Source organism: Phoca vitulina, unplaced genomic scaffold, assembly GCF_004348235.1.
Source record: "Phoca vitulina isolate PV1807 unplaced genomic scaffold, GSC_HSeal_1.0 scaffold9, whole genome shotgun sequence".
Lineage (NCBI taxonomy): Eukaryota > Metazoa > Chordata > Mammalia > Carnivora > Phocidae > Phoca > Phoca vitulina.
In genome coordinates, this window is record NW_022589712.1 from 22,791,853 (window position 1) to 22,863,941 (window position 72,089).

Consider the following 72,089-nt stretch of genomic DNA (forward strand, 5'->3'; position numbering starts at 1 on the left):
GTTCTCTGGGTGCATTGACTTTGGATAATCCATCTTTGCATATCAGAAAGCGGTATTTAGTAATTACCAAATGCATGATCTTAGCACATTGTCTGGACTGCACTTTTCTCACTTGTGAAACAAGAATTAAAATTTCCCAAGGCTTTTCAGACAATGCCTTTTCATTAAAAAACATGTTGAAAACCCCACAGCCTAATAGTTTGGGGGTAGAGGTAGGAGTATACAGACTCCCCTCTTTACTTCATATCTTTTAATTTTCATACTTCCAATCTTTACAACCTCCTCATGAGAAACAAATATTTGCTTCTTGGATTTGATATTTACCAAAGCCCCTAAATATCATCTTATTTTCTTCTATATAAAAATACATACATATTTTTTTTTTTTTGTTTCCTCCTAATTGAACTCAGTTCTTTCTGCCTTTCTGGATCCCACCACTAATGAATTCTTGTGATAAATCAACCAACTTTTAATAAACCACTGAAATCTTGGTGTCATTTGGTGTGGATTGTCTATATAATGTTTCTGAGAAGTTATATGGCACTTAAGGCTCGTTGCAGCATTTAAAAATAGGTATTCTGGGTATGATAACAATAACAGTTGTTTGCAGAGCTGGGCTAGAGATCTGTCTTTGCTCCATCTAAATCTCTGCACATCTCTTTGAGCAAGTATGTGCTCCTCTGTTATAATTTTAGTGAACTTTCTGCCGATTCCTGCAGATCCTACGTTCTGTCTGGGTGACTAATGATATATTCCCTTTTTTCTTGAGCCATCCTATGATTTCATCACATAAATAGCAGCTTGGTTTCTTTCCTTGAATACTTGGAATGCTACCTTTTATTTGGATTGCTGCAGACATCAGTAGAATGGGATCTGAGTCATAACTTATTTGACCTATTTGAGGGCAGAAAAGCAGAGACACATTTCTGATGAGAAGGAGGTTTGCTTCTAGGAAAACAGGTTATTCTAAAACCGATTACAAACATTGTCATTGCTTCAGATTGACACAAAGCGTCAAGGCAACAGCCTCAAATGCCTATGTGGGTCAGGCCAGAAGTAGAATACTAGTCAAGAGGGCTGAATGGAGGATATGGTGAGACGCAGGAGTGTGCACCTAAAAAGGGCAGCAATGCTTGGGTTTGGACAATTACTGTGATGCTGAACCATATGGACCCAACACTTTTTTTCAAGTATTGCCAACTCTTCTGGTTGTTCAAGAGAAAGTATAAACCCAGATCTTAATATACATTTTTTTTCTGATTTTTAAAGACTGATGATGAATTAGGTTGAAAACAACAACAATATTTAAATGCTAAACAAAATATGTCTGTGCAAATGCTATCAGTTTGCAGCCTCTGGTCTGTACACCCTCACAGTTTTGGCTTTTTAAAATGAAATTATCAAACAGGGTATTATCACTTACTCTTAAGGATTCATAGAGAAATACATCTCTCAGAACAAATGCTATGATAGAATGCTCACTAAAGATCCTACCATTTCCTTTAGAATCTAAAAGGCAATAACACTTGTATCAATTGCTTACAATGTGCAAGACAGTAATGGAGATAAAATGATGTCAAAGATAACATCTTTCACTTTCCTCAAGGAAGTAATTATTTAGTTAGGAGAAATAGATTGTATACTTTCCTTCTCATAAAGTGCTATTCTTCCAAATCATGACCAATGTAAATGTCATGGAAACATTTCTGTGAACTACAAAATTTCTAGGAATTCAGAGAGGAGTATGGAAGATAAATATAAGGCTGTTTTGATCAGAGTGGACCTCATGAAGAAGAGAGTGTGGATTAGATGTGGATATGAAGAAGAGAGCATGGATTAGACGTGGTTAAGAGGACAGGAGGGAAAAATTCCAAGCAGGGAACAAAGCTGCAAAGATGGCTTTGCATATGACATTATTTGTGAATAAGTGAGAAAACCTGTCCATTGGAGTTAAATAAAGGTTTATATTAAGGAGTAAGGGGGTGATATTTTACATTCCAAATCTAGCAAAAACCAAAACCAAAACCAAAACAAAAACAAAATGAAATAAAACAAAACAAAAACCAAAAACCACATAACAGGAAAACTTCAACATTGAGGCCAAAATATCTGGGCTGTCCTGTCCTGGCTGTGAAGGTGGACACATCAGGCTATCTCAGGCTATTCTTATCTAATACTTTAATCTGAGATAATTCTTTTTGTTTTGATTCTGTGCTCACCAGGCAATCCTCTGAATCTCACTTGACATTCCTGTGAGTTTATGAGATTGGTCACAAGGGATAATACCTAAGTCACAGATACTTTGATCCAACTGTTTTGACCCAGCTGACTTTGCTCTTTGCTCTAAGGAGATGATAGATAATAGATAGATAGATAGATAGATAGATAGATAGATAGATATAGATAGATAATATTTGTTATTATATATATTATATGTTCATCTTAATGATATAACCAACTGTATATATAACATATATACACACACACATAACCATACAGTTGATTATACATGTACACAAAAATGTACACATGCATATATATATATACACTTAATGATATATATATTGTGTGTATATATATTTAATGATGTGGATATATATATATTTAATAATCATTTGCCAAATATTATTTTTCAGATAAAAAAACATTAAGCTAACTTAGTTTATTGTTCATTTCCCTCTAAGGAGCAGTTAAACCATTTTGAATTCTTCTTCCATTTTCATCTTATTAAAATTATTTTCAGTGAGATTAATTAATTTTACCATGGTTTTGATTTAATCACCTTTGAAATCCACATTAAGTTTTATAAAGTATAAGTTCTTCCATGTAGGACTTTCTCTCTTGTGGTTATTTTTCCAAGTCTGATTTTCTAAAGTTAAAGTTACTGCTATAACTTTTGTTAAGATGTTTCATTTTTCTATAAATATTTTGACAATAACAAAATGCATAAGCTAGTTTAGCTGTTTATATTTTTATCTTACGTTATTTCCATTAAAACTATTTTTAATTGGTAACATTCTTTATGAATTGAGCAAGAGACTATTAGCTTGTGTTTATTTCTTAATAGATCTATGACATGGTGGTGAGCAGTTTTTTCCAGACATCCTGTGATTAGATTTTTTTTTTTTAGAATTTCAAAATTCTATTATTAATCAATTTATTCCATGCACTTCTGGTTACACTGTATACCATGTACTTACTTTCATAGACAGTGAGTGGAACAGAGAACAAACAGGGTCAAAGTAATGGAATTAAAAGATACCACTTTATGTCCAGCCAACTTAGATTTCCTGGTGACTTTCTTTCTATATGATTGTCTTTTGAGCTTGGGTTCATTTAACAAGTATTTATTAAGAACTGACTATGTGTCAGACATATCACTTTGCAAACATAGTAGTGAGCATGTTCCCATGGGCCCTGTGCTCATAGAACTCACAGTCCAGTGAGGAAGACAATCCAATGATTAGTTACCATAATGTATAACTATACATGTATGATTAATAATACAATAAGAAAAATGCTGGATGCCATGAAAGTGCAAAATCTAACCTAACCTGACAGTCAGGGAAGCTCCTCTAAAACAATAATATTTAGGCTGAGGCCTGAAGGATGAATAGCAGTTTGCCCAATGAAAAGGAAGAGAATGTGTTGGGCAGAACAGCATTCCAGAAAGTTCTGTCATGAAGCACAGAGTGGGAAGGGAGTGTGTCAAGAGATGAGATAAGAGAGAGAGGGAGAAATCAGATCATACAAAGTTTTGTAAGATATTTCAGAGTCTGAAATTAATCTAAATCACACTGGGAATCTATTAACATATTTCAAGAAGAGTGACATGATGGCCTCTGAGAACAGTGTACAGAATGACTTAAAGGGCACAAGGCCGGAAGCAGAGAAGCCAGTATTGACAGCTGTTGTGACAGTGGGAAATTATATTGGCTTGGTTAGGATAATGGTAGTGACAATGGGGCAACATAGGTAATTTGAATATTTGGGAGGTAAAATTGATTGGGGGATTGATCAGATAAGATGCAGCAGGAATGGGTTCATGAAGGAGGGAACAAGTTAAGAGTTGAGTTCCAGGGGAAATCCGAGGGGGAGATGAACCATGAGAGACTATGGACTCTGAAAAACAAACTGAGGTTCTAGAGGGGAGAGGGATGGGGGGATGGGTTAGCCCGGTGATGGGTATTAAAGAGGGCACGTATTGCATGGAGCACTGGGTGTTATACGCAAACAATGAATCATAGAACACTACATCAAAAACTAATGAAGTAATGTATGGTGATTAACATAACATAAAAAAAAAAAAGTTGAGTTCCAGGTGTTCACCTTACACAACTAAAGAGGGGAGTGATTTGCTAATTTCTAAAAATATTTCTAAATATTTTCTAAATATTTCTAAAAATTTCCAAAAATTTCTGGTTTGGAGAATAATATAATATGTTCAGATTTAGAGATGCTTGGTTTCAAGTGTCCGTGAGATATCCAAGTGCACATGTTCAGTAGATCATTGGAAATAAGGCTGTGGAACTCTTGAGGGAGAATTAGATTGGAGATGCTGAGAGTAATCAGCACATGGCTGGTAGTTAAAGCTGTGGGCCTGGATAAGGATGCCCTGGAGAAGTAACTGGAGTAGGGAAAGCAGTGGGCCCATGGCAGAACTCCAAGGATCAGCAGTACCTGAAGGACAGGTTGAAGTAGATGACTCTACAAAGGATATTAAAGCATGAACAGACATAGGAATAAAACCAAAAGAGAGTGATGCCAGGAAAATTTTGAAAAATGATAAAAGTGTCAAATTCTGCTGAAAGTGTAAGCAAAGTGGATGTCTGGAAATGTTCACTGAAGGTTCTGACACATTGATGATAGGTTTTGGTGGAACAGGAAACCAGATTGAAGAGTGAACAGGGAGTGAGGAGGTAAAAACAATAAATTCAACAAGTTTTCTTGGGAAGTAGGAAAGAAATGGAAAGCCATAGCTAAATGGAGATATAGGGCAGAGGAAAAGATGTTTGTTGGTGAAGAGACACCCAGATATTTAAATGATGTCCATAAAGATACAGAAGTCCATAAAGATACAGAGGATAAAGTTACAGAAGAGAGTAATGGGGGGGGGGCAAAGGGATCTGCAAGGTAGGAAGCATTGTGAACAAGAGCATAGTGGTGGGGTGACGCTTAAATTTCAGACAAACAAACATCAATAAACAAATCCATATCAGTGTTCCCCATGGCATCATGAAATGCAACTTGGCTTTTTTTTTTTTCTTAGCCTCTATGCTCAGAAATCCTGAACTATGTCTTTCTCCCATTTTGGAGATACTGCATTCTGACTAGAGACACCTTGCTCCCCTTGTGTTCATCATTCTCTGTCTGAAGTCCTGCCTCTTCCCCGATCCCACCCCCCATGGATGCACAAACATGTCACATCTCTACACTTTGCAATGAAAAGAAGATAGATGCTGGACTCAGGTGGCTGTGAATTTAATACTGATTCCATCACTCATTTTTGTAGTTTCACTTTGGACAAAAACCTAACGTCTCTGAGCCCATAAAGGTAGATATAATTTTTTGAAAATTAAATGAGAAAACATTGTAGGCTCTTAAGTGTATTCATTTTCCTTTTTTCCCTTATAAAGAATTATCCCTCTCAATTGGTGATCACCTGTGTGATTTACAAAAGCATTTCTGAATTTCTTAGTCAGTCTCATCTCATTCTTATTTTATGCTAATTTTGTTTTCTTCCTCACAGTATTGGTTATTCCTTAAAGTCCCAAGCATTTTAAGCCATCTGTTGCCATCCTTTGAATCAAAATTTATGGGGCAAGAGGGAAGACAGGCTCTTATGAGTTAGGGTAAAGTCATTTCTGAACTTCAATCTATATTCCTATGATACAGTAAAGAATCAGAAAATAGCACAGATTAGATAGAAACAGAAACTCAATCCTGGCTTCAATAACAGGACATTATCAACCCCTTAAGTAATATTGTTTGGTTCCATTTTTGATTCTACAAAACAAACACTGTGAGTCTTTAACAAAGATTGGGGGCTAGCTAGTGAATTTTTTTAAAAAAATTAAAACAAAAAACCAAACTCCTGAAATAGTAGCCCAAGCTAAATTTATTTCTGTGCTAATATGTTGATTTCTCAGATAGAGATGGAAATTTTGGAGGAGCCAGACCTGTGAGCATAAATAAATATCTCAGAGAGAATCATTTGTTTTGCATGTAGTTTAGATCAAATCTTGTTTTCAATGAGAGTTCTGTCTTGTTGCATGAATTTTGTACATGACAGTGAGATAAAAGGTGTTAAAAGCTGTGTATAAGTCCTATCTTTAAACATGATTTGAAAGGCAACAAAATTGACCACTCCTCTTCATTAAAAAAAAAAACTCCAATTCATTTATGGAGGTACCAAACTATGTCAATACTCATTACAGTCCATAATCTTTCTTCTTGGCCATTCAACCATGTTTCCATATCACTTAAAAAGGTGGTCTTCAACAGCAGCATGTGTAATAGCTCAACTCCTAAGCTATGGAATGGGTACTTGGGTGTTCATCATAGAGGTCTACTGAAATGAAAGTAAAGTATAAAGCTTAGACTATTCCTCTGACCATTTTGTTGGAAGCCCTTGAAATGCTTGGAGTGCTAATACTTTTACAGGAAGTAACTGCTCCTAGTGAAGATAAATACAGAGTTGAAGATGAGAGGAGAGAAATTAAATCCTAGGAAATCAGAAAGGAATATGTAGGAAAAGGAGCTGGGGTGCATGACACTACAAAGTTTTTCAAGCTGTTTTTATTTAAAATAAAAACATGCAAAATGCAACTTTTTAAAAAAAAATATGTAGGTGTTGGGAAGCATTTCCTTTTGGGGGAGGGGGTAGTTGGCTTCTATTCACTCCCTCTAGAGCTGTGAACTCTTTCTAACTTGGAGACTAGTCTCCTCTCACTACATCTCATTTCCAAACTTCATGAAAAACGAGGTGTCAGACACCAAAGTGATTTCAATTTGGCTAACAATTCAAGAAACTAAACTACTGATTGCTTTGTAAAAGTCTCTGTCCTGAACAGAGCAACTGAACACTATACAACTATTTATTTTAGGATAGAAAATTCAACCGGTGGCTTTAGAAGTAAATGGAAAGTCCTTAAATTGATCAAATACAATGTCTGTTACCCTTCCATGATCTGCACATTCTGCCCTGTGAAATTATTCAAGAGACCCAACCTCTATTTCCCATTTCAGTTCTGATTTGTACTTGCAAACATGTTCTCTCTTCTTCCTTGATTTTCTCCACACCTATTTACTCGAAGAGCTATTTTAGATTAAAATGATGGAAAAGTGATCTTGGCAAGATGAAGAAGCTGCAAAAAGAATGAGAGAATTTGAAATGCTACTGAAAATCAGTATCTTTTTTTTTAAATGTGGTATTAGGGGAAAAGCGCAAACTTGTAGGTCATATGTCAACTTGGGGCTTTCGGATCTCTTAAGACCTGGTAAGTTTGCCTTGAACGTCCTCCCAAGATTTCTATGAATTTCTGGGAGGGAATTTGTGGTATCTCATGATGACCTCTGGTTTGGAATTGTGCCTCTACTGAATTATTATTTTCAGCTTTGCATCTTACGCTTTTCATTTTTCTTTACCATCGCGTCTTCCAAAGATGTGTGCAGCCAGTTCTTGATTTCTACAACAAATCTATTCATTAAGAGCTTTCTTATGTATAGAAAATTTTGCCAAAAGTTAGAGATTTACATTTTAGGAGCAGACAAGATTTACATAGACTATTAAACATCTTTGTTCTTAATGATCCTACAGCTAATCTCCTGGGTTTCTTGATGATCTTTTCCCCTTTCTTGCCACACTTCCTTCTCTTTTTAAGTCTTCTGTTCCATTTCTCTAAGGGGGAAAAATAATCCTCTTATTTTGGGTATTTCCAGCCTTCATTGCTTTTACATATCTAACTTTTTTTTTTTTTTTTAGATTTTATTAATTTATTTGAGTGAGAGAGAGAAAAAGAGAGCATGCAGGCAGGTGCATGAGCAGGGGGGCAGGGGCAGAGGGAGAGGGAGAAGAAGATTCCCTGCTGAGCAGGGAGTCCAACAAAGGGCTTGATCCCAGGACCCTGAGATCATGACTTGAGCCAAAGTTAGATGCTTAACCGACTGAGCCACCAGGCGCCCCTACATATCTAACTCTTGAGCTAAATTTCTGAACTCCCTATTAGTTTTTAGATAAAATGTCATCCTTTTTCCAGGTACTTCATGGAAAACAGGATGGGAAGTAGGTTTGGAAGAGTAGGGATCTATACTTTTTCTTAATAGCTTAATACCTGGTGGTGTGTTAGCATTGCCTCTCCATCATGGCCTTTTGTCAACATTCCTCATACTCTCTGGACTCCAGCTACACTGGCTTTCTTGATATCCCCTAAACTCACTGCAGTAAGCAGAGTAGTGGTCCCTAAAAGATGCCCATATACTAATCACTGGAACCTGTGACTATGTTAGGTTACATGGCAAAAAGGAATGAAGGTTGCAGATAGAATTAAAGTTTCTAATCAGTTTGACTTTAAAATAGGGAGATTATTTTGGATTATCCAGGTGGGGTCAATGTAGTCACCAGGATTGTTCAATGTGAAAATGGGAGGCAAAAGAGTAGGTCAGGGTGGTGCAGTGTGATAAAAATTCGATCTGATATTTCTTACTTTTAGGATGGAGGAAGGTGACCATGAGCCATAGAAAACCACTAGACATTAAAAAAAAGGCAAGGAAATGGTTTCTCCTTCTCTAGAATCTCAGAGAAGGGAAACAGTGCTGCTGACCCCTTGATTTTACCCAGTGAGATCCATTATAGACACCTGACCTCAAGAACTGTCAGATAATAGATATGTATTGTTTTAAATAACTATGTTTGTGGTAATTTGCTATGGCAGCAAGTAGAAAACTCATACATTCACCACGCTCTCTCCCAGAAAATTATGTTTGCATATGCCAGTCCTCCTGCCTGGAATGTCTTTCCTTCTGTTTTCTAAATAATTAACTATCACTCACTTCATAATTTTTTTTCAATTGCTCACATACCTAGGAAAGATTAGATCAGTCCTTTATTAAATGTTCTTATGGAGTGCCACATAATTCTATTTGAAGCACCTTTGCGTGTTTGCCATTTTACCCTTCATTGGTTGGATCCTTTGATTAATATGTTACCCCTCCACGATACAGAGTCTGTGACTCTTTTAACTCACTACTGTATCTCCAGAGCCTGGCCCAGTAGTGGGCACACACTGAAGGTTTACTGTCCTGACCTCCTACTGACTTTAAAGAGTTTTAAAGGCTGGTCTTAAAGGTATTTCCTGTTAGAAATATATTGCTTTACTTGTCATGTTAATTTTCTTCCTGTATTACCAACTGAATCTTGTTCCGGATCCTTAGATCTAAGTCCACTTCGTTAGGCACTCTTTTTACTCTATTCTATTTCTCATTCTCAGGCACCACCTGTTTAAGTCTCATTAACCTACTTTTTTTTTCTTGAAATGATGTCTTTTTTTTTTAAATTTTTTAAATTTTTATTTTTTAAAGATTTTATTTATTTATTTGACAGAGAGAGACACAGCAAGAGAGGGAACACAAGCAAGGGGAGTGGGGGAGGAAGAAGCAGGCTTCCCGCTGAGCAGGGAGCCCGGTGCGGGGCTCGATCCCAGGAACCTGGGATCATGACCTGAGCCAAAGGCAGACGCTTAACGACTGAGCCACCCAGGCGCCCCGATGTCTTGTTTTAACTTACACTATTTTATCTTCCTAGAAGGACTTTTTCTTTTTCTTCACTGTCTCCAGGTATAGAAATTCAAGATATTAATAAAATTTATTCACTATATTAATTCTAACATTGGTTTTTTCATTTTTAATGTTGTAGTTATTCTTTTAAAAATATTATCTGAGAAATGCATCTTCTGTTGTTTGATTTGTCAAAGAGAAAACTATAGAATTTGCTTGTTCTATCAATTGCCCAATTTCAATATCATCATTTCTGCTTTTGTACTTATTATGTATATATATTTTTTATTTTTCTTGGAGTTGTTATTTTGGTAATTTTAGTGTAATGTTTTAATTTTGATATAATTCCAAACATATAACTTGCAAGGATTATACAAAGATTTTTAGTATATCATTTACCCTAGATTCACATCAATTGTTTAATTTTGCCTTATCTGCTTTATCATCATCATGTGTGTACTTGTGTGTGTATATGTGTATGTATATATACAGACATAATTCTTTCTTTTGAACTATTTATGAGTGGGTTGGAGATATTATACCCCTTTACCACTAAATCTTTATTCATTCTTTTACAATGATCAAAATCAAGGTATTCAATATTGATACAATATTTTTATCTAATCTAGCCCATATTTAATTTTATCATTTGTCACAATGCTCTTCTTTATACCTATTTTTTTAATCCTGATCCAGGATTCAAAACAGAATCATGCATTGCATTTAGTTTCATGTGTTTTAGTCTAGTAAAAGACTGAGGCACAGTTTCTCAGTTTTACCTTTTCTTTCTTATCATTTTTGAAAATTACAGACCAGTTATTTGTAGAATGTCTGTCAATTTGGGTTTGTCTGATATTTCTTCATTATTAGAGTCAGGTTATGCACTTTTGGCAAAAATGTCAAAGCCATGATGTTGGGTCCTTCTCACTGCATTATATCAGGAGACACATGATGTTTCTTTATCACAATATTGGTGATGTTAACTTTAATCACTAGGTTAAGGTAAAATCCAATAGATTTCTTGCCTCTGAAGCAATTTTGAGGGTGTATTTTCAGATTATGTAAATGTCCTATTCCTCTAAGAACATTCAACCACTAGTTTGAGCATACATTCATGCTTTTCTAACTTCATGACTCATTATGTATTTATTAATACATAAATAATGGTGGCTTCCCACTATAAAGAAGAACTTTTCCTTTACCTACTATCTATTTATTATCTATCTATCTATCTATCTATCTATCTATCTATCTATCTATCTATCATCTATATCTATCTATCTATTCTAGCTCTAATGAGCTGATACTGACATCTCTAATTCCAGCCTAACATTACAGGGTACATTCTAGTTTCATTGTTTTCTGTATTTTTAATGCCCTTATCCAAAATTAAGAAAATTGATTTCCACTATCCTCAATATATTTATTCTTTGCTCAAGAGTAGAACACACAGGAAGTAGTTTAGTATTCTTAACCCAAAACTCTGCAAAAATAACAAACACACTAAATAGAGTTCAATGTTGTTTATATTCCTTTTTTTTATGTAGGGTATGTAGGGGTAATATTTGCATAACATGGAATGCATGTCTTAGGTGTACAATTTGATGAATTTTAACAAATTCATGCAGGTATATAATCCAAACTGTGAACGTAAAGAGCACATCTATCACCTAAGAAAGTTTTCTGTCTCCCTTTCCAGTTAATATTCCCACCAAAAGACAACTGCTTTCTGATTTTTTTCATCATAGATTAGTTTTGCCTATAGTAGAATATCCCATAGATGAAATCATAGAGAACTTATTCTTTAACTTAACACAATGTCAATGAAATTCACCAATGCTGTTGTATGTATCATACACACATATACATACATACACACATATGTGTCTACATATATATACACCTATATATATTTGCCTTTCTTGGGTAAACATCTTTTAGTGGAATTCCTGCATTATAGGCTGAATGTATGTCTAATTTTATGAAAAACAGCCAAACCATTTTCAAAGGTGGTTTTATCATTTTACACATCCATCAGCTATATATGAGAATTCTAGCTGCTCTACCTTCTCACCAACACTGGTGGTGTCAGTCATATGAATTTTAGCTATTCTAGTAGATGCAAAATGGCATCTTATTGTGGCTTTAATTTGCATTTGTATGATGGTTAATGATACAGAAAAAAATTTCCAGTACTATTGGCTATTCATACAGCTTCATTTGTGTTAAGTCTGTTTAAGTCTTTTGCCAGTAATTTGTTGAGTTGTTTGGAGAAGTTCTTTATATATTTTTGATACAAGTCATTCATTAGCTATGTGTATCAAGAATCTGTGGCTTGCCTCTTCATAATCTTAACAGTGTCCTTTAAAGAAAGCAATTCTGAGTTTCAATGAAATCTTACTTATCACTCTTTTGTTTTATGGCTACTATTCTAAAAAATCTTTAGCTACACCCAGTTAATGAAGATATTATTCTATATTTTTTTAGAAGTTTTGTGGTCTTAGCCTATATGATTTGACCTATGACACAACATGATTTAATGTGTGTGTGTGTGTGTGTGTGAGAGAGAGAGAGAGAGAGAGAGAGAGAGGATCAAGGATTTGTTTAAGTTTTTTCACATGGATATTCATTTGTTCAACCACTATTTGTTGAAAATACTGTACAAATCTATTGACTGAACAAAGTTAAATCTATTTCTTGGCTTTACATTTATTTTGTTGAACTGTAAGTCTGTCCTGACATCAATCTTTCTGTGTTTATTATAATAGGAAATTTTAAATTCAGGTAAAGTAAGTCTTCAAATTTTGCTCTTACAGGTCCTTTGCATTGCAATGCAAATTTCAAAAAAACCTTCTTAATTTTTTTTCTTCCAAGAATGTAATTAGTATTACTTTGACTCTATATAGGAATTTGAAGAGAATTAACATAAAAATATTTAGTTTTCCAGTCCATGAACCAGATATAGCTCTCTTTACTTAGGTCTTTAAAAAATTCTCTTAGCAATATTTTATTGTTTTGGGTGGTTTTACATGTATTTTGTTGAACTTATTCCTATTTTATGATTTCAATGTTATTTTGAAAAAATTTTTAAAAATGTTATCTTTTCCACTGTTCACTGCTAGTATATAGAAAGAATTTTTCTCTATTGACTTTATATCCTGTGACCTTGCTAAATTCTCTTATTTATTTTCATATTTGCATTATGCATTTCTTACTATTTTCTGTGAACATGATCAAATTGTCTGTAAGTAAAAAAAAATGATTTGCCTTTTCCTTTCTAATACTTATGCATTTATTTATTTTTCTTGAAGTATTATCTTATCTAAAACTTCTAGTACAATAATGAATGCAAGTGGTGAGAACCAACTTTTGGTTTTTTAAAGATTTTATTTATTTATTTGAGAGAGAGAAAGAGAGTGAGAGACAGCGTGTGCAAACGGGAGGGAGAGCAAAGTGAGGGGGGTAAGGGGGTGCAGAGGGAAAAGCAGAAGCAGACTCCCCACTATCAGGGAGCCCAGAGATGCAGAGCTTGATTCCAGGACCCTGGGATCATGACCTAAGCCAAAGGCAGGCACTTAACCACCTGAGCCACCCAGGTCTCCCCAACTTTTGGCTTTTAAATTTTTTCCATTGTTTGTCTGGTTTCTACTACATTGATTTCTACTCCTTTTTATTTTCTTTCTTTTATTCATTTAGGATTTAATTTGATTGCCTTTTTTCCACCTTCTTAGGGTGATAGCTTGAATTACTGAATTTAAATGTCTAATTAAAATATTAAAATATTCAATAAAATTATTGAATTTAAATGTCTAATTAAAATATATATATTAAAATATATAAAATTTTTATATATGTTATATATATATGTATAAACATATAAAGCTATTGGTTTCTATGTACTGCTTTGGCCTAAATTCCACATATTATGATATGTTATATTTTTATTATAATTTAGTTGAAATATTTATGATTTTACTTCTGATTTCTTCCATGACCCATGGGATATTTAACAGTGTGCTGATTAATTTCCAAATATTTGGGACTTTTATAAATACTTTATGATTGATTTCTAATTTAATTCTATGTGGTCAAAATATACCTGGTAAAATTTTAAACTTTTGAAATGTATTAAAACTTGTTTTATTTCACAGCATGCAGTTCTTCTTGGTAAGTGTTCTATGTGTAGTTAAAAGAATGTGTATTTTGCAGTTATTGGGTAATTTGTTTTATAAATGTCAGTTAGGTCATAATAATTGATCATGTTGTTTAAATCTTCTATGTCCTTACTGACTTTTTGTTTAGGTGTTTGATCAATTGCTGAGAGCATTGTTAAAATCTCCATCTGTGATGGTGGATTTGGCTATTTCTCCCTTTAGTTTTGCCTGTTATTTCCTTCATGTATTTTGAAGCTTTGTTATTGGAAATACACACAGCCATGATTGTTTTTTCCAGATGAATTGATCATTTATCATTTTGAAATGTCTCTCCCAACTGAGAATATTTCTTGTTGTGAAGCCTATTTTGTCTGAAATTATAGCTACTCTAACTTTATCTTACAGTTTTTATGGTATATCTTTTTCCATTCTTTTATTTTCAACTTCCCTATTTCTTTACATTTAAAGTGCTCCTCATGCACAACAAAGATTGGGTCCTATATTTTTTTAATCCACTGGCAATATTTGTCTTTTAATAAAAGTGTTTATTTCAATTCAGTTTAAGTTTTATTATAGTTGGGTTATGTCTACTAGTTTTCTATATGTTTCCTAGTGTGCCATTTTTTCTTTTTTTGCCTGTTTTCTTATACTTTTTGGAATAATTGTTTTATGCATTTTGTGAGATTCTATTTTAATTTCTCTATTGGTTTTTAGTGTATTTCTTTGCACTACTTATTTACTTATATAGCTGTTGTGAGGTTAATGATATGCATTGCTAACTTATCGTATATACTTAGAGTTGATATTATATTATTTCATATGAAATATAAGAACCTTGTAATGGTGTAGTTTATTTTAACCCCATTATTTGTGTGAGTTTTTAATATGTATCTACATGTATAATGTACCCTACGCTATGGTGTAAGTTTTGGGGTAAACAGTTATGTACTTTTTAAAAAAAATTATTTATTTCAGAGACAGAGAGTGAGAGCAAACCAAGGAGGGGGAGGGGCAGAAGGAGAGAGAAATTCAAGCCGACTCCATGCTGAATGTGGAGCCTGATGTGGGGCTTGATCTCACGACCCTGAGATCATAACCTGAGCCAAAACCAAGAGTCAGATGCTTAATCGACTAGGCCACCCAGGAGCCCCAGTCATATAATTTTTAAAGAAAATAAGAAAAGAAAAATTGGAGTCTTATATTTTCCCATATATTTATCATCTCCAGGATTTTTCATTCCTTCATGTAGATGCAAGTTTCCATATGATGTCATTTACCTTCAGATAGGAACTTCCTTTTTGCATTTCTTATAAATAAGCTCAGCTAGCAATGAATTCTCCTACTTTTGAATTATATGCAATAGTCTTTATTTTGCCTTCTCTTAAAGAATATGTTCTCTGAGTTTATGTTATTTTGAAAGAATTTCAAAATAAAATTCTGGATTAACATTTCTTTTTCTTTAGGCATTTTGAAGGCGCCATTTAATAGCCTTCTTGCCACCATTATGGCTCTTGACATGTAAACCATGCTTCATATGTTGGTCCCTGTAATACAATATGCCATTTTTTCTGACTTCCTTCACAATTTTTTTTAATCTTTTTTATTTCCCAGCAGTTTGACGATGATGTGCCAAGTTGTGTGTGTATATGCATGTATGTGTGTGTGTCTGTGTTTAGGTTATCTTGTTTATAGTTCCCTAAACTTCTTTGATTGCTAAGTCCATGTTTTTGACCAACTATGGAAAGGTTTAAATAAATAGTTCTTTAAAATTCCCCCCATTCTCTCCTTTGGTTCTCTTTTTCTGAAAAACTAATTACATGTAGATTAGTTTTTATATTTCCTCAGAGTCAAGAGTTTCTGTACATTAGTTGTTGTTGTTGTTGTTGATCCTTTACTCTCTTCCTGAGATTGGATAATTTTCATTGTTCTACATTCAAGTTCATTTACTTTTTTTTTTCTACCATCTTTACTCTGCTGTTAAGCCTATCTAGTGAATTTTTTCATTTCAGACATTATATTTTCTAGTTCTAGAACTTCCATTGATGAGATTCCTAGTAAGTACATTTATTATGGCCCTCTTTGTCTTGAATGTATTTGTAATTCCCTAGGTCCTTGAATATATTTGCAACCACTCCCTTAAGGTTCTTTTTTTTTTTTTTAAAGATTTTATTTATTTATTTGAGACAGAGAGAATGAGAGAGAGAGAGCACATGAGATGGGGGAGGGTCAGAGGGAGAAGCAGGCTCCCTGCCGAGCAGGGAGCCCGATGCGGGACTCGATCCAGGGACTCCAGGATCATGACCTGAGCCGAACCAGTCGCTTAACCAACTGAGCCACCCAGGCGCCCCTCCCTTAAGGTTCTTGTCTGTTTTTTTTTTTTTTTTTTGCAAAATATCAATTATCTCAGATTTTGTTTTATTGATTGCTTTTTCCTCTCTCCTATGGGTCACATTTTCATTTCTTTACATGTCTAGTAATTTTATTGCCCAATTTTTGTATTGGTTTACTAGGATTGCCATTACAAAATACCACAAACTAGGTGGCTTAAACAACAGAAACTTATTTTCTTACAATTCTGAAGTCTAAAGGTTGAAGATCAAGATTTCAGCAAGTTTGATTTCTCTGAGGCCTCTTTCCTTTGCTTGCAGATGGTTACCCTCTTACTGTGTCCTTATATGGTCTTCCCTCTGTCTATATTGTCCAGGTCCTAATATCCTCTTCTAATAAAGGTACCAGTCGTACTGGATTAGGGCTCACCAATTTAAGTTAATTGCCCCTTTAAGGACCCTATTTCCAAATACAGTCACATTCTGTGATACGTAAGAGTTTGAGGGGACACAATTCAGCCCATAACAATGGATCTCATAAAAAATACATTTTAGAACTCCTGATCCTGTTATATTCTTCTGAGAAATGTTGATTTTTGTTTTAAAAACAAGTAATCTTGGCTGGAAACAGGTCCAGACTCTCTCCTGAAGTGAGAAGCAGCTGAAACTTTTTCTGTTTGTTGTTGTAATTGCTGTTTTGTCTTCCAACTGTTGCTCTTTGCTGAACTTCTTGAAGTCTCTCATGCATCAATAAGGGTTCAGCCATGAAATTGAAGAGTACTTTGCTCAGATTTTGGGGTACCTTCTTCTGTAGTTCTCTTCTTTCTGAAATTATCCTCATATTTTCCACCAGCTCTGGCATCCTTGAACCCTGCACTTTGACCTTGTTTTTTTTTTAATTTTTTTAATTGTTACATTAATCACCATGGTTACATCATTAGTTTTAGATGTAGTGTTCCATGATTCATTCTTTGTGCATAACACCCAGTGCTCCATGCAGAATATGCCCTCCCCAACACCCATCACCAGGCTAACCCATCCTCCCACCCCGCTCCCCTCTAGAACCCCCAGTTTGTTCCTCAGAGTCCATCGTCTCTCATGGTTCATCTCCCCCTCCGATTTCCCCCCTTCATTCTTCCCCTCCTACTATCTTCTTTTTTTTTTTCTTCACATATATTGCATTATTTGTTTCAGAGGTACAGATCTGAGATTCAACAGTCTTGCCCAATTCACAGCGCTTACCAGAGCACATACCCTCCCCAGTGTCTGTCACCCAGTCACCCCATCCCTCCCACCCCACCCCCCACTCCAGCAACCCTCAGTTTGTTTCCTGAGATTAAGAATTCCTCATATCAGTGAGGTCATATGATACATGTCTTTCTCTGTTTGACTTATTTCGCTCAGCATAATACCCTCCAGTTCCATCCACGTCGTTGCAAATGGCAAGATTTCATTCCTTTTGATGGCTGCATAATATTCCATTGTATATATATACCACATCTGTTTTATCCATTCGTCTGTCGATGGACATCTTGGCTCTTTCCACAGTTTGGCTATTGTGGACATTGCTGCTATAAACATCGGGGTGCACATACCCCTTCGGATCCCTACATTTGTATCTTTGGGGTAAATACCCAGTACTGCAATTGCTAGATCGTATGGTAGTTCTATTTTCAACTTTTTAAGGAACCTCCATACTGTTTCCCAGAGTGGCTGCACCAGCTTGCATTCCCACCAACAGTGTAGGAGGGTTCCCCTTTCTCCGCATCCCTGCCAACATCTGTCATTTCCTGACTTGTTAATTTTAGCCATTCTGACTGGTGTGAGGTGGTATCTCATTGAGGTTTTGATTTGGATTTCCCTGATGCCGAGCAACGTTGAGCACTTTTTCATGTGTCTGTTGGCCATTTGGATGTCTTCTTTGGAAAAATGTCTGTTCATGTCTTCTGCCCATTTCTTGATTGGATCATTTGTTCTTTGGGTGTTGAGTTTGATAAGTTCTTTATAGATTTTGGATACTAGCCCTTTATCTGATATGTCATTTGCAAATATCTTCTTCCATTCTGTCGGTTGTCATTTGGTTTTGTTGACTGTTTCCTTTGCTGTGCAAGAGCTTTTTATCTTGATGAAGTCTCAATAGTTCATTTTTGCCCTTGCTTCCCTTGCCTTTGGTGATGTTTCTAGGAAGAAGTTGCTGTGGCTGAGGTCGAAGAGGTTGCTGCCTGTGTTCTCCTTTAGGATTTTGATGGACTCCTGTCTCACATTTAGGTCTTTCAACCATTTTGAGTCTATTTTTGTGTGTGGTGTAAGGAAATGGTCCAGTTTCATTCTTCTGCATGTGGCTGTCCAATTTTCCCAACACCATTTGTGGAAGAGACTGTCTTTTTTCCATTGGACATTCTTTCCTGCTTTGTCGAAGATGAGTTGACCATAGAGTTGAGGGTCCATTTCTGGGCTCTCTATTCTGTTCCATTGATCTATGTGTCTGTTTTTGTGCCAGTACCACACTGTCTTGATGATTACAGCTTTGTAATAGAGCTTGAAGTCTGGAATTGTGATGCCACCAGCTTTGCTTTTCTTTTTCAACATTCCTCTGGCTATTCGGGGTCTTTTCTGGTTCCATACAAATTTTAGGATTAGTTGTTCCATTTCTTTGAAAAAATTGGATGGTATTTTGGTAGGGATTACATTAAATGTGTAGATTGCTCTAGGTAGCATTGACCTCTTCACAATATTTGTTCTTCCAATCCATGAGCATAGAACGTTTTTCCATTTCTTTGTGTCTTCCTCAATTTCTTTCATGAGTATTCTAGAGTTTTCTGAGTACAGATTCTTTGACTCTTTGGTTAGAATTGTTCCTAGGTATCTTATGGTTTTGGGTGCAATTGTAAATGGGATCGACTCCTTAATTTCTCTTTCTTCTGTCTTGTTGTTGGTGTATAGGAATGCCACTGATTTCTGTGCATTGATTTTATATCCTGCCACTTTACTGAATTCCTGTATGAGTTCTAGCAGTTTTGGGGTGGAGTCTTTTGGGTTTTCCACATAAAGTATCATATCATCTGCAAAGAGTGAGAGTTTGACTTCTTCTTTGCCAATTTGGATGCCTTTTATTTCTTTTTGTTGTCTGAGTGCTGTGGCTGGGACTTCTAATACTATGTTGAATAGCAGTGGTGATAGTGGACATCCCTGCCGCGTTTCTGACCTTAGGGGGAAAGCTCTCAGTTTTTCCCCATTGAGAATGATATTCGCTGTGGGTTTTTCATAGATGGCTTTTATGATATTGAGGTGTGTACCCTCTATCCCTATACTCTGAAGAGTTTTGATCAAGAAAGGATGCTGTACTTTGTCAAATGCTTTTTCTGCATCTCTTGAGAGGATCATATGATTCTTGTCCTTTCTTTTGTTAATGTATTGTATCACATTGATTGATTTGCGGATGTTGAACCAACCTTGCAGCGCAGGGATAAATCCCACTTGGTCGTGGTGAATAATCCTTTTAATGTACTGTTGGATCCTATTGGCTAGTATTTTGGTGAGAATTTTTGCATCCATGTTCATCAGGGATATTGGTCTGTAATTCTCCTTTTTGATGGGGTCTTTGTCTGGTTTTGGGATCAAGGTAATGGTGGCCTCATAAAATGAGTTTGGAAGTTTTCCTTCCATTTCTATTTTTTGGAACAGTTTCAGAAGAATGGATATTAATTCTTCTTTAAATATTTGGTAGAATTCCCCTGGGAAGCCATCTGGCCCTGGGCTTTTGTTTGTTGGGAGATTTTTGATGACTCATTCAATTTCCTTAGTGGTTATAGGTCTGTTCAGGTTTTCTATTTCTTCCTGGTTTAGTTTTGATAGTTGATACATCTCTAGGAATGCATCCATTTCTTCCAGATTATCTAATTTGCTGGCATATAGTTGCTCATAATAAGTTCTTGTAATTGTTTGTATTTCTTTGGTGTTGGTTGTGATCTCTCCTCTTTCATTCATGATTTTGTTGATTTGGGTCATTTCTCTTTTCTTTTTGATAAGTCTGGCCAGGGATTTATCAATCTTGTTAATTTTTTCAAAGAACCAGCTCCTAGTTTCGTTGATCTGTTCTACTGTGCTTTAGTTTCTGTTTTATTGATTTCTGCTCTGATCTTTATTATTTCTCTTCTCCTGCTGTGTTTAGGCTTTATTTGCTGTCCTTTCTCCAGCTCCTTTAGGTGTAGGGTTAGGTTGTGTACTTGAGACCTTTCTTGTTTCTTGAGAAAGGCTTGTATTGCTATATACTTTCCTCTTAGGACTGCCTTTGCTGCATCCCAAAGATTTTGAATAGTTGTGTTTTCATTTTCATTTGTTTCCAAGAATTTTTTTAATTCTTCTTTAATTTCCTGGTTGACCCATTCATTCTTTAGTAGGATGCTCTTTAGCCTCCATGTATTTGAGTTCTTTCTGACTTTCCTCTTATGATTGAGTTCTAGTTTCAAAGCATTGTGGTCTGAAAATAGGCAGGGAATGATCCCAATCTTTTGGCACCAGTTGAGACCTGATTTGTGACCTAGGATGTGATCGATTCTGGAGAATGTTCCATGGGCACTAGAGAAGAATGTGTATTCCGTTGCTTTGGGATGGAATGTTCTGAATATGTCTGTGAAGTCCATTTGGTCCAGTGTGTCATTTAAAGTCTTTATTTCCTTGTTGATCTTTTGCTTAGATGATCTGTCCATTTCAGTGAGGGGGGTGTTAAAGTCCCCCACTATTATTGTATTGTTTCGATGTGTTTCTTTGCCTTTGTTATTAATTGGCTTATATAATTGGCTGCTCCCATGTTAGGGGCATAGATATTTACAACTGCTAGATCTTCTTGTTGGATAGACCCTTTAAGTAGGATATAGTGTCCTTCCTCATCTCTTATTACAGTCTTTGGTTTAAAATCTAATTTGTCTGATATAAGGATTGCCACCCCAGCTTTCTTTTGGTGTCCATTAGCATGGTAAATGGTTTTCCACCCCCTCACTTTCAATCTGGGGGTGTCTTTGGGTCTAAAATGAGTCTCTTGCAGACAGCATATCGATGGGTCTTGTTTTTTTAATCCAATCTGATACCCTGTGTCTTTTGATTGGGGCATTTAGCCCATTTACATTCAGGGTAACTATTGAAAGATATGAATTTAGTGCCATTGTATTGCCTGTAAAGTGACTGTTACTGTATATTGTCTGTGTTCCTTTCTGGTCTGTGTTGCTTTTAGGCTCTCTCTTTGCTTAGAGGACCCCTTTCAATATTTCTTGTAGGGCTGGTTTTGTGTTTGCAAATTCCTTTAGTTTTTGTTTGTCCTGGAAGCTTTTTATCTCTCCTTTTATTTTCAATGACAGCCTAGCTGAATATAGTATTCTTGGCTGCCTATTTTTCTCATTTAGTGCTCTGAATATATCCTGCCAGTCCTTTCTGGCCTGCCAGGTCTCTGTGGATATATCTGTTGCCAATCTAATGTTTCTACCATTGTAGGTTACATATCTCTTCTCCCGAGCTGCTTTCAGGATTTTCTCTTTGTCTCTGAGACTTGTAAGTTTTACTATTAGATGTCAGGGTGTTGACCTATTTTTATTGATTTTGAGAGGGGTTCTCTGTGCTTCCTGGATTTTGGTGCCTGTTTCCTTCCCCAAATTAGGGAAGTTCTCTGCTATAATTTGCTCCAATATACCTTCTGCCCCTCTCTCTCTTTCTTCTTCTTCTGGAATCCCAATTATTTTAATGTTGTTTTGTCTTATGGTATCGCTTATCTCTTGAATTCTGCCCTCATGATCCAGTAGTTGTTTATCTTTTTCTCAGCTTCTTTATTTTCCATCATTTGGTCTTCTCTATCCCTGATTCTCTCTTCTGCCTCATTTATCCTAGCAGTTAGCGCCACCACATTTGATTGCACCTCATTAATAGCCTTTTTGATTTCTACATGGTTAGATTTTAGTTCTTTTATTTCTCCAGAAAGGGTTTCTCTAATAACTTCCATGATTTTTTCAAGCCCAGCTATTATCTTTAAAGTGATGATTCTGAACTCTAGATCCGACATCGTACTAATGTCCATATTGAGTAGGTCCCTGGCAGTCGGTACTACCTCTTGTTCTTTTTGTTGAGGTGATTTTTTCCGTCTTGTCATTTTGTCCAGAGGAGAATAGATTAATGAGAGAACAAAATGCTAACAGGGTAACAACGTCCCCAGAAAATATACTCTAAACAAATCAGAAAAGACCTGAAGCAGGGGGAAAAGAAAGGGAAAGAGAGAAAAAAGAAAAAGAAAAAAAAAAAAAGAAAAAGATAAAGATAAAAACAAACAAAAACAGAACAAAACGAAAAAAACCAGAATATGATCAAATATGATCTGGCTGGTGCATAGATCAGTGCCACACACTAGATTTTGGGTGTATTTTGGTCTGTTAGAAGAAAGTGCCTCCCAAAATTTTAAAGAAAGAAAAACCTATATATGTACAAAAATAAGGGTTGATATGATGAAGGGATGGAATATGAGTGTAAAGATGAAAATTATAAAAAATTTTATAAAAGGAATTGATAAGAAGTTGTTTGAAAAAAGAAAGAAGAGGATTTAAAAAAAAAAGAAAAAAAAAGGGAGAGAATGTGATCAGGCAGGAGAGTAGAAAAAACCATACACTAGAGATTTAGGGTATATTTTGATCTGTTAGAAGAAACTATCTCAAAATTTTAAAGAGAGAACAACTGATATATATATGCCAAAAATATGGGTAACTACTATGAAGGGATAGAATATGACTCTAAAAATGAAAAATAAAAATGTTTTTAAAAAAGGGATTGATAAGATGTTGGTTGAAAAAGGGAAAAAGAAAAATTAAAAAAAAAAATTAAAAAAAATTAACTTTGAAAGACTAAAGAATCATGGTAAAAAAGCCATGGATTCTATGTGCATTATTCCCCTAGCGCTGGAGTTCTGCCATTCTCATTGACGGGTAAACTTGGTCTTGGCTGGCTGTTCTTGCTGATCTTCTGGGGGAGGGGCCTGTTACCGTGGTTCCCAAATGTCTTTGCTGGAGGCAGAATTGCCCCGCCCTTGCCCGGTCCGGGCTAAGTAATCAGCTCGGGTTTGCTCTCGGGAGCTTTTGTTCCCTGCAAGCTTTCCATACAGCTTTGGAGGCCGAGAGTGAAAATGGCGGCCTCCCAATCTCTGCCCCGGAGGAGCCGAGAACTCGGGGCCCCGCTCCTCAGTGAGCCCCCAGAGAAAAGCAGTCAGTCACTCCCGTCTCCCCGGTCTCCGGCCGCACTCCGTGCTCACCCAGCCTGTGACCGCGCGTTTCTATCTCTGGGACCCGACTCGGTGTGGAGTCTCCAAACCCAGCAGATTCCTGCGGTGCGCTCCCGTGCCACTCCTCCTAGGGGAGAAAGGGAGTCTCCCCGGATCTGTCGCTTGTTGGGTCCCTGCTGGAGGAGCAGTGGCCCGACTGCGCCGCAGATCACGGTTTATGACAACCCCGAGCTGAGAGCCCACACCTCGGCTCCGTCTCTGCAGCCGGCTTCCCTGCTCCAATACCTGGGAGCTCTGCTGCACTCAGGCACCCCCGGACTTTCTGTGACCCCGTGGGTCCTGAGACCACACTGTCCCATGAGGTTTCCACCCCTAGCTTAGCCACTGGAGCGACGTCCTTCAGCGGAGCAGACTTCTAAAAGTTCCGATTTTGTGCTCCGCGGCTCTATCACCTGCCAGAAGCGGCCGATGGAGGCCTTCTCCCCGCCATCTATCCTCCCGAATATCACCTCGGATTCACTTTGCACGTCCTACCTTCCAGAAAGTGGTTGCTTTTCTGTTCAGAGAGTTGTTGCTATTCTTTTCTTTGATCTCCTGTTGAGTTTGTAGGTGTTCAGAATGGTTTGATCCCTATCCAGCTGAATTCCTGAGACCAGACGAAATCCAGGTCTCCTACTCCTCCGCCATCTTGCTCCGCCCTGCACTTTGACCTTTAAGCCAGTAAAACCAAGTCTTTTTATGCTCCAGTTCCAATATCTCTATACTGTGTAGACTGGAGAGTCCCCTCAGGCAAAAAGCCATATAAACACAAATATCACCCAATATAATTCCCTTCTTTCATGGTTCAACTTTCTTCTAGCTTTTGTCATATTTTGTTTATTCTACAGTACTTTCAATCATTTATTTTTTAAAAATGTTTTATCCAAAGCATAAATTTTTTTTCTGATACAGGTTGCTATTCTATTACCAAAATTTTAAAATAAGTTTTGAATTTCTGGATTTGTTTGTATAGATCCTTGATGCAGGGATAATACACAAGATAAACATCTAACTTAAAACCCTGTGATATTAATCCATATGCCATAGAAGTAATGCACTGAAGTGATATAGAAATAATGCCCTGAAGTGATATGGGCTTAATGTCTTCAAAAAGAAGTGAGACTACGTGGCAACTATGATAGAAAAACAAGGGGCAATAAAGAGAAATGAGTTAAGATAAAGGATGAGATTAAGGTAAACATGCAATAAAGGAAGCTCAGATAAAATAAGGAATGCAAGGAAACTCCATATGCAGTGGCAAAAACCAAAGTTTATGCATTTGAGGCGGTAAAGATAAAAATTGGGAATACAAGAAAAGAAATCAGTAATTGCTATGGTCTGAATGTATCCCCTAATAATTCAGGGGTTGAATCCTAACCTCCAAGGGCATGATTTTAGGAGGTGGGGCCTTTGGGAGGTAATCAAGTCATGATGGCAAAGCACTCATGAATGGGATTAGTGACTTTATAAAAAAGGTTCCAGAGAGATCTCTCACCTCTTCTTCCATGTGAGGCTAGAACAAGAAGTCTGCAACCCTCCACCCAACCATGATCTTGAACTTATAGCCTCCAGAACCGTGGATGATAAATTTCTGTTGTTTATAAGCACCCAGTCTGTGGTATTTTGTTACAGCAGCCTGAATGGACTAAGACGGTAATATAATGTAGAGGATGGATTTGAAACATTCCCAGATGGTCAATTATGATGAAAATAGTGAAAGGAGATATTATTACAGGGGAAAGAGAAGAGTAAACAAAAGAGAATTCTGTTCATTCTAAAGAAAGAAATGTAGATGATTGGAATTGAAACAATAATGAAAAATACAAGAGAAAGAAACTGCATAGAAGAACTTGAGTCTACAAATCAAAAAGAGATTTCCACTTAGTACACTTGCGTCATTGTTACAGATTCTCTGCTTCACAATAATGAACCACACAGGAAAGGTCCCTGTGATGACAGATCTTCTGTTCTCATGAAGGTAGAAGTGCAATGGTCAATAACTAAGATAAAAAACAAGAAAATCAATAACTAAGTTAATAATATTTCATTTTAGATATGGATAATTGTCATAAAGAAACATATGTTTCAAAAAAAGATTATTCTTCAGGGCAATACTTCCCAATTTTTACATATAATAGCACATGAGAAAGGGAACCATTTCTACGAAATACTGGGGTAAACTTGAGGAAATAAGGGAGTGATTTTTGTATATGTATAGGCTTGGTAAAAAAACTACATTTTTCTTTATATTGTATAATTTTGGATAAGTGAAATAGAATACTAGGTTTGTAAAATAAAATTAGTGCTAATTTGATAAAATATTTTTAAACTTAAAATCTTCCCAAAACATTTTTATTGAGCACTTGAACTTACCTCTAGGAACATTAGTTTTTATTCTCTGGTTAAATGTATATGCAATTCTTAGCCACAAATTTTTAGGAATAATTTCTTCAAATAATTTATCATTACGCTTGACAATAAACTTTGTTTACACAAATAGATAATAACAAATTTAAATTTTTAAAAAGAGCCATCTCAAATTAATTTAAAAGTTACAATTATATTTAAAGAAACCAACAGTTCTTCCTTTTATTTCCCTGACAAATGCGTTCTTGAAATAAATTGTGATAAGACAAATGAGTTTATATGTAATTCAAGTTTTTATATCAATAATTAAAAATAACAATGAAGTTCTAATTTTCAGTTTGTGCCTGCATTGCTGGAACAGTCATTCTGCTGCTGGCTGCTGGCTTGAAAGGCACATCAACCATAAAGGCGTGATAACAGCGATTTAGGACTGCTGTCTAGGCATGTTCTTGTTCATCTTCCCTAACATTCAGCCACAATCTGAGCTGTACACCCTGCTCCTTGGGCTTCTCAACATAAAGTTGTTAGTAGCTTCATGGCCTTTTGTCTGTGATAGGCAGCAGCAGCTCACTCGTCAGGTGGTTGCTGACTCAGATACTGAGGGTTGAGTATTTCTTTGACCATGCTCTGTATCTTGTGGTACGGAAAGAAGATGTTGCTATTGCATTCCTTGGTGTCAGAACTGTTGGCCATGTTGTCAGATTGCACTTAGTTCAGGCTATTCTCAGAGCAGTCCCAGAAAAAGCTGCTCAGGTTTGGAGGTGGCCAACCTGAAGCTTTCAGCAACCTCAAGCTCCATGAGTGACAGGCTTAGGAAATCCTAGGATCTAAGAGTACTTATTTGTTGGAAATTATTACAAAGTACAGAAGTCAATAGATGGTTATTACTTCTCAATATACGATTGGCTGAAGCTTGTGTTTGGGTTTTGTTAATTATTCTTTGATTGTCTAATATTTTTGCATTCTGTGTTTTGATGCTGTTTTTGGCATGAAAATATCCTTGATTGCTTCAGTCTCGTTATTGATTATAACTTTTACCAATTTATGAAAAGATTCCCTTTCTCATTGTAATTATAATTTTACTTTGTCTGGATAGAAATACCATAACCTTGGTCTCTTGTATGTTTAATATTTGCCTAATATTCTTTATTCTTTTATATTTAATATTTCTTTGTCATTTTGATGTATATATTAAAAGCCTAGTAGCCTAGGTAGTTTTGGTTACTCTGGGTATTTGCCTTTTAAAAAGTAATTTTTTTCCTACTTACTTTTATTTTTGTCTTAACTACTTCATTTGTTTTTTCTTCTGTTATTTTGTATTATGCTTCTCCTTTTTCACCTTTCTTGTATTTATAGTGTTTTATTAAATCTTTTATTTCTATTTTATTCTTGTTGGTGATATATCCTTTTCTGAAACATTTATAATTTTTATTATTCTCTTTCCCTAAGCCTCAATGCTGATTATCCATCATTTCACTCTCAATATTTTAAATTCTTATTTTTTACTTGACATTCTGGGAGACATTTATGTTGATATTCCATAAGACCTCTTTATTTTGTGCATTTTCAATTCTATTCATTAATGTCTTTAATTTAGATATGAATTTTGGTTCTACATTAGCAGATTTCAGAGTGTTTTTTCAAAATTTCTGTCTTCATCTTAATGAATTTTCTCTGTAATTTCCTATTTCTCTTCTATAGTTGCCATGTAATCTTGCTTCTTTTAATAACATTAAGAAAATATTGTCTAAAATTTTTTCTTTCTTATTTAAAGTTATTTTTTATAGACAAGTTTTTCTCTAAGTCTTTGGAATTATGCTTATATCCTTTTATCATTTCTCTAAATATTTATATACTGTTGAATGTGAAGAGAGCTAGTCAAATGAGAATTTGTTCACAGACATGAAAATGGATATAGTTAGTCCCATTTAGTGCCCATCTGAAGGTTAACTACCCATTTTATCCAACCCAAAAGGCAGATATTCTGTAAAATATTTGAAAACAATACAGAAAGGCATTAAAATATTTGAAAACAATATAGAAAGACATTGATCAGGAATAGTTTATCAACAGAACTATTTGAAGTTAAGGGAATGAATTAAGCAATCACTTAAGAACTCATCCATCCCTAAAATTCCTTAAATTTCTTTCCTTGCTATTATTTATTAATGACCTTGTCCACCTTTCATAACACCAACCTAGTGAGTTCCAAGAACATAGAACAGCATGTACCTTTGACTAGCAGCTCTGTGGAAAGTAGTGTTATTTGAACTGGATGACATCATTTCCTGTACAAAATGAGGAATCAATGTTTAAAAAAATTTTTCTCCAACACTTTCAAAATGAGCATGAATTTTTGCATCATTCTTTGCTTTGGGATTAGCAATACTAAGACAGCTGCAATAGCAACAGAAATTTAAACCCTAACAAACCACAAAGTTAAATACCAGGTTTCTACTCTTCAAAGCTCAGGAGAAAACTATGAACAAGTCAAAACTTGTCATGTACTTTAGTAATTGGAATGTGTGAGGTGAGTTTCAGGTAATCATTCCAGTGAAACAAGGTTAAATTGTCAGTTTATATCAACATACTTAGTTTAAAGAAAACTCAGTGGGATTGACAATATTTTTTACAACGTAATTTGCTTTGGTTGGCCCTCATGCTGACAAAGATCAGAAACCTGGCAAAATAGGCTACATTTCAAAAGGTCTTACAACTTCCTTGGAGGGAGACCTTTTCCCCCAGTTTAATTTGTTTTCTATCTGTTGCATAAGGCTCTAAACTTGCATATGCACACCCTACATGAGAGGGGTTTCTGGGAAGGATGAGCTGAGAAAAGCATGGATGGATGTGGTTCAGAAAAGAATAGGATGTGAATTTTAGAGCAGCAAACTGTCTAAAACCACTTCAAAGAGAAGGAAGTGGCTTAGTGACAACATCTCAGGTGGTAGGAAGTGAGCTGAAATGCCTTTGATTCCATAGTGCAAAGAAAAGAACAAAAGAGTTCTTTGCTTATCATTCAGCTGCTCAGACTTTTCCTTCCCTCTCATGTTCTGTGAGTACAGTCCCTTAGAAATTAGATCTTGTTGTTCCAGCTCTTAATGTCATGCCATTTATTCAGCAATGATCAGGATCAGAAAAATATCTAAACAGCAATTTAGATATTAATCATAAATTTTTGAAATTTAAATAGATGCTTAAACTCAGTGGCAAATCTTAATTTAGATAAATAAAAAATACACACAACAGGTTTCAGATGAAGCTCAAAAGCTCACAATTTATTTGGTCTCTGAGGCTGTGCAGCCTATTAGAAGAAAGGAGTTCTTTGGGGGCCACATTGCATTTTGGTACTTCTGAGCAAATGCAAGTTGTGTAAGGTGATACCTCATTATATGTCTTGTGTGAATTCAGGAAAATGTGATGCATGATGTTTGATTAGGGTCTCTTATCTCTTGTTATACAGCTCTGTTTCACACCCATTGATGAGTCAAAAGCAAACTAAAAAAAAAAAAAGAAAGAAAGAAATCAAAGAAAAGAAGAGAAGAGAAGAGAAGAGAGGTAGCCCAGAAGTTTTTGTTTAATGCTATGTAGTGCTCTTATTAAAGAACTCATGGGGGGATTTTCTGAATCAAAGGGAGACCAAAATGTCATTGCCTAAAACTGAAGATAAAAGATTTCTCCAGAATGCAGAAGGCAAACTCTCAGCATTTTCTAACTGCTGGTGAGTTATGTAAGAAGCAAAATCATAATCAGAATGTTTCTTAGGTGAACACAGAGATCAATTTAAAAAAATTTAGATGATCTTGTAAAGAGTCCTTCAGCCGAGAGTGTGATAGTCTTGCTCATAGGATAAGGTACTAATAGTTCAAAGGCCAAGAATACTCTCACTTGGGTGATTCCAAATATACTCTTGACAAAATTCTATGCAAGTCCTTTTCCAATGTCCCATGCCGGTTATCAACTAGTGATAATTTTTATTTTCCTTATAAACATGCAAATTCAACAGATTTAATACACCAATGCCATAGTACTTTGGTTAAATTCTAGAGCAGGTTTTCTTAATCTTTGCACTATCAACATCTTGGGCTGAATAATTCTTTGTTGTGGGGGCTTTCCTGTGCATTGCAGGACGTTTATCAACATCCCCGACCTCTACCCACTAGCTGCTGATAGAACCTCTTCCCGCCCCCCTCAGTCATGACAATGAAAATTACTGCAGACATTGTCAAAACCAAAACTGCTCTAGAGTTTCTTTGGTCTTTTGGTTATAAGAAACCCTTTAGTTTATTTTTATTTTCTTTTTTAAGAAACCCTATACTTTAGTCACCCATTTAAAAATTGTTGTACTGCATTTTAAAATGGCCAACTTCTCCTGGTGATTTACCATAGTCCCTGAATAAGAGAATCTATTTTTTAAAAATCAGCATTCTTTGTTTCAAGATTCTGGCTTCTCAATGACAGACAGAGTTTGCCGTACAAAGTATTTGATGCAATGCCCTGAAAATAGAAGAATATAACACATCCTATTTATTCTTAAAGTTGAGATCTTTTTATGTGTGACAGAATCCCTCCATTGGCTTTAAAGTTCATTTTCTCTTATATTTTCATGTACTTCAGTCAACTTCCATTATCCTCCTTTACTTGACATCAGCCCTCATCAAATGCCTCCTGAATAAACAGTGGCAATGGCTACATACCTCCTTGTCTACCTGATATTTACCCTTAACAATCAACTGTTGCAGCCTACTCTGAAACAAGTATCATCTAAAAATCTCAAAACCTTCCACCTCCCCCTTCTTTATGTTATTCATTATTTAAAGAAAACTCTGGTCTGTTCTTGAGAAAAGAGTTCTTTCTTGGCTTTGAAGTTCCTTTTCTTTTCCAAAACTCTGTAATGTCACTCAACACATTGTATTATTACTCCAATGTCTCACTTTTTCACTAAACAATAGGCCATTTGAGGACTTTACTGCCTATTTATTTCTGCATCACCCAGTGCCTAGGACAGAGGTAAATGGAAGGTAGTATTGTTTAATGAATTGTGTTAAATGGATAGAGATGCAATTGAAGAGTTCAAGAAGACAATACTGCAATACTAGAAGCTGTCCCAGAGGTTGACTGCTTAAGTCCTGAAACATCCAATCACACTTTCGTTCTCTTCTTCTGCCTCACCACTAGGCCCAGCTCCCTCACCTTTCCCACTCACAGGCTCAGGGGAAATAGAATTTTGGAACTTCTGAGTTTTGGTAACAGGTACTATAAAAAAGTGATTTGGGGCAGAAATGGGAAGGGTAATTTAGAAAAAAGAATTGATTAGGCAGAAGATGTGGTTCATATATACAATGGAATATTACTCAGCCATCAGAAAAGATGAATATCTACAATTTGCATCAACATGGATGGAACTGGAGGATATTATGTTAAGTGAAATAAGTCAATCAGAGAAAAACAATTATCATGTGGTTTCACTCATATGTGGAACGTAAGGAATAGTGCAGAGGACAATAGGGGAAGGGAGGGAAAATTGAAGGGAGAGAAATCAGAGAGGGAAACCAACCATATGAGACTCTTGACTCTGGGGAAAAAACTGAGAGTTGCAGAAAGGGAGATGGGTGGGGGGGTGGGGTAACTGGCTGAAGGGCATTAAGGAGGGCATGTGATGTGATGAGCACTGGGTGTTCTTCACAGCTAACGAATCATTGAACATTATATCAAAAACTAATGATGTACTGTATGTTGGCTAATTGAATTTAAATAAAAAAAAGAAAAAAAGAATTGATTAGGCAAAGGTATGTCATATGTCACTACCAATTTTAGAATAAGAAATAGATATATATTGAAATATTAAGCCCTTCCACCAAAAGAAATCAAATCAACTTTTAGGAAAGAAAGGAGCTATTTTGTCTATGGGCAAATTACCTTTGGAAATTAAAAAGCCTACGGTCTTAAAGTAGTGAGAGTTTCTAGGTTACTATTGGATTATTAGAACGGGGCAGGGAGGCAGGAGTTAGCATTTTCCCTCTTTGTCTCAAATTTGGCCTTTTAAAAGACCTCCTCAAAGGTTCAGATCATTAAAAATAGCTTAAATCAAGGGATAGCTAAATAAGAAACTAAACCCATATATTCCTACAAAGAAACTCAGTCTCTAAAAATAAAATTTGTAACTGAAGAGCAACGACATCTAAAATCATGTAATTCTAGAGCTAGGAAGAACCCAGTCTCATTTGTGACATGAGAACTTAGAATGGGTGATAGTTGAAGTGTATTTTTTCTTGAGATCATATACAATTTTGAGTCAATGGAGGATGATATAATTTACAAAACAAAAAATCAAAAACAAAAAACACCTGTTCATAAAATTCTTCAAGAGCACATCTACTACAGATAATGATAAATATGTGAGTTCAAATTAGGAGTCTAAGAAAATAGTAATGATATGAAAAGAGGCTAAGAATGATGCTGGTGAGCAGAGAGAAATTTAGGGGTATGATTACTTGATAGGAAAGTATAAGCATTGAGAGAAGTGTTCTTTAGACTCCCATATACACACAGAACTATGCTGAACTGCACAGCCACCTACACAGTATTATTTCATGATACCAGTGCCCTGTGATCAGGAGGGGATGTTCTGTTATGATCTTTCCAATAGTGGAGATGGATTTTGGCTGATGCATCACAATACCCTCTTGCTTGGTCCCATTCGTGGCCTTTGAAATAGGATTTCTGAATAGTTTGGGCATAGTCTGTGGTCATGGAACAGTATTAGGCTAATGAGGGCTCAATGTCTTGTTTTGGGCCCTCAGGGTGGGTAGCTATCCAGGTGAGGAAAAGGCCACATGAAGAAGGTTCAGCGGGCAAGGGCCCAGCTGTTAGGACAACCTTTCTCAAATGTCGGTGGACATCAGTGCCCCAGGGGAAGGTGTTCATGATGCAAATGTCTAGACCCTATTCCCAGAGATTTTGATTTAAAAAGTTGAACAAGTTGGGCACCTGGGTGGCTCAGTTGGTTAGGCGACTGCCTTGGGCTCAGGTCATGATCCCAGAGTCCTGGGATCGAGTCCCACATCCGGCTCCCCGCTCAGCGGGGAGTCTGCTTCTCCCTCTGATCCTCTCCCCTCTCATGCTCTCTCTTACTCTCTCAAATAAGTAAATAAAATCTTTAAAAAAGAAGTTGAACAAGTTATAAAATAAATGTCACTGTCACGAGGATTAAAAGTACAATATAGGGGAATAGTCAATAATTTTGTAATAATGTTGTAGAGTGACAGATGGTAATACTTATTGTGAGCACTGCATAATGTATAGAACTGTCGAATCACTATGTTGTACATCTTAAACTAATATAACATTGATGTAAACTACACTTCAATAATACAAATTTAAAAATAAGTAAAAAATTAAAAAATAAAAAGTCAGATGTTGGGCCCAGAACTTTGCATTTCTTACCAGCAGTCCAAGAGATTCTGAAGCAGGTGGTCTTCTTTGAGAAATGCAGTTCTAGAAGTTCAGTTGATTTCTGCTTCTCCTCCTTGGCTCAGGTCCTTTGAGTTAGACCCATTAAAATTTTTTTCATCTGCTCCTATTTTGATGAAGCCAGTTTTAGAATCATAATTTACTTCTAGAATGCTCTTACTGTTATTCAAAATAGTATCATTTGGCAAAGTGGAAATGATTTTGAGAAGAGAGAGCTTAAAAAGCTTTTGAAAAGAAAACCAGATCATAAGATGGCCTATTAAGCAGCAAGAATAGATTCAACTTTCAAGCTATGGAGAATTTTGCAAATGGTCTCAATGAGGAAATGACTAATGGAGATTTTGGGAGCCAAGGGAAAGAGAGAGAGCACCATACTCCTGTCAGTAGTTAGACCAAGAATGTTTGTTCTGCTAGAAGACCTTGTGACACAGGGAGAGCCAGGTGACTGGGAGATTAGTGTTCTCATCACAGACTTTTATTCACTTATGTAGAAAGCATTCCAGCTGAATTGGTGTTTCTAAGACTGAAGAACATCCAAGGGAAAAGTTGCCTGGATTTATAGGAAGTCTAAAAACCTTGGCTTCAGCATGAGTATTTGGATCTAAGGTTGAAACGGCTGAGAGATCGATTTTGTGGTCCCCATTATTAGAAGAACCCAGAGTGGTTAATTATCCAATATGGGTTGTGGTGGGAAATGGGCTTAGGCAAACACATAAAATCTAGTGAATAATTTGGAAAGAACAATATACAGGTACAGAGGTGTTCGCCCTTCTGCCAGAACGATCATTTTAGTAAAACAGAAAAAAAAAAAACAAAAAAACACAAATGCGCATAAATTGATTTGGCCAATATATGCCAAGAAGCGTAATGACTAACAGCAAAGTCAGTGGAAAATACTGTGGTATCTGTTCTCACTGCAGTTGAATTCAGAGAATCACCATAGGACTAATAAATAATAATAAAATTAAGAAAAAAAAACTGAGGCAGGCAGTCTGAGCCAGCCCTTTTCTCAATGTCCTCCAGCCTACCTTTTATGACCAGGGCCCAGCCTTCTTGTGTCTCTAGGCGGCCCTCTGGCTGTCCCTGCCTGTACTGCCACGTCTTCTAGGCAGAAAATCTACAGAATTTCCCTTGGAAAACAGATTGCTTTGCATCCCACTGCCTTCTTGTTCTGCTCTCTTCTATTAAATCTGACAAACCAGTGATTTTCAAATACTCCTAATAATGAAATCCTTTCTTTCAGATAAGATTTCATGCAGAAGCCCAGTGCATAAAACAAAGTACTCCTTAGTTTGAATGGAGCAAAACCTGCAGCCATATCCATTTGGCCTCTTATGGGAGGGAGGCAGTCCCATGGAGCAGTTAGGAAACTACTGTGATAAACTCACTGTGCCTATGGACTCCTGTTAGTTATCTTAAAGACTATATTTGTATTTAAGCAGAACCATCTTGAAAATAATACATATTCATCAGAACTTTTTAGGTTGGAATCGACAAAAACTCAATTCAAGCTAACTAAAACAAAAATGAGAATCTTCTGTTTATGAATCTTGTAAATGTAAGGGTATGGTCTGAAGTAGGACCAGATGTAGATGAAAACATCAACAGGAATTGTCTCTTTTTCCATCCTTCAGGTTTTTTTAAAATTTGTTGGTTTATAGTTGTTAGTTCTTTCCACAAAGCTGCAGAAGAAGACATCCAGGTCTACATTGTAGATATAGCTAGACTCGCATAAAAAGAGACATCTTTTCCCTTTGTCCAAAACTTTGCTCCGTCCCCACGACCCTGCCCACCCATAAAAGAGGACTCTGATTGGCCCTGTTCAGTAACGAGATCTTCTATTGCATTGGGCACTGATGTTATATATTCATGACTCCCACAAGTAGTGAGTATACCAGAAAGGATTCTTATTATAAACCGTTCAACTCTTTTTTCTTCTTCTTTTTTTTTAAGATTTTATTTATTTATTTGACAGAGAGAGACACAGCAAGAGAGGGAACACAAGCAGGGGGAGTGGGAAAGGGAGAAGCAGGCTTCTTCCCGCTGAGCAGGGAGCCTGATGCTGAGCCTAAGACAGACGCTTAACGACTGAGCCACCCAGGTGCCCCTCCTCTTTTCTTAATAAAGGGAATGGATCATCTAGGGGAAAGCCAAAATGGGGTTCAGGATGCAGAAGTCCAAAATGTCATTAGAGCTGCAACTTCACTTCTGTGCTCTTGGTTCTGCCCTCCCTTCCTGCCTGCTTTGTCCTAAGACTGACTTCACACATGCTAGTAGGATGGCTGCAAGGATATCTCTGGGTTATGTGCTTTCTCCTTCAAATTATCCAAAGACCTGGGCTTCCCTCTGAGTAGATTAACTAAGCTAATGATCATGGCCCTGAGTCAATCATTGCTGCAAGAGATTGGGAAAAACAATTGGCTCAAGTCAGTTGGGTCCATTCCTATAGCTAGGGATGGCTCAACAAGAAAGTTAAGGTTTGGAAATAAGGCGATGAAAGGAATGGATGCCCTTCTCCACACTACAGTGGGAGAAGTTAACTCCTTATGGGTCATAAGGAACTGTATCAATCAGTGTCTGATCAGAAAAGCAGAATCAATAGAATCACTATATATAAAATAGATAGATGATAGATAATAGATAGATAGATGATTAGATAGATAGATAGATAGATAATAGATAATAGAGAGATATTAAGTGAGAGAGAGAGATTCAGTTATGGACTGAATTATGCATCCTCCCCACCCCTCCCCTTCCATATGTTGAAGCCTTAGCCCGCAATGTGATTATATTTGGAGATAGGGCCTTTTAGGAGGTAACTATGATTTAACAAGGTCATGATCTCAGACTTCCAGCCTCCAGACTATGGGAAAATAAATCTCTATTGTTTAAACCACCTAGTCTGTGCTATGTTTTTATGGCAGCCTGAGCACACTAATAACAGGTTTTGGTACCAAGAAGTGGGGTATTGCCATAGCAAATACCTGAAAATGTGGTATTGGCATTGGACCTGGGTAGTGTGTAGAGGCTGAAAGAGATTTGATTTACACTCTAGAAAAGTCAAGACTTCCTTGAAGGCACTGTTGGTAGAAACAGTAGTATTAAAGGTGATTCTGGTAAGAACTCAGATGGAAACAAAGAACAAAGTATTCGTAACTGGAGGAAAGGTGAGACTTCTTATAAAGTGGCAAAGAACTTGGCTGAATTATGTTCTAGTGTTTAGTAGAAGGTAGGCTCTGCAAATGATGAAATCAGATATTGGGCTCGTGGTCAGGTTTGGAGGGTCTTAGTGAGTGACAGGATGGGATAAGGCTGGAGGGTGGTGGTTTATTATATCAGAGTTGCCTTATAGGGTTTGAAAAACTAGCCATACTTCTTGGATTTGTAAGATTCACTAAGTAAATATGTCTTATCACAAAATTTTCCAAAATATCTGCCATATTTATATTTATTTATATATAAACTTGTTCAGAAAACAAGTTTAACTCTTAATTAAATACTAAGTAAAATGCCTAAGTAAAGAAAAAAAAAAAGAGAGAAAGATTTCTAAGCAAAATGTTGAAAGTGTAGCCTGGCTTCTCCTTATTGCTCATGGTAAAACGTGAGAGAGAGAGAGATAAATTGAAGAAATCATTAGGTATAAAGGAACCAGAACTTGGAGAGTTAGAAAATTCTCAGCCTCGCCATATTGCAAAAAATGAGAAAGCATGTTCTGGAGAAAACACCAAAGGTGTGGCTGGACAATCACTCTACAAAGAGTTTACCTATGTAAACCAAATTAGCAGAAGCCAGGAATAGAAATGGGATTACACTTGCAGAGACAATGTTAGTTTGAATTAAAGGGGACAGTGACAGGATGAAATAAAGGAAAGCTTTTAACCTCCTGGAATTCTACAGAAGAGGACAAAAGAACTATCTATCTAGCTATGAACATGCTTTATCCTTCAAGCAAAGGTAAGAATGACTTTCAAGGTCATTCAGAGATCACTGGGTCTGCCACTTTCACCACAGGCCCAGACTGTAGAGGCCCAGGAGACAATGCTGGTTTTCCTTGGTTTCAGAGGATGATGCAGCACATACCCACCCAGTGCCTCAGGGGCTGGGCCACCAGCAAAGATTCATGTGTGCAGAGCCACTAGAAAGAGCCGTGAGCATAGGGCCACACCACACCATGGGGGCAACACCACAGTGAGCCTGAAGGGCAGATCATTTATCCAAAGAGGATTATTCTTGAAGTTTAAGTTCTAATGGAATTTTTCTTGCTAGGTTTTGTACTTGCTTGGAAGCTGTCACCTCTTTCTCCTTTCCCATTTCTCCCTTTCAGAATGGGAATGCTTATCCTATGTCTGTCCCGCCATTGTATTTTGGAAGCACATAACTCCACTGATTTCACAGGTTCACTGCTGGAGAATAATTTTTGCCTCAGGATGAATCACACTTTAGGTCTCACCCATACCTGATTTACATGATGTCTAGATGAGACTTTAGACCTGGAATTAATGCTGGAATGGGTTAAGACTCATAGAGCTGTTGGGATGGGGTGAATGTATTTTACATGCAAGAAAGACATGAATCCTGAAGGGCCAGACGACGGAATATTATGGACTGGATTTGGTCCGCCCAAAATTCATATGTTGAAGCTTAACCTCCAGAATGACTGTATTTGGGTATAGGGCTTTTAAAGAGGTAATTAAAATTAAGTGACGTCATTAAAGTGGAGCCCTAATCTGATAGGGCTGGTGTCCTTATAAGAAGAAGAAGAGGTATCAGAGCTCTTTCTCTTTCTCTTTCCACATGCACACACAGGAAAACCCATTTGAAGACACAGAGAGACGGCAGCTGTCTATAAGCCAGGAAGAGAAATCTTACCAGAAACCAACCCTACTGGTACCTTGATCTTGGACTTCTAACCTCTAGACTGTGAGAAAATAAGTGTGTTGTCTAAGCCACCCAATCCGTGATACTGTGTTATGGTAGCCTGAGCAGGCTAATATATGTATAATAATTTTCTCCAAGAATTTGACCATACATAATTATTGGAGCTGGTTAAATAATCCATATGAGGCTATTGTTTCTGTATCTGGTGCTGAAGCCTAAAGTTGCAGATAAGCAGTCCATAGTCGGGGAGAAAAGACAGGCATGAAGTAAGAAGACAAGGACAAATAGAAACAAGCAAAGATGAATTAGAAGCCTCAAGGATCCTCTGGAACTTGTTGGTCCCTCACCACCTCTAGGCCACCAACTTTGATGATGAGGTGACCTGAAGAAGTAGCTGGTGGCCTTTGTCATGGACTTAGATATGCACTTCACTCAGGAGTCAGAAAAGCTGAAGGAGAAGATATGGTAAAGCCAAAGGGGCTGTGGGTCTGGCTTCTGCCCCATGCTATGTAACCCAGCAGATAAGTGACAATATGTCTGAGCATCAACAGTGTTTCATGGTCTGTGCCAACCTTCCAAGCATAAAAAAGAAAAAAAAAAATATTGCTGTTGCTTCATATCTGCCTGCCAGATCTCATGCAAAATGTCTCATGTGGCTCATGCTAATCCAGAACTACGCAGTGATGGGAATTCTAGAATATGTAGGTTACCTAAATTGACACAATCAAATCTACCACAGGAATTAATGCAAGGTAGAAAGAAAGGAAACATGCCAACTGGACTGTATCTTAACCATTGGTCAAATTGAAGATTTGAATCCATAGCAGTCCTCCATGAACATTGAGCAGAACTTTCAGTTCCCATCTTAGAGCATTCTGTATCCTAGCAGAGATAGTAGCAGGACCCATTGTCCAGGAAGATCCAGGAAAAAGCTAGTTCTAGATGCTTGAGTTCTTTTGAGTATATTAAAAGCAGCAGTCACCTTATCTTGGAATCATTCTTTTTTGAATTTAAAAAGTGATTGTCTTCTGGAGTGTTCTTTATTCTCAAGCTTTCTCATTTTATAACAGCTAAGTCTATTCATACAGGAAAAAGAATGACAAACAGAACACAAGAGAAAGAGAGAGAGGACACCCTATTTAGGATTCTATCACTATGAGCAAAGGAGTCATACAATTGGGTAGGACTGTTTTTTAATAAATGAGCTTTACTATGGTGGTGAAGCAAAATATTGCCTGTTTGAAGGCAGAGCGAGCTGTTTATCAGTTACACATAAGAAAGTGAACTATTTGTTTGTATTTGTGTATAAGATGAACAAAGAAGACTGGAGCAGGCATAAATTTATAAATCTTAGGGTCAGAATTAGAGTCAGAGAAGTCTATGGGCAGCTATAATAGGTGGATCTGAAAGCAATAAATAGACTTTTTATTTAAAATCATTGGGTGTGATGAGAGGAAGTAAAGTGTAGTGATTAAAAGCATGGACTTTAAAGTCAAACTACCCATAAATATATCTGGTTTCCAATGTATACTAACTATGGGACCTTGGGCAAGCTACTAAATTCCCTTTGACCCCATTTATTCAGATTTAAATGGGGGTGAGAGTAAAACTAGCTATTTGAAGCAAAGATTAAATGCTTAACATATGTAAAGTGCTGACTAACACTAGGTACACAGAAAGCACTGTGTGTTAACTACTATTATAATTCTCTATCTGTATGAGTTGAAGTGACAGAATACCATCACTAACATTTTTCAACCAGCATGTTGCAAAACACCAAAGACACTATTTTTCAAGTACTTACGACCTGTTGAGTACCCATTGTATGGCAGGTATGATGCAAAGTACTTTTCAGTTACTGTTTAATGAAATCCACACAACAATCCAGGAAGATAGATTTTCTTATTCCCATTTTATGGGTAAGGAAACTGAATCTCAGACTTGAGTAATTACTCAAGGTTACATAGCTAAAAACAAACAAACAGACAAGTAAATAAGATAAGGATCCTAACCCAGTTTTATTGGGCTACAAACTCTAGGAATGCTCCATCTATTAGGGTGCAAAGCCACACGCCATAATTCCGGCACTAAGTCTGCCCCTAAAGGAGGTCCTTTTGCACACATTCTTAATGAAGTCCCATCTTTCTCTTAATGCCCTGACAGGAACCAAGTCTTGAGCAGCCTGCAAGGGAGACAATTTTAGGCCTTTTTTTTTTTTTTTTTTGCATTTATTTTCTTTTGAGGAATGTTCCTAAGTACAGAAAGCCTTGGGAGCCTCAGCCAGTTTGGGGACGGGAGGACTGGTTGATAAAGCTGTGAACACTGGGAGATTTTCACTGAGATTTTGCCCTCAGATCAGAGCAGCGAGCACTACCAAAGGGAAGAAGACAGAGAATTGATGAGAAATATTAGCAAATCCCCCGGATAGCTGAAAAGGTTACCTGGATTAGGCAAGATGGCAAGAGACCTGTAGGTGAGACAGAGAGAGAAAGTGTTAAAGAAGGCACGTACTGCATGGAGCACTGGGTGTTATATGCAAACAATGAATCATGGAACACTACATCAAAAACTAATGATGTACTGGATGGTGATTAATATAACAGAATAAAAATAAATAAATAAATAAATAAATAAATAAATAAATAAATAAATAAAATGAGAAAGTGATAAACCCTCCGGAAGCCACAATCCCTCCAGCCCTAGAGACAAGCTCACCAGTGCATTTGTGGTTGCCTTGGACGGCTCCACTTCATCTTTCAGTACTGGATTTGCCCTTCAGGGTGTTCTCCAGTCTCCTGGGGATTATCTCTGCACAATTACCTTGTGATTCAAATTGTTGATTAGAGACCAAGCAGTCCTTTCTTTGTCAACGTGTTATGCTTGCTGCCATCATATACAAAATATAACAGCTTTTTTGTTTGTTTTGTTTTGTTTTGTTTTGTTAAAATGTAATACAAAATAAATTTCAGGGTCACTATAGTCACATTATGAGAATGACATATGTTTGTAAATGGGAAAGTTGCTCTATTGACTTTGTCTTTGTCCCAAAAGATTTTTTTCGCTGGTGTTCTAAGTGTGAAATTGCTCAAAAGACGTTGGAAGGTTTATGACTACACCTCAGGTGACTGATAGGGGTGCATGTGTATGTGTGTATAAAAGAGCCCCTGCCTTGTGTCCCTCTCATTTATATCCACTCTCCTTCATCAACTCAGGAGACTTGAATGCAAAACCAGCACAACCCATGATATTGCCTGTTATCAGAGACCTTTCTAAATAATCCTTAAGTATTTGAGAGAGCTCCTATTATCTGTATCAGCAATTCCAAGACCTCAGGATAAACATTATTTCTGATACCATAAAGAGTTACAGAGAGACTACCTAGAGCAAATTAAACAGAAAAAGAGATTTTATTTATTAAATTTTTTTTCTCTCCTAAAAGAAATGTTGATTAAGGTGAGTTGATTCACAGACAGGAAGAGAACTATCTGTCTTTTCCATATCTATCTGTTCCACCTGGAGACAAAAACTAATGATTGGTCCTAAATGGTTAGCTGATGCTTCTTTATTGACTTGTGGTTTGCAGCAGCCTTACTTCCTTTGCTTTGTGACATCATTTTCCTGTTCATTTCCCACGGTTGCATATGTGGGTTTATGTGGTACACACTAATCCAACAAATGGAAGAAATTATGGACCATGTCAGAGAGCTTTCAGGAATAGAATTTGGAACAAAGGGGCCAATACTTGAAGCATCCATAAAGTAAAAAGTGTGATGAGATACATAACGAAGAAGCTTCTTTAGTTAAAATTAGAGTCCTGCTCACAGAATGTGATTTTCTTTATGGCCCATGATCTTCGTGCTTCCAACACTCACTTCTGGGCTAGCCCAAAGGCATTTTGGGCTACTAGGCAGACATTTATCCTACAAAGACCAATGGGTTGACCAAGACTGACCAGCCACCAGGGGGAATCATTTTCATCAGCAAGAGGGAAGAGGACTTCTTAAAGGTAGTATGGTATGAGCGAACCATAGAATTCCAGGAAGTTTAGGATGCTGGTGCAATTCCCATGGAGAGAGAAAAAAGGGTTTGAGGTTATTCCACTTAGCCAAAAAGCCTTCAGGCTAGAAATGGCTGCCCAAGATAGTTTGGGGTCACTATAAATTCTGTGATCTGACCCTAATAACCTCACTACCTCATGAGCTAAGAGCTCCTTGGAATGTCAACGGAGTGTCAGAAGTGCCCCTTGGCTGAGAATAACTTGTACTCTGAAGGAAGACACCTTGTGCTATACTTTTACTAACACTGTCTGTAGCGAGGAGCACCTCTGGTAGCTGTTCACTAAAATTCTCTGCCACATTGTTGGGATTTCAGCTTGATAGTCAAGAACAAGGTGCTCTGCAATGTTACATTGATTGCTGTTTGATGTCTCCTTTTTTTCTTATGTTCTCCATGCACTAGATGTTGCATTTACATGTTGAGCTAAATACTTGCATTAAGCCCATTGTCCAAGCAATTTTTCACTCAGAATTTATCTGACTGTAGAAAAGGGTGATCTTCTTTTAAGAGTCTGAGTTCTAGTTCTCAAAGTAGTGGTATCTGAAATAAGTTTGCTATTGCATGGCATCCACAGAGGCTCTAGGAATCATTAGAGGCACAAGGTGTGTGGTAATGCTTGGTCACAGAAGGATCCCATGGTTACCAGCAAAGCTCTAGGAGGACAGCAGTAGAATGAAGAAAATAAAGATTTAAGTCCCAAGTTACTGGATTTTCTAAGTATCTTCAGGGGAGTTCCTTGGTTTTTCAGTGTTTATGACAGTGCTTGATATATAGGACAAATGTCTGTTGAATGGGTGACAAAGGAATGCTTAGCCTAGGCAGAGCCTAGAGAGGACTCTGCATCCAGGGCTATGAAACCCCAGCCTGACACCGTAGACACCTAGTGCAGCTATTGGAGCAAATGCTGCCGTAGGACTTTCTCTTCAACAGAAAATTATGGTAGCTTGATATATGGAAGAAAAGCTTTGTGATTACAATATCTACCTTTTGAATATGGACCTTCAGAGCTTCAGCTGAGTCATCTATAAAGTGGGATGTAGAGACATACAGGACCGGAGGATATATTAAATAGTATTATAGGTCGTTGTAGTTGGAAAAGCAGTTTACTGCCTAATGCTGTCGTGAAGATTTTTCCATACACTATTTTGGACACTTGGATAAAAATCAATGTATCTTTGTCATTTTGAGATAAAGGCTATCAGGGGGAAAAATGAACATTTACTGAGTACTTGATATACATATGAGCGTTAGAAATGTCATGTTTCTCATCTACTATTTACAGTAACTCTGAGATAATAGTCTGTGTCTTACATAGATCAGTTGAGCCTCAAAATGCTTAAATATCCATATCCAGCTAGTAAATGAAGTCATCATTTCAGTCCATTGTGTCTGATTCCCCAGTCTATGAGCTGTTCTCTACATGATGCTGCTGCCCTGCGGGTAGTGTAAATTGGGTGACAAGAGTTCAGAACTGTTAAATTTTTCTACTTTTGGCATTTAGTTGATGTTACTTAATCATTTGCTTGGTTTCAAAAACATCACATGTAGAAGAGGTCTGGGTGAACCTTGTACCTAATGTCTAGTAGCCTATGCAAATTAATTTTAAATCAATTCTTGCCTTTAAGAAGTCAGGTAACAATAACATTCATAATTCACTAATATGGTTTTTCTCAGGTTTTAGAAAATTTCTATTTTAACATTTCTTTGAGTTATTAATGCAATTGAATTTCATTTTTTTCTTACAAGCTTACAGGTCTCTCTTTTTTTCCACAACAAAAAGAAGTATCTTTTCATGTCTTAAAGATGAATGAACCACCTATGGATAAATATGCCATAATACACACACACATACACACACACACAACTATGGTAAAGAAGTAATATTGCTTTTTGCAATTGCTTCTGTGAGAAAAGGAGTGAGTCGGGAATGTTTGAGGCAAATGGAAGAGTATAGAGTGGACTGCAGCTGATTCAACGCCTCTGCCGCAGGTGAGTGTGTGAGTGGGGAGTGTGAAGTCTAGATTTCACCATCATCATCAAACACAATTACATGTTTGTCTTCACCATCATCATCACCAAACATAATTTGTAAGCATTGTTGGTGCATGGTTGGAATGAATGACCCAATACTCAGCTCAGTGTTGCTGAGAACTATTTTGGGGCATGACAGTCTGCCTGCATCTTGCCCTTGGTCTGGCACAATGTGAGGTCAAGGCCCATTAACAAGCTTAGAGTACAAATTGAAGCTTCCCGATCTTTCTCCTATCATGCAAACCTAGAAAATGATAATATTTTATGGCATTTGGATAAATGGAAAAAGATGCTCTTGGCCTGAGGCCACCAGTCCAGAAACTTTGGCAACTCCAGGTCACACATGGCTGCCATAAAGCCAAGGAAAGCAGGATCTCAGCACACCTGTGGCCCATTCATGGCACGGCATTACACTACTATCTGCACCAGTCGAGAAGTGCTAATCTAAATTACTTATATTGGTGAACCACATGTGTACTTACAAAATTCTAGTGCTTATAATATTTGAAATACCCCCTAAATTAATGAATGCATTTAAATATTCAACAAAGTGCTAGATTCTATTGATTGTTTGTCCATGAGTTCTAGCAGTTCAATTGACCCTAAAGGCACATAGAGACTGGAGGGGAAGGAGGAAACTGTCACAAATATGCCAAGGTTTCATTACTACCAGATGTCTCTAAACCATGGACCCGTTACCTCCAATGAAATAAATCTCAGCCAAATCCAAAAAGTAAATCAGACAGCCCACTGAATGTTGTGGCATTGGAGGGAGACTTGGAGCAAAGTAGCTAAATGGTGTTATCTGGGGGTTTTCAGAGTATTGTTTCACTTAATAATTGCTTTAAATGGTCATAAAATAATAGACTCAAGATCCCACGCTTTAAGGAGTATTCTATGAGATGTCCCTCAGGAGAAGTCTAATATACTTGTCCCTCAAGGAAAAAATCTGGAGGCACTTCCTCCTAAAAGTTTTCTATTATGTTTCCCCAGGATCCCCACTTCTCAGGAAAGCATCTTGTTCTCTCTTCAACCTCAGCCCTCATGTATCAGGTGGTAACTGCTTTTTCAGGGTATGGATGAAATCCTTAAGAGCTGGGGTCATGTCTTACAGACTTCTGCACAGCATCTTGCAAGTACCCAATAAACTATCAAATGACAGATGATGAGGAGTATGAAATTTGGGGAATATTTATACACTATCATATGTATTTTATTCACTACAGATGAGAAGCTGGTATGTTATAGACTGGATAGTCTGTAACGTTGCTTTCCCCAAAATTCATTTTATGATGTCAGTTGTGGAGAACTTGGACAGGGTTTCTTAGAGAAACACTTTTATGTGTGGGGGTAGGTTACCACTCAAGCTATAAAATTCAGTATAACAGTGAATGTCACCACATCAGAAGACACATGAAACAAGCCTGAAATCTGGACCTGGGGTGGGGGTGGGGGCCTCAAAATGCAGAAAGAGGGAAGGGTTCTGGCTTCTCCCATCTGTGTGCAGTTGGCCCTTGGCAGTATTTTGGAAAAAAGAAATATTTGAGACTCTCCCATTTATCTTAAACCATGATTTTGCCTCATCCTAGATCTTTCCTATTTCCTAAAATGCTGCACTTTAAAAATAACCCCTTTAGCTTCAATCACAACACAGATTTTCTTACTGTACAAGATCTGAAGCTTGTGTTCAGCATAAAACAAGCTGATCCAAATGAATCCCACAAAAGTGAATGACTTATCTGTGAGATGCTTGCTCTGTTGAGTGGTGATTGAGGTTAATCCTCTAAACTGTTCTTGATTTTCCCAGATTTTGTCTGGCTTTGAAGAGCCGCAGTTTCTCTCAATGCTCTGTTATTTCATTCTGACTTTTCCTGGAAGCAGAAACGCCGGTGCTGCCTCTCGCCTGGGCAGGAGTGACCCTCTGTGTCTCTCCTGGATCATTTATTTATAAATTGGGAATGTGCAAGTCTGGTACTGCGTGTGCTCGGGAAGGCTGACGAACACTCCCCATGGCAAGGAATGGAATGCCCACTTCTCTAAACCTTCAGAAGGCAGCTCCGGCCACGCCCATGAACAGCCTGGGGGACAGGGCAGCCACCCTGGGGTTTGGAGGCTTGAGCTAATGACACACAACCAGCTGGCTGTGGTTACGGGCTGCTTTGCCAAGGTTGTACAGCTGGTTGCCTGTGTGTTGGAAGGTTCTGATGCCCCCTGCTGTAACTTGGGTTGCCAGGGAGAGCAGCTCCAGTGGGTTTTAAAGAGACCACAATTTATCTTTTCTCAGAGGCATCCTTGTTCCTTTGCTTCTGGCAGGTCCAGCTCAGCTCAGGTTGTGGTTACGTAAGTGTTATGTAGTGAGCCATCTGTCTTCCCGAGGGGCCAGGCTGATTTACAAGCAAGGCTATAGACAGTGTTTGGCACTGTCATAGCTTGCATTTTTACTTCAGATTTGAACCTCCAGAATATTCTGTGCTGTGTTCACTCCCTTGCATGAGGCAAGCATTCCATGTATTTATTTCTTCCTTTCATTTTTGCCTGGAGTGTTTGTTTACCATAGAGCTGCATAATACCTCAGCCATTTCTTTAACTCTCTTAATCTCCTCAAATGAAGATTGTTTTTGCCTTCTATTCAGTTGCTCTCTCTACAGCTGCTCGAAGTTCTTCAAATTTATGCTTTTATTAAATATTTAAACATGTATTTTCAGGGATGGAACATGTTCTCTGCTAAGAGCTGCGCCAGCAGATTTATCCCTGCTACCAGTGGAGAGATGAATTTATGAAAGTCTGTGAAATGTCCCCAAGTAGCCAGCAGCAAATGAAGATAGCCGAGGTTTTATATTCTTTTCAGCTTCAGACTGGCCCTTATTCCTAGAAGACCCTTGGTCTGCAGCAGTATTCAGGGCTGTGAAATTTGAAGGTCAACATGACAGACTGAAAGCAAAATGGATAAATGCATGCTGATTTAAAGTAAAATGTGTACCCCCTGAAAGAAGATGGTAATGTTTAAATTCCTGCAACTAAGGCAAAAATCTGTTATTCAATGAATAGGACTCCTGCAAGTAAACTTTGCAAATGAGATCATCTTTTAACAGTTGTGTGGAGTGATCCAACCACTCCAAGTGCTTTCTGAGCACCTGCCATGTGCTCAGCCTGGTGGTGGAAAGAGGCTGCTTTCAGAAACAGCATAAAGAAGGGCCCCTGAGACTTTGCCAGAACAGTGGGGGCTGAACCCAGTCCTGACGGGTCATCAAAGTTTTTCTCCTGAATGCTGCCCTTTCCCCATTCATGACCCTCCAGGGTAAATGCTGCCGTCTATTAAAAAGAACACAGAAGGGAAGACAGATGCTTTGCTGCTGAACGAGTAAGAAATGCCACCAAGCTACCATTACCTATAGTAAGAAAAAAAATGATCTTAAAAGAAACAAAAGTACTTACTTATTTTCAACCTTAAATGCAATCAGCATCAATAATATCCAAAGACAAATCAAAATAAGTGGTTATACTAATTGTCTTTGCATCTTTCTGGCTCCTACACCAGTCCGCTTTCTTATCACCTAAGGCTTAGCTCTCTACCTGGTTTCACTCCCATAAATAATTACCTGATACTCTCTGCCAAACTTTCCTCAAGCTGCTTTCCCACCCACCTGTCTGCTGCCTCTCACCTGGCAGTACACTCTCTTAGTACCCTCTCTGCCTCTCTGTTTCTCTCTTCTCATTCCCCACTGCTGGGTTTTCATACCCAGACCACTCACCCCAATATACACACAACTCAAACCTGACATATATTGCCTCTTTATACGATGTGTAATCACTTACTTTGACCTAATTCCATCTCTGCCCCCGACTAGTATATCATTGTTTCATGCTATCTTCCATTCTAAATAATTAAAGTCTCAGTAACAATTATAAATTAATATTGTTTAGAATTCAAATACCTTCTATCTCCCTGTTTTGCTTATTTCTTGGGTTTCAAAGCAGTCTGTTGCCTTTTCCTAGAAGAACCTAAAAAATCCTCCCCTTGATCAAAACTGCTACTCTACAGTGATGATTTCTCTCCCTGGATTAGCCTCTCTTGCCCTGTGCTTCTTGCTCTTGTGTGCAAACATCTCCCTCCAAAATTCTGAGATAGTTTTCTGTGCCTCATGTCTACCCTGACCAGCACTGATGACTTTAGTCTTGCAAATCTTTAGGTTTGATACTAGGTGAATGATGTAATCACTTGGCATCTTTTAAAAATACCAGAGTTATTTTTATGCACAACATATGTTAAAACAAACTTAATCTCACACGTAGATATATATAAACAAATAACTTTCTTCACAGTCCCTGATTACAGTCTGCTTGAGGAGACAAGACTAGCACACATGCATTAATTCTGGAACAATATAAGGGTGCTAAGCTAGGTGTTAACTCGCATGATACTGTCAATAAGAAACCAAGGAGTATAGGGAAGTCTGAGAAGGATAAAGGCAGTAAGTGTCAGTAAACTAGGATTGATGGTCTTTGAGGACTAGAAGGATTTAATTAAGAGAAGGAAAAAGCAAGGGCATGCAGGGAAAGGGAATAATCTAATAGAGGCAAAAAAAAAAAAAAAAAGGAAAGGAAGGATATGTGTTTGGCGGAGAAGGGGACATTTAAGAGACTGGCTGAAAAACACAGGACAAGAAGTGATGGATTACTTTCCATTATTTCTCATTATTTTCCATTAGTTTGAGTAAGTAGGGTGAGCCTCAGTTATGGTGGGCCATAACAACCAGATATCACAACTTGAACTTTAGATGCTAGGGCATAGCTATCAGGTGCTAAAAACATTATGAAAACCTGATTCTAAAGAACCTGGATTCAGAGTTTGGGAACAGCTGGGAGGTTATTTTATTACACATTTTCAGATAATGAGATTCTTGTTTGATTTTTTTTCTTTAATCAGAGACTAGGGAATATTTTTCCTTCTATAATTCCTCTTTATTGATATTAAGCTAAGAATATAGATATGATTGGAATAAGTTTTTTTTTTTAAAGGAAATAAGTGGCCAGTTTACATAGGTACAATGTGCTTGCCATGTTTCTTTTATTTTTTTTTCTTTTCTTTTTTAAGATTTTATTTATTTGATGGAGAGAGACACAGCGAGAGAGGGAACACAAGCAGGGGGAGTGGGGGAGGGAGAAGCAGGCTTCCCTCAGAGCAGGGAGCCTGATGTGGGGCTCGATCCCAGGACCCTGAGATCATGACCCAAGCCGAAGGCAGACGCTTAACGACTGAGCCACCCAGGCGCCCCGCTTGCCATGTTTCAAGTACTTCAGACACAGAGGGAATTAAGATGAAGGCGGGTTGGAGTTACCACTTAGCTATATGGTGCCACAAACCAATGATTACTAAAACCTTGCTTCCTTCTCTTGATGTTCCCTCTCCCAACATTTCTCTAGTGTGGGGACCATAAAGTGAGTGTTGTGTGCCAGTCTCAGCTTATTAATAACCAATATTGTGGCTGGACCAGCCCTTGTGGATCTTATTATCATCGCAAGATGCCCTTGGGCAGTAACCAACCGGAAAGTTTGAAAATAAAGATTTATTCCTTACGGGACCTGAAAATTACACAGCACACCCGGGGCCACACAGCAAGGTCTCAGGTAGAAAGAAAAACAGAGAAGTGCATGGGCCTGAGGTTGAGGGTGGGTGCCTAGGGTTTCCCAGGCTCACTCTTTATTGATGAATTTAAAACACCAGAGTATGAATTTAAAGCAGAGGAGAAAAAAATAAGTGACCTTAATGTTCAGTTATTGAAATCAACCAGCATTCTAAACCAAAGGAGCCTCAGTGCAGGGAGGCAGCCTATTCTTTTTCTAGTCTTGTGGCTGGCCATGTGTTTATTGGAGATAGCCATCTTTGAAGTGGATGCCGCTTTGAAGAGGATGCTTCATCAATCAAAGCTTACGTCAGGCACTTGCATTACACAAAAGAAATTTAAAGTCAGGGCTTACACTACAATCTTCACCATGATGCCAAAGCATCAGAGTCAAAGGTGAGGACATTGACTTCCTGGTAGCTGATATGCTAAAAGTCCAGGGTAGGGCTCATTGTAACCCAGAAAGTGCGCATCTAAATGGGATTATAGTAGCAAATCCTATAATAATTATACAGGCAATAGTCGTAAATCCAATCTGTAGCCACTGTCCCGAACTTGAAAGTGTTCAGCCATGAAAACAGGTCAGTGATCTTGTGGGCTGGCCCTGGGAATCTTTTCAAAGATTTGAGTAATGTGAAATATTTTAACATCTTCGACCGTCAGGTATAAGGAAGTTTGAACCTGTCCTGAGTTGGTACTTCCATACCTCATCAAACTAGCCTCTTAGTCCTAAGAATAGTTCAGTTCCACTAAAGGGTTGTTTTATTTCAGGAAACAGTGATGCAGGTGGGCTTCCAAAGTTAAGCCTATCTGATGCAAGTATTTGCATCAGGTATTTAATAAGAGGCATTTCTATGGAAACAAAAGAAAAAAATCCACAAAGGTTAATGATTGGAGCAGATTATAATCCCTGTTTCTGGGTTCTGAAGACAGGCAGTCGAGAATATTTCTAGATGTCAGGCTCAAAGCGCCATCAGATGGGGTGAAGGCAGACAGTGACAATCTGATAGATTTTCCTGATTTGCACTGTGGATGTCTCTAGTGGTCTTTTTGAGTGGCTTGCATAGCAACTGGCATAAAGATTGTCTATACATGAGCTGTTGTGGTGATTTCTCTGAAGTTTATATAAAGTTGTCCCATTTTAGCTTCCATGGCTTTGGGAAAGGACAGCTTTAGTTCTCAATGACTCTAGGTCATGAGGATGGGAAAAAAATTGGGAACATTAGTTTGGAGAGTTGCAGCAAGATATTGGAGGAAATGATAAAAATCTAGTCCAATTTATAGGTAGAAAACAAAATCTTACAGACACTTCACAGAACTAGAATCTAATATTCACAGGTGTATATTATAGTTTCTACTGAAAAATAATCTTTCTCTTCACAATCACACCCATTTCTATCAAAGATACCCATACTAAGACTAATTTGTTTACAAATTAAGTCTAGTTTCTATAAACTTGGCCTGATTATTTACATAAGTGCAGCAAGAGTAGTGATTGACTGCATAGGTTCTTTTAGGTCTGCTTTCGTTGGAATCTTTCATAAGGAATCTCAGATTAAACTTTTCTTTCAGATTTTATTTATTTTTGATAGAGTGAGCATAAACAGGGGGAGAAGCCGGCAGATGGGGAGGGAGAAGCAGGCTCCCCACTGAGCAGGGAGTCTGATGCAGGACTCGATCCCAGGACCTGAGATCATGACCTGAGCCAAAGGCAGACACTTAACCAACTGAGCCACCCAGGCGTCAGATTGAAGTTTTAAGTCTCTCCAGGCTAGGAAGCCAAGCCAAAGACTTGCCATCAGACCTTGCCTACGGTACCTATAGATTTGGATGACCTCCTCTCTTCTCGAGGTCCCCCAAGATATCCTGAACTTTGGCCCAGGAATCTGCCAGAAAGTGAGCTTCCTTACTCACCTGGTAAGGTGGTCAGGAACTCTGTAAGCAAGGTACCAGGCTGATTTTTCAAAGGGGCTTTATCAATCCATAAAGTGAAACTTAATCTCCTTGAAGTTGTCCAGTTATTTTCAAGTCTATGCATACTCTCTCAAATTTGACATTCCAGTCAATTGTGTGCTTGTGTTACAGGGAGAACAGATTCCTATTGAACTTATGCAAATAACTACATTGCCATGAAAATAAAAATACTCACTAAGAGTTTCTGAATTCTGAAGGGATCAGGTAGGGAGAAAAAGATAAATGTTTCTTCTTCGTTAACAAAGGTACATCTTACCCAATTGCTGATAACTTGAGAGAAAAGAGAAAAAGGTTTCCTTCAATCTGGAAAAGCAAAACATAAAAGAACTAACAATATTTCAAAAAAAAAAAAGCCATAAAATTATAATTATCTTCATCAGGTCATTCAGTCCTATGTAATTAATTCTTGATCTTTATCTTTTGTTAGCAGTGTTATGAACCCAATTGTTCCTTAGAGCTCCATGAACTCTTACCCAGTTCAGTGGTATGATCCGACAGTTATCAGAAACTTGTTCTTGTCAGAGTCCTTTCCATGAATCTCCTTGAAGATGAAGCAATTTTGTAAAGGCACAGGGTAAATCAATAACTGCAAATGACAAAAGACTTAAAAATGTCCATGGCTAAAGATCTGATAAGAGTTTGTTATAACGCAATTAAGAAGGAAATTTTATTACTGCTGTGACATACAGTGTTTTAAGATGATAACTGGAATTATGACTGATAACATTTCATATAAGATTTTTAGGGATTTCATATAATTTCTGGAACACTTATATTAATGACACATAGTCACACCAAGATATGCATAAAAAAGGCTTAGCATTGTTTATTTGATAATACTTCCTATGAAATTTAACATATCAAATAAGCCTAATTAGTTTAATGTCTCTCTTTTCATAAGGAGAGAGAACAACTCTTTTGAGATGTTCCAGTGACCCTTTTGGAAAATCCCAAGTTACTTCAAGGTCAAAAAGATTTCACTTAGGATTTGATTTGGGGAAGTTTGTCAAAAGTATTAAAAGGTTTTGGACACTTGACTAACTGGGATTACAGCTCATTATGAAACAATACTTACTTATCTACTTAACCAAAGTGACAAAAGATTTTAAAGACAAAACAAGTTACGTAGTGTGAGCAAAACTTAGCTCTTTTAATTTTCTTAAGTAGTCAAATATCTGATTAAGACAACATGAAACACAGGAAATTATTTTGATAAAACACCAAAATCTTTGCTTTCTGGCCAGATTACTTCAAAAGTAAAGAAACACCTTCATAAACTCTTATCAGGAGCAGACCAATGCTCCAAGAAAACTTTGTTCTTTTCGTAGATGGAAGAAAATTACAAAAGCATACCATTGATATTAAAGCTTATTTAAAAAGAAAAAACAACCATTATAATAACAATTCATTTTAGCCAACTTGACCACAAAAGGTGAAATTCTCTCTCTCTTTCTTCCCAGCTCTCTATACTAGTTTGTCCTTTATTTTCCTCTTTCATTCTGAAATAACCAGCTTTTCTTTTCTTTTCTTTTCTTTTTTCTCTTCTCTTCTCTTTTTCTTTTTTTTTTTTTAGGACAAAATTACCTTCATTTTCCTTAACAAAAATGCATTTCTATACCTCATACCTTCTCTTAGCCAAAAACACATCCTACTTTCATTGCATACTGAGTTGTTCCCCCTTATTATTTCTAATAGCTTTAATAACACATATTAATTATTAATTAAACCAAATTTAAACTAGCTTTTATTTACCAAAGATTATCTCAGATGATGTAAACTTGAAAAATACTTGGGTTAATTTCTATATTTCCAAGTTTTAGGAATACTTAATTCATTAGCACCGATTTTTAAGCCAATTAAATAGAGCTCTTTCACAAATTAACTTTGGTAATACTATCTGGAAGTAGGGGGCGGGGGAAGCACATACGCCTAACATACACCTATAGACGTTCCTAAATGTAAGGCAGACACAGAGACCCTATAGCTTCCTTTCCAAAACGTTAGCCACAAATCAGGTACGATAATAGAACACTCAGTAGTTTACAAATAACAGTTGAACCCAAAGTGCCAGATAAAACAAGTTAAGTTTATCTAATCCTATGGCTAAAGCATTTTATTATTATTTGTGGGGAAGACTTTCAAGATTTGTATTTGTCCTTGATTTGCAATCTTAAGGAGGCGGTGGACTAGGTTTTAGGCAAGGAAGCTTTTATAGCATTTTGTGTGTATATATATTTTGAGTATAGTTGACACATAACGTTACATTAATTGCAGGTGTACAGCATAGTGATTCAAGTTTATACCTTAAGCTATGCTCACCAGGAGTGTAACATTTTGTATTTTAAAAGGCCTCTCCCCTCCCTCCCCCACCCCCACTTTTTCCTTTCAGTCTCAAGTGGTTGTCGGCAGAGTTTTAATTAGTTTCTAAGTTGTTTATATTTCAAAGACATCATAAGATACACATCTTCAAGGGACAGAGAAAGGATGTGAGTTTTCTCCTAGGAGTTTCGTTGTCTTTTGGATGGTTTCCATAGTCCTAATAAAATGTAGTAGCACTGCCTTGCAGTTAGGGAGAGTACCCTATAAAACTAATTCTCTGGACTCAAGGTCAAATGGAACCTCTTCAGGGTTAGAAACGAAGAGGGGGTCATTGGGGTCACTGTGGTCATGGAAATGATAAATCCATTGGACCATGCCAATTTTGTGCAGCAGGAGATGGGCTTCATCTTAGTGTTTTCCGTTCCTTGTGAGCCTTAGCAATGATCAGTGTGATAGAGAATGGGCATAGCACCAGGTAATAAATATCTAAATGAGGAGAGGGAGGGCCTTGGTATGAATATCAGTGGCTCTAGGGGCCTTTGCCTTCCCATTTCCCTCTTCCTCCTCACTAGAAACCTCAATAACCGTATCAGCTTCTCCCTCGGTGGCATGTTCATTCCTTGTGAGGTGTGCTTCTAGCTTTACCCTGTTCGAGGAAACAAGTGCATAGCCCAGTTGGATCTTTAAGAAAATTATGGATTTTAGTGTCTTTAGAGGAACTGGCCAGTTGATGCCTTTTGGCAGCTGTGAATAACAATTCAGAGCCTGTTCCAAACAAAGGAGAAAACTCACATTAGTCAATTAGTTCTCCTCTCTTCTTCCTGCTGTGTAAAATCTTTAAGAAAGGTTTGAATTTCAGGTGAAGTAGAGCTTTTGATCTTAGTTTCTATTTCTTATTTTTATTCTGTTACCTTAAGGTTACATGTCATTACCAGAAAATTTTGGATGACCTCCCTCATTGTGAAATAGGTGGCTGCTTTCCTTTCTAGGGTGTCCCAAAAGACCGCTCTGGGATTGGGATCCATCTCCACCAGTGAGATATGCATAGAGTTTTTGGAAAAAGCCCCTAGGCCTCAGGAGTGTGATACCAGCATCTGGGCTTGCTGGTGTGCATGGCACTGAGTAACACCCAAGAAGCATTTATCAAAGAGCTGGTATACTTCCTCTGGTTTTAGCACCAGATGTTCAGGAATTTTTATTTGTCCATTACTCTTTTAGCGACATCACTCCAGGGATTGGGTCCATCATATCCCAACAGGTGAGAGGGCAAAGAACAACACTAGTGAGTGAAGGTGGTGACACAGAAACCACAGGCCTCTGCAGTATTTTCCCTTTGGTGATGCTAATAGTTTCCAGTTGCAAGACTGGTTTACGATATGTAGTCCTGGTGTCACTGACTGGCTCAGTGGTCACAGGTGGAGTTCTCCCATCCTCTTCACCCATGGAAATCTTTTCTGTGGGCCTTTAGCCCAGAGTCTCTCCTTGGGTGCTGACCATAGCCTTGCAATCCAATCCTCTCTCCTTAGTCATCCTTGGCCTTGTGGTGTGGATGACCCTTGTGCTCATTAAGTCAATTAGTCAATTAAGGACTTTATAATTAGTAGTCTAATCATCTTGTTAGACCATATGGCCTTGACTGTGCTGCTCTGGGGAGATCGCTGGATTATTGTGACACTTTTTACGTCGGGCACCGCAGGAACACAGAATGGAGGCAGTATGCAAAAGCATGTAACTGTAAGGTAGATCCACAGCAAGTGGGGCTCCTTTCCCAGATGGTGTTATCCACCTGAGTTAGGTGGTTAGTAAGCAAGTTGCAGGTAAAGGGCACTCCTTTAAACCCAGGCATTTTAAATTACATAGCACACCTGGGGTCACACAGTGAGTTTGAGGGTAGAAAGAAAGAGAAAGAGAAGAAAAGTGAGCATGGGACTGGGGTTCTGCTTTAACTGGGTTCAAGGGTGGGACCTAGGACTTATGGGTTTACTCTTTATTGGTGAATTTAAAGTATAATGGTGGGAATTTAAAGCAGAAGAGAAAAAACAAGTGACTAAATGGTCAGTCGTTGAAATTAGCCAACATCTCTAAACCAAAGGGAATAGCCTTGTGAGAAGGTGGCCTGATTCTTTGTCTAATTGTGAGACACTGTCCAAGTGTTTATTTGGGATTGCCATCCTTGAAATAGATACCTCTTTGAAGTGGATGCTACACAATCACAGCTTGAGTCAGGCACTTGCATCACAAAACAGAGAAAAAAAACTGTCAGTGCTTACAGGACAATGAGCCAACATTACAAAATTGCTGGGAGAAGTAAAATGAAGTGGCAGAATGGCTTAAGAAAAACCATTGTCAAAAATACAACTCTTCAGAATATGTAATGAGATATAAAACCTTAATAATTATTTATTTAAAATTATTTTATCAATATGTCACATGCAAATATCACAATTCAGTTGGCAGCTGGTATTTATTTTGAAAGATTCTGGAATTCTATTCCTGAAAATCAGCTTTCATAATGGCATTCTTGCTCATTGCCTCTTAAAAATGGTGTGGTCTTATTATATTATAGCTGTTTTCAGCAATAATATGATAGATATTTTGAAGAACTTTTCATTGATTGTAAGAATGCAAGGACCAGTTATTGATTAGATATATGGATGAAAGATAGGAATATGAAAAAGGCAACACATCTTGGATGATCAGGACCATGGAGATTTCAATGAGAACTAAGAAAATTGGGGAGAGAAATTATATTGTGAATAATGGATTTAATCTTAATTACCCTAAATTAGCAGCAGTGTCAGGAAACCCAAGGAAAAGGGCTCAGGAGGCACGTTCATGACCATGGAAAGACCATTCTTGATTTGTGACTTGCTGTTCCTGTGTGTGGAAGGATCTGTCCTTCCACGCAGGATTGTTCTTATGCAGTAAGTCATGAATACTCTATTTACTTGAGTAATCAATGTTGATAGATATTTCTGAACCAGCCACTAAGACATATATCTATATTTATTCATTTATTTGTTTATTTATAAGGAAATATACCCATATTAAACTAACTGGCTAACTTATTAGCTCTATCTTGTATATTTGTCAATAGTAAATACAAATGAAGTCAGTTTTTTCAGTACTACCTCAGGGAGCCAGCAAGTTTTCTACTATACAACCTACAAGTCTTGATTCAGTAGGGATTGTATTAATATGAAATAGAGGATTTCTTCACTAAAAACCTTCATGGGTCATGTAAACAATATCAAGGAGAAGACCAGTAAGCAGTGACAGGCTGCCAGAGTCCCCCATGAGGGTCCTCAATTTGATTTTAACTGTTATTAATGAAGGAGAACAAAAATCTGAGATAGGCCATTGCGAAGAATATTGGAGCTTTTAGAATTTTAAGAGAGTGGCATGTGAAAGTGTAGAAGAAATCAAGTATAAGATGGTTGGGGATCCCTATTCTCTAAACACTGAGAGACATGGGTAGCAAGGAGGGTTTAGGGTTAAACTTCTCTTAAAAGGTAACTGTCAATGTATTTGTGTAAGGAGAGAAGAATTCCAGAAATCTGAAGACTAGAGAACATTTGATTTGGTGAAGAGGAAATGTTAGATTAAATGTCAATATGAGAAGACTGAGGTTTATATATGTTGAAATAAGAAATGCTGAATTGATGAACTTATGTTTGGCATTATGCTTAGGTGGGCTTAGGACTTGTAATTTGGAGTTGATTCCTACCCATTCAAGAAATAATTGAAATATTTGGAATTTAGCCTCAGCTATTCTAGAAAAATAAATAAAAGTCTATTATTAATTTAAATAATTTAAATTACAGAAATTAAAACATATGTTTTAGTAGCTATGATGTAGAGTAGGGAACCCAATTATTAAGATCCCCATGTCTGAATGAAGGGAAGCCAATTTCTAACAGAACACTGGACAATAGCACTCTATCATAGAAAACTACCTTCTAATTTCCTTTCTCTAAAACTAATTTGCTCAAAATAGCATAGCTATTAAGAGTGGGACCTAAACCCAGATGATCTGATTCTGAAACATCAATATCAATTTTGGGTCTCTTGCTTCCACTTTGCTTCCATCTGTAGATCACATTGAAGCAATCAGCATCTGAGCTACTTTGCCATTGTTTGATCTCCTTTCCAAGTAGAAACGTGAGGTGTTTCATATTCCCTTCATATATCTGTTTATGTTACTCAGATCAGCTATACTTGTTTAAATTTGTAGCCTCGAATTCCAATGATGTGTACCTTTCTTAAATTAATAATTGATCTTTTAATCTTCTTAGAAGGAATGTTAATCAGACAGATAAATAAGCCTTATTCCAAGTTCCCAAGGCCAAAAGAAAATTCGAGAATAGCCTTAAAGGGAATATAGCAGAGGAGTGCCTGGGTGCCTCAGTCAGCTGGGTGTCCAACTCTTGATTTTGGCTCGGGTCATGATCTTGGGGTCCTGGGATTGAGCCCCACGTTGACCTCTATGCTCAGTGCAGAGTCTTCTTGTTCCCCTCCCTCTGCTCCTCCCCCCAGCTGACACACACTCTCTCTATCTCTAAAATAAATAATAAATAAAATCTTTAAAAAAAAAGGGGGGGTGCAACAGCTAGCCCGGGTGTTCTCAGATAGGCAACAAGAAATACCATAAGAGTTAGCCACACCTTTTTCTTCCCTTATGCATGCATGAGTAATTATCAGGTTTGTATCTCTAAGTGACTAATGAACTTAGTTGTCAGTGAGAGGTATATCCTTCATTCTATATTCTGGGAAGGTGTAGGTAAAGGAATGGGCCTAGGTTGTGATAATGTTTCAGTGCTTTCCTCATCGGAAACAGAGTTCATTGGAAGACGCTATTGGATTGAGGTTTTTTTTTTTTTTTAACCTAGAGAATTTTTTTTATTTTATTATGTTATGTTAATCACCATATATTACATCATTAGTTTTTGATGTAGTGTTCCATGATTCATTGTTTGCATATAAAACCCAGTGCACCATTCAATACGTGCCCTCTTTAATACCCGTCACCAGGCTAACCCATCCCCCGAAACCCCTCCCCTCTAGAACCCTCAGTTTGTTTCTCGGAGTCCATAGTCTCTCATGGTTCATCTCCCCTTCCGATTCCCCCCCCCCTTCATTTTTCCCTTCCTGCTATATTCTTTTTTTTTAACATATAATGTATTATTTGTTTCAGAGGTACAGTTCTGTGATTCAACAGTCTTACACAATTTTATAAGGAAATTGGTGGGATTAAACAGTAACAGTTACAAAGCTCCCAGGCATGATATCACCACACTAAGGGACAAAGAGACGAAAAAGTTAATAGAAGCTAAAGAAAGTGCAGTGGTTAGTTAGTTGTAAATAAGCTCTGTCAGACAGGAGCTACAGCCGTCAGTGAACAAACAAGAAAGGAAAGAAAAAACTCAAGCAACCCTAGTAATGACCCAGCAGGGCCAGGTTCAGGGAAACATACCCACCGTGATGTCACTCTCCTTCCTCACTCTGATCTCCAGCCAGGGCAACCCTGCCTAAACACAATGGGAAGCCAGATGGCCAGCAGCAGGTAAGAGGAGTGCATCTGAGCAGCAAACAGACAGTGTCCAGTGCAGATGATGACAGTGAGTGAGGTTAAGGCAAATTGACTTTTTCGTGGACCAATGCTGGCTATATCTGACTGTCGAGTACCTGATAATTATTCTCTAAATCAATGGCTCTTGGGAGCAGAGATCTGCTGTTAATAACACTCTCAGAATCAAAGAGTAAACATCACTGCCTGAATCTGGAGTCTGGGCTGGGACCGTTCGAATCATGGCCTATCCTTACCCGTTAACAACCCTGGGCCAAAGCACATGGGGCCCTCAGAAGGGAATCCAGCAGGAGGTCAATGGCTTTCACTTTCCTAGAGAAACAACCGCAAGGGTAAAGTAGATGAAATCAGCAAAGAAGAGGTTATTTCATGGTCAAGCTTCTTCTAGGGTATTGGGAACAGGAGCCAATGCAAAAGCTTTTGCAAATGAGTTGGCAATATTTCTTTAAATGCCAATTAAAGGAACCTCAGATCGAAAATGATTGTGAACAATGTTTTTCTCATTTTAAATCGGGGGTTTGAGGTTCATTTGTGAGAAATCAATGTAACCACATTTATCCTTGGGTTAGTATTGAAAAAAGTATATCGTTATAGTGCAAATGATTTTAGTCTTTTGAAGCTGTGGGTAATATGAATACTAACTGAATGGAAATTTCAGGTTAAAGTGTATGAAATGGCAATTCAATAATGATGTGGAATATTTGGGGGGGTACATTTAATCTCAAAACAGATAGGTAAATTCTATGCAAAAAAAAAAAAAAATCATTGTATTGCAGTAAATGATGTAACCTGAAAATTTCACAGGACAGGCTCAATCACATTTTCACAACCCAGCACATTTCAGCATCAGTTAAATATATACTGTGAACGCAGAGGAATAAGGCCAGTATTGATGACAGCAAGCCTTGCAAAAACCAGACCCAGCACAGCATTCCCCTTCTGTTTTCCCCCTTTCATGAAGGGGCTTCAAGCGTTCATTTGAAATTTGTCTCTTAATCTGTTTTCCATTGATGGCAGCAACTGAAAAAGTTTTCAGCCGGAAAAAGTCAAGTTAAGTCAAACCAGTTTTGTGTGTAGCAAGCATACAAATAGGCTATTTTTTAAAAAATCAGAACTTAACCATATGCTTTGAATTCAGAAGTGGGATTACACACTAAAAGGCTGCATTATCCTTAAATCACCTTGTGTGTGTGTGTGCACGCATGTGCGCGTGCATGTCTATTGTGTATGCCTGTATGTAGGTGTGTGTGCACGCCTGTGAGCACACAAAGTGTAGGTCTGTTCTCTCAGCACCTAGCTTTGCAGATGATCCTGAAACAGGGACAGTGGAATGGGTGACAGTTACCAGAGATTCTACCACAGTCCCCCACAGAGATTGTCTCTTAAGGATGCTGGAGAGACAGGCTCACTCTAAATATACTCTGAGATAGTATGTAGAGAGCCCCATGAAGCATAGAAAAGATTTCAGTAAAGTGCCTTTAATAAATAGCACTTGAATAGATATGTTCTTTTAAAATAAAAACATGCCATTAAATAGCATACCTTGAAGTTTAAGAGATTCAACACTGGTGAATGGGTGTGTATGAGAAAAATGTTCTACACACTAGAAATGAGTACAAGAAAAGGAATAAAGAGAGATCACACCCAGACACCTCTCCAGCAAGTTATGCAGTTGGCTGGATTCAAAATACCTCTAGAAGTGACTGCTTCATAGTCTCCATCCCAGGCAGATTTATACACAATGCCAAACTTTCAGGGTTTTTAAAATTTTTGTCTGAGCACTGCATATATGAACATGGGGCACAGGCCCCAGTGTTCTCACTGGGGTTGGAGCCCAGAAGTGTATGGCCATCCTATATGTCTCAGTGAGCTCTGGCTCTAGCAAGAGGGGAGCGTGTTGCAGCCCTTCTCCACGTCCCAGACAATATGCTTCTTCCAGAAGTCAGAAGTCAGGCATAGAGAAGATATCCAATGGGATCTTGAAGGGGCCAGTCGATTGGAACGTTACTCTATCTCGTAACCAAGATTGGGGTGAGAAATGGAGGGTCATAAGACCCCCATCCCAATCTGACCATTTTTTTAGGCAGGCCACCTACCTCTCAGTGTTCACAGCCCCTGGGAACCATCATGTATTATTTTTTTAAATAAACAGGTGTATTCCTTTACTCACTTTCTTACACATGTTATAGGTAAGTGAATTACCCTATAATCTTTCCCAGACCTGTTGTTGAACACTGAGGCAGAAACATGTGCTCTAAGGTCTTTTTATCTCAGCAATGTTTCCAATTATCCAGCAACATTTCACAGATGGTGCATCAATGTTAGGAGATTGAGTACCGTTCTGGGACCCCCCCCCCCCCATTCTCACACACACTAAGCAATTAGAGATGCCTGGTCAGAATAAGTGTGACAGCAGCTTGTGACCACCTGGGGTTTGGACCGTTGTTGAGCAGGGAAGATCACCAGCTGGGACTCTCAAGTCAGGTTTGAGGTGGGGAAAGAAGGAAACTTAAGTGTACATCCTCTTCCTCTCCCTCATATCTGCTCCAATATGTCTGGTCATGTGTTCTCCGGACCTTTGGACAAGTGGTGGTAGAGAAGGATGGGAATGGTGAAAAGAAGAGAGTGGAAACATAGCTACAAACAGAAAGATCACAGCCTTCACCAAACTGCTGGTCAACATAGCAGTGTTTGTATGGCCTCCGTGGGCAAAATAGAGGGGCATGGCTGTTGCTGTTACAGACTTCTACATAGAAGTTTTCTGTACGCTAGTCTCCAAAATCTGGGAAAAATTCCTCCTTAGTCATTGATAAATCCAATTACATTTCTGGAATACTTTCTCATTAGAATCTCTATCATATTTTATCAATCAATAATAATTTTTAAAAATTTTAAAAATTAAGTAAAGATTGTGACAAGATTTCCAAAAGCATTGGAATGTAACTATAGTGTAACTCCTGAGAAGTCACCTATGGTTGCACTATGGTTGGATTCAGACAGAAATTTTGATTTTTAATTTTTTAATGAACTCAAGAAGCATAGATGGGCTGTCCCTCTGTGATTTCCATAACACCTTATATTCTTCTATCACTTATCACATTTTATGTAGTCATTTCTGAATTTTTCAGCTCACAGCATGCATTAAAAAATAAAATATTTGCATTAATTACTGGGCTAATGGGATAAAGTTGCCCACAGCTAGAGGCAATTGGTCTGGGGATCCAGTCATCCATTGTCCGACTAGTCTCCCTGGTTTTAAGTTGATCAAATTGAACTCTTCGTAGGCTTTAGGAACGTCTTCACTGCCTGCAGAGCAATGGAGAGCCTGGCCATTCTGGTCGTTTTGAAGCCTCAGCATCTCTCTTATGTAAGTATAGTGTGAAAACACTGACAGGTGAACAATGCTCTGAAAACAAATTAAAAGTGTCATTGTGAATAGACCTGAATTGACTTGATGACACATGGATCCCAATCTAGGCAAGGTTCATTTACACTGTGATTGCTTATCTGCCACATCTGATTTATCTTTTTCCTGGCTACTATGTGCACGCTGCCTTGGGAAGTGAACTATCACTACTATTCCTCTAGCATCAGAGTCTCCTTATATCTTGATATTTCCAAAGACAATGAAAACATGTAATACCTTTTCTTACCTACATTCCAACAACCCTGATTCTAAAGGCCTAATGTGACTCCTTGATACTCTACCTTAATTGTGAGTGCATGATATATAGAAATGTTAATAAAGCGCAATGCATTCTAGCCTTCTAATAATATCGAACTTGAGTATGAAGATCCCAGACTTTGATTCTGTATCAGTGAGGATAGGCTAGTTCATTTATCATTAGACTGCATGTCCATCATGATCTATAAGAGGGTTCTCCTCATCATTGACACTGAGGAAGCCAGGATATAGGAGGCTCCGTCTCAACACATGCTTCATCAGTGCAGAGGTGGGGAAGAGAGGGCATGGTAAACCACATGCTGGTACTTAAAGCTTCTGACCAAATATAATCCATTATTTCTTCAGCTCAGATTTCATTGGCTAACCAAGTCACATGGCTATTTCTGAGTTCTTTGCAGGCAGGGACACCAAGTATTTGTAAATAATAATATAGTATACTGCTGACTGCATGGCCTCATGAGCAGAAAGAAGGCATTCATTTGTTCAACAAACACCCTTGAGTACTTATTATGTGTCAGGTCTGGTTGAGGCTCTTACAGTACGTCAAACACAAAAACATATAAAGATCCCTGCCCTCATGGAGTTTGTATTTTAGTGGGAAGACAAAGATGATACACAATAAGCATAATGTATAAGTAAGGTATATGTTTTATTAGAAGTTGATAACGGCTATGGAAACAAGGTTGGGGAGGAAGGGATTGCAAGGGACACCATAGTGTGATTGGAAGTGCCAGAGAAAGAGGAATGGCTATTTTAAATAGAGTTGTCAGGGAAGGACTCACTAAATAAGTAAAATCTGAGCAAAAACTTAAAGTAGGTTGGGGAGTTACCTAAATGTATATCTGATCATATACATCTTCCTTGGCTTTTATTTTGAGTGAGTTGGGAAACCATTGATGGCTTTTGAACAGAGAAATGGCATGACTAATGTGACTTCTGTTTTAAAAGGAACTTCTCTGCTGAACATGGACTGTAGGGTTCAGGATAAAAGCAAGGGGATACGTTAGAAAGTTACCTCAGGAAACCAGGTGAGATATGATGGCAGCTCAGACCAGGGTGGCAGCATTGGAGATGGTGGGAAGTAGTCAGAATCTGGATATTTCCTGAAAGTGGCAACCACAGATTTTGGGAAGGACTGAATGTGGGATGTGAGAGAAAGTTTTTGTCCTAAAGACCTAGATGGCTAGTGTAGGAGTGCTGACAATACGGACTCCATTTTGGCCCTCCATCTTGTTCATGTTTGCTCAATGACCTCTCTTGGGACTATGTGTTCTGGGCCCCTTGGAGATTAATATACATGCTTTAGAAATGCCTGTCAAGGCCAGAATGGGGGGAGGCTTCCTTTGGCTTCCCGTGAATCTGTTAGAGATAACATGGTCTTTCTTCTTCTTGATGCACAGGTGATGCCACAAGATCTAGTTGAAGGTTCGCTGTCAATTAGGTGAATGCAAGCTGCCCTTTGAGGTATGTGTGAATCCTTTAATCTTGCTACAATGCCCTTCTGCAGGTCCCCTCACTCTATACAATTTGTGGACTAAGGTCTGGATTTTGCAGGGAATAATTATGCAGCTACCATGGATTGTCCTCCATCTGATCCCCCACCCCCCAGTTAGTAAGTTACCCCGGATAAAATTCTGTGTCAACTGTATGGAATGGGCTTCATTTTCTGGTCTCAAAGTGCCTTCTCAATTTGGGGGATACTTTACTGTTTCTCATCTATCTTCTAACAAGAAAAATGGAGCAGAGCTCAGGTAAGGTGGAATCTGGGGGAATATAATTTGGTTTTATACATGCTACATTTGAAACATTTATTAGATGTCATGTGAAGATATCAATTAGGGAATTTAATATACGAATCTGAAGTTGAGCAGACAGATTTGAGTTGAAGATAGAAACTTAAGAGTTGTCAAAGTGTGGATGGTATTTAAAGCCATTAGAGCCATGATATTGAATCAGAAATATGAGTGTAGGTATTGAAGGGAAGGAAATCCAGGCCTGAATTCTGGAACACTCCAAAACTAAAGGATGTTATTGAGTTTTCCAGGCCCAGTGTAAATCAACCATAGTGTTTCTTTAATTCTTGTTGTTGTTGTTATTGTTGTTTCTTTTTTGCCTCTTTAGGTTATCCTACACTTGTATTCTACATGAAAATGCATTTTCAGTTCAATGGACTTTTTGAATGAAAAGTATTTATTCCCTGCTATCAAGTAGGAATTAAGCTCCAAATCAATTCATTTGAAATGAAATCTGAAATGAGATCTATGACTAGGTGCTGAGGATAAAAAAAGTGAACAAAAGAACACTTACTCTAGTCTTCTGTATAAAAGGCATATTTATATTTGTGATAGGGGAACAGTAAGGGAACCTGCTCCTCCTCCTCCTCCTCTGCTCCCAATCTCAGTCTGTGAGAACACCATCTACTCACAGGTGAAGGTTGCCTATCTCTTACCCCAACATCAGTTGGCTGAATTTACCTTCAAAACAGCTCTTAAATCTATGCATTTCTTCCATTTTCAGTGGGTCACTAAGAGTTGTTTTCAAAAAATACCAAAAAGAGGGGGAAGTGCGAGAGAAGAAAGAAAAATGCTTGAAACCCATTAGTGGCTTCCTACAGGCCTTGGGATAGACTCCAATCTTTTATTACCTCTCCAGCCCTCTCCTCCCTCTGGTCTTACTCCTAAGTACCCTTCAGCTCTTAGCCTCAATGTCAAGTCTCTGACCCCATCCCTATACTCTCCTGGACTGGGACAAGTACCCTGATATTTGCTTCTATAATCCCCTTTACTTCTTTTATCATGTGCATGACATGTTGTTATATTTGGACTCAGACAGGTTGTGTTGCTCATCCACATATGCCCAGAGCCCAGCATTTTATGAGACATTCAACCAAAAGTTATTAAGAATATGAGTAATAAATGACAAAAAGGACACTAAAGTTTTATTCTATTTCTATAGAATGTTTGCTTTCTAACGGGGATAAAGTGTTTGATACCAATTAGAGCTAAAGCTGTAACTGATACTGGGTCTGGGGAAGAAGGCTGAAAATGCCAGAAGAAGCATCATGGAGAAAAACCTGAGCTGCTCAAAATGTTTGGACCTTGGGAAGGAAGTGGCAATTCCCTGTGTCCTGCTCCCTTGTAATGAGCTGCAGAGGGAGGGTGCTATGTGTCCAGCATGAGTTGAAGCCCTGCATGTTTCTTGGCCCCTCCCCCTCTTCCTCATCCTTCTCCTCTCTGCTGTAACATTTCACAAAGGAGGAAACATTATTTCTTTCTTGAATTCATGTAAATTTATTTGGAATTACCTCATTCTGAAAGCTGTTTCTATCTGCCTGTTTTTAATTTGCCGGAAATTTCAGAAAAGAAGATGATTTATGGATGTGTCAAATAATTCATGTTTGAAGTAACTTAAATATCAGCATTATTTGTCCAGCTGAATATTTCAAGTATGAAAGAAATATTTGTCTGTAGAGTCTTTGGATGCTTAAACTATATGGGAATATGTAATACCTGCCATAGTACTCTGATTGCTTAAGGTTCTCATGAAATTAGCAATCAATGTTTCAACTGTTCTTTCTCTTTTTTCCCTTCCTTTCTTTCTCCCTTTCTCCTCTCCAGATGAGAATATATGCAAAATCATGGACAAACAAATGACTTAGCTAGTTGGTCAAGACAGATGAAAAGATCAGATTAAGAGAGTCTGGATCAGAGAGCTATGTATCGACTTAATGGGAGTGAGAAGAAAGTATAAAGTTCTTTGTATTCCATGATAATGGTCACCTGGAGCACCCACTACAAAAAAAATCCACCACTAAACCAACAACTAGACAGGACAGAACAACTTGACCGGTTGATAACAATCAGCCTCTATCATCAGATGTCAGTAGTCAACAGTATGTGAGTGGAATAGCTCTAGTGGCAAGAATGGAGGCTATGCATGGGTCCAACAACATGAGCTGCCACTCCCCAGTGCTAATCTAGCCCCTGGTACTGACAAATATCCCACTTACCAGTAATAGAAAACAGAAAACAATCATGACACCTCCTCCCTGGTATGGCATTTTATTTTGAGATCAATCAGCCACTTGGCAGAAAGTTGGCTACGGTGGATATCATCTATGCTAAAAAGAGCAGTGATTCATTTTTATAGGAATTGATTCATATATCTGGTTTGAGTTTACTTTTCTTACCTGTAGAGCCTCCACTGGCAACACTATTTGAAAGCTGAGAATGATTGATCCATTAACATGGCATCTCACATAACATTCCATCAAAACAAGTGAGTCACTTCACAGGAAAGGAGGTGCAGGAGTGGGCAAGTAGCCATGTGCTCACTGGGTCTTATCACATACTGCACCATCCAGAAGTTGCCAAACTAATAGAGTGATGGAAAGGCTTGTTGATGGCATAGCTGATGTGCCACCCTGAGGACATTACTTTGCAAGGATGGAGCACCATCCTCCTAGATGTAATATATACACGAAATAAACAGCTATTATATGGTGTTGTGTCCCCAACAGGTAAAATATATGTGTCTGGGAACCAAGGGATAGAAGCAGTAATAACCTCACTTCCCATTGATATAATCAACTCCATGGGGGAATTTGTGCCTAGGCTCTGTGGGTTTAGAGGTCCTGGTGCTCAAAGGAGACATGTTTCCAGCAGGGAATACAACAAGCATGCAACTGAATATTAAGCTAAGGCTGCCATCTGGAAACATTAGGTTTCTCATGCCAAGAGACATGCATTTAAGAAGAGGAATCTCTACCTAATCAGGAGATGGAACTGATCTTCAGAAGGAGATTGGACTGTTTTTACACAGTGCGGGTAGAGGGGAATTATGTGTGGCACCTAAGCAAATTAGCTGGGTGTGCCTTAGAACCCTCTTTCCCAATTTTGATGATAAATGGACAACTGCAACAGCCGTAACCTGATGAAGGCATGGTGATGAAGTGCTTGGAGTCTTCAGGAATGAAAATCTAGGTCACCCCACCAGCCAACTAGACCAGCCAAAGTGCTAACCAAGAGAGAGGGGAATCTAAAATGTAAAATAAAGGAGGAAGATAATAAGTCACAGTGTAACCTTGAGACCAGCTGAAACAAAGGTTTATTACCCCCTAGCTTTCTTCTTATAAGTCTCACCCAGGAAAAGAGGTCAACTGGTATCCTGGAAGAGCTTCTCCATAACATATAAAAATAGGTTGATCCAAGAAGAACAAAGAGTGGATTGTCATGAGTGCTGCACTGCCTTGCTCAAGTTTCTTGTCAGATCTGCAGGTCCTATTTCCTATGGGCTGAAGATAGTCACTTCACCCAGCTTCATGCTCCTTTGTTGGGGCCATCTGCACCCGGCAACTTGTCAGCATATGGGCATAAAGCCTTTCCCTTCTTCCTCAACAAGGCAACTCTGAAGGTCCATCCCAGCTTCAGAACTCCTAGTTGCTTGAGGTTGACTCAATCTCTTCCTCTGTCCTTTCTTGCTTCCTGTTCTTCCTTCCCACAGGTTTTGATTCTAATAGCACTTCCTAACAAACTTCATGCCCATACATCTCCATCTTAGAATCTGCTTCCCAAGGGTCATTCCCTGGACAGATCAATTTACAAAGACAGAAGAAACACTTAGGGAAGCAAAAGGGTTGCTGCTCCCACTTCCAGGCCTGAAGGGACAAGAAAAGGAGCTTGGCATAAGAGCTGGATAGGAAAAAGCAATCTGACAGTTTGTAAGGATTCTAGCAGAAGCACAAGACCAAGCCCTTCCAACCCCCACCTCTCATCCCTCCCACTCTTTCAACTTCTGCTGGTTCGTCCCATTGGTAGAACCAAAATGGAAGCTGGAGGTCAAGTGATTCCGTACAGTGCAGCCTCCAAGGGTAGTAAATAATGTGGAAAATGTTAGAGTGGGTTTAGAGGGGCAAATGAAAGTTATACCATAACCTGCTTGGCTATGCTGAAGATTTCTTTTTTTCCCCTTTTCCAGGAAGAAAATTAAATTATACTTCTTCCTTAGAGATAGGGTGTAAATTCTAATTTGAGTTATTAATGTCAATTAACTAATATACAAACAAAATGAGATCAAAAGAAATATTTATTTGAATGTGAAGGGCAAAGACTTAGATCATAGCAAAGCCAGCTCTTTAAATGAGATTTTATGCAGCTGCATTTATAAGAAACAGCATTATCAAAAACTGCTACAAAAACTGGGAAAATGATGTTCCTGTTAAATTCTTGCAAGGGAGCTTATGTCAGCCCCCACCTCATTTCCAGGCTTTTACCAGCTCAGATTCCAAATACCCTGCCATGGCTCTTCTCTTCTGCAGACTCAATCTTTCTCCAGACCAAGGACCAATCCATATGTAAGACATTTAACTATCTCAGACTCCACAATTAGTAAGTTTGGGGATTAAGTTATGTTCCTAAACCCAAAATGTTCAGATAGCATGTTCATCAGATAGTAAGTAGAGTCAGAATTTGAACTCACGTCTTTCCTATTCATACCCAATGATCTTTCCACCAACCGCACATCATTAAATCTTCAGTGTTGCACCATTGGTTAACATGCATATACCAGGGGAAGTCATTGCTTCATGCAATGTTGCCTGTCAAGCTCAAATGGGAACTCTGGGCTCTAGATTCTGGTTTCCCATGGAGTACCTACAATGTTATTAGGATATAATCATTTCTCTTTAGTATAGAAAACAGTTGTGAATTTCTCAGTAGGGAAGGGCTTTTGCAACATGAGATTTTATTTTAGCCAGAGAAGTAAAGAAAATCTCTTGTTTTGGTTGATACGTCAGCATTAAAACATGTATTAGCTATAAAGATGAGAAGTGTGGCTGTGAAAGCTAGGTTGCCATCAGAGTATTCTACCCAGTCTTCTAAGAGAATGGCCTTTCTGGTTGGAAATCTGAAAATGGTCAGAAATTCTGCAACTCTTTTATCAGATCAGAGGTTATAAGTTAAAACCTGGAGACTTTGCAGATGAGTCTTTCTTGGTCTTCAATGTGCTTTCTAAAATATTTTTTACTTATTTGACCACTTTTAAAAATCACATTCTTAAGATAAGAATTGGGCTGTACACTTCACCATAGAACTCACCATTTCACATAGTTTACACTGGCCTTGCAACATTCATTTAAGATCTGTAGACATCTCAGCTTATGACTCCTGGTCTAGGTCTTCAATAATTTCTTATGATGTTCTGAGTTTCATGATTTGATGGCTTTAGAGCTTAATGTCCAAATGATCCAAATGGAAAAGCCCTTTCATTTCTTTATCTTTTTAAAAAACAAAGAGGACAGTCAAGGCTTCAGTCTATATTATATTTACATGATACACAAACAGGTTAATGATATTGTAGTCTAAGGAAATATTTGGGAGGCAAAAATAGTTTTGTGATTTAACTAGAGTGCAAATTTTACCTGGTAAATGGTTTTTTATATTTATCCTCAGAGAACACCTACTTCTCTGCCTGGGTGATGTTATACACCATTCAAACTGAAGGATGTAGATGTGAGGATAATATCTAATTCATTCCTCTCACATCCCTGTCTTTGGGACTTTGGTGTGGACACTGAGCTGTAATGGCAACAAACACAAACTTTGAAGATTCCAAAGGTTTTCTTTTTTCTTTTCTTTTTCCCTCTCTCATCAAAAACATCTTTTTTCCTTTTGCACATTTAAAAAGCAAACCTGCAGCTAGCACTTCAAACTTCCTTTAGCAAGAGTCCTGTTTCTTTACTAAAAATGTGGCTTGCCTTAACTAATCCCCAGAGCTTGCCAGCTATCTTCCCTCATTGGAATTGAGGTAGGATGCAGAGAGATGAAGCACACTGATGATTGATGAGATCTTATGGGGATGGCAGAAAATATTTCCAATTTTAATTTATTAGATTCATATTGACAAAGAAACCATAAGCCTTTAAAGGTTTATTTCATTCACATATTTTTTGGCGAACGAAAAGTTTCACTGTTGCCAAGTAAAAATGCTTCCTTTATTTCTCTCACTTCTGCTGACATATAATTTTTTTTTTTTGGAAAGACTTAATTAGAATCAGAAAGCAGCTGATCCAGCCAGAACTGTTGATGGAGACAAGGTGTTTGGTTGCTGGATCCTACTATATATATATATATATTTCCCTGGTTTTTCTATAGACAGGAGTGAAGAGGCACAGTCCTTTGGCACCAGAGAGCTCCTGTCACACTGGAGCACTTTGACTTGGGGGAAAAAGGAAAACTAAGGCTGCATGTACTATTCCTACCAATATGGATGCTGCTGACCTTGGAGGTTTCAAAAGAATAAATGTTGTTTTATGATTCTTGGAATTTGCTGCTGCAGTGAAAAAATAATTTGGATTCCTGATGAATTCTTTAGAAAAATGATTTTGCAATCTGTTCAGCTCCATATTTGTAGCCAGAAATGAAAGAGTTAAAGATGCTGAAAAAATAAGTACCTTCTATAATCATGAGTTTGGGGGAAGAAGTGGGTGTATTCATTTGGCGGTTGCCAACTCTTGCTTTCTGTTTACTTCCCTCTTGTGTAATCTTTCTTCA